This window comes from Peromyscus maniculatus, chromosome 1 (genome assembly GCF_049852395.1).
Source record: "Peromyscus maniculatus bairdii isolate BWxNUB_F1_BW_parent chromosome 1, HU_Pman_BW_mat_3.1, whole genome shotgun sequence".
NCBI classification, from domain to species: domain Eukaryota; kingdom Metazoa; phylum Chordata; class Mammalia; order Rodentia; family Cricetidae; genus Peromyscus; species Peromyscus maniculatus.
The window spans coordinates 7,504,365-7,576,453 of NC_134852.1; the positions used below are offsets into that span (position 1 = coordinate 7,504,365).

Below are 72,089 nucleotides of genomic sequence, written 5' to 3' on the forward strand. Positions count from 1 at the left end.
GAGACAAAAAAAAAATTACTTTCCTCCTTCCCTACATGTTGTGATTCTTGGAGAAATTTTCTGATCATAAAGTGGGTGAGGAAGACCACAATCTCTGGGCTGGGTGGGACCTGTGTTGAATTCTTTTGCATCAACTCTGCTTCTTCAAAGGTCTGTGATTCATAGAGTCTATTAGAATTTATGGCCATGGAACTTGACATTCTTCCTTCTAACACAGGTTCAAAGTATGGGGCTTCTATCTACTGATGAAATCAGGATAGGATGAGGGAGATTTTTCCATGGAGGAGAGTGTATGGAAGGTGGCCACAATTCTGTTCCCTTTGGGAAAGATCTGGCCAAATAATAGTAGAAAGCCCAAGAACATACCTGGGCACTAATATCCTAAATTTAATATGTATAACTTAACCCATGTAAGGCCATCATTATCTAACACCAAATCCAGACAAACACATTGTAAGAAAACAAAATGAAGCTGGGAGGTGCTGGTGCACACATTTAATCCCAGGATTCAGGAGGCTGGGACAGGTGGATCTATGTGAATTCAAGGCTAGCACCTTGTTTACAGAACAAGTACTAGGACAGTCAGAACTACACAGAGAAACCCTGTCTTTAAAAGAAAACTGTACATGAATGTCTCCTAAAAACATAAATATGAAATCCTCAACAAATATTATTTATACACCACTAAACAAAATCCTAGGTAATGACAGACCACAAATAAGTTGGTGATCCCACAGAATCATATCACCTGTACAACTGTATCTCTGTGATAGTGTATGTTTACATAATGAAAAATATTCCCTAATATGCCTTTGTTACCATATACTCTACTGTAAGTCATGTAAATTTAATTATGTGTAAAAATATTAATTCATCATAAACAAACAAGATTTCCCCTGTTATATAAAGCTGGTTCAACAACCCAAAAGCCAGAGTCACCCACCATAGCAACACAGTAAAAGTGGAAATAAAAATAATAAAGGGATGAAGGGAAACAGAGAAATAATATCTGCCAATGCCCCAAATCTGTTTATAATGAACACTCACCATAAAGTAAAGATAGATCACTCTCTCCGTTGATTAAGATCCTATTAAAGAAACCTAAAATTAGCACCATATTTTTGGTGGTGAGAAATGAGATAGTTCATATTAAGTTGGGAAGAACACAGCAATATCCAGTCGCTCCAGGAAAATTCAACCTTGTACTTAAAGTCTCAGGTAATGAAGCCAGATCAGGAAATGAAGGTTCACATATTCTGAAGAAAACTGACATCTGTCAATTTTGCTTGTTGCCTAGTTATCTATGTTGAAATTCTAACTTATTTCACAAATTAACTTTGTATAATTAATCAGTGATTATTTTTTCAGATTTTATTTTTTATTTGGATGTGTGTATATGGATGTTATACCTTCATGAAAGTTCAAATCCACAAGGCCAAAGATGTTGGATTCTTTGGACCTGGAGTTGTATGGCACCCTGTGGATGCTGGAAACTGAGCCAGGGTCCTCTGGAGGGGCAGACAGTGTTCTTGACCACTGAGCCATTTCTCCAGTGCCCTAATTGAATTTGATTGGAAGTACATCAATATCATGTATCATTTCCAAATTTCTCAGACATGTTTTTTCATGTAAGTTATGAAGTTGACCATGAAGAGATTACATTATATATAGCAATCAGGAAATGTTGCATATCAGAACACGCTTAGAAAAAAGCCATGTCAACAGTAGCCCACCAGAGAACTCCTTCAAGCACCAGTGTGTTGATGAGTGGCAATTCTTTACATTAAAGGAAAAACCACACAATGAGCACATTGTGAAGACTGAAGGGTTTGAGGGTCCCAGAGAATGTTCCAGTACTTGATCTTTTATTCAGTCATGTTTCTTTTTAGAATCTTACTTATGCTCATAGTTATTGTTATTGAGCCAAATACTTTTTTCTTACTAGAAAGGACAGAATCTCAAAGTGCAATGGGGAGTGTGGTGATTCATAGTTAAGGAAAATGTTACATTATAGTGAGAGAAATTAAAAGATGCATGAGAGTAAGGATGCAACCAGGCTTTAGGGAAGGATTTTCCCTTTGTGTCATGTAGTAAGGGGAAAGAAGACATCAGTCAAAAAAAAAGTTCACAACATGGTAAAAAGAAACTTGATCTAGCTCTGTATCCCAACACCCAGACCTCTCCCTGAATACAAAACACATTTGCTCCCTGACCAATACTGAAAATAGTTTATAACATTAAACCCAGATGTTCTAAAAGAAACCCTTTGAATCCTCAGGCCTATTTCTCAGAATCTGTCATCCAAGAAGGATGTGGCTGTCTCTTCTGTTTATCTCCCAGGTACATATCAGATCTGTTTCTGGCTGTGCCAAGACTTTAATTGCAGACTCCCCCAAACCAGGAAGACTAAGCCCACAATAGCCATCAAAATGAGGTTGTCCACTATATGATTCTGGGGTTTTCAGGCTCTAGATTGTATACAAACAGGTAAGGCCACACCAAAGTCACTCCCAGAAGAGTGTATATCTACTCTCAGCATCTGACCACTGGATAAGAAAAACTTGATTCTTTGCGTTCATCCCTTAATGAAGAGCTCCGGTTATAATCACTGTTCATTAATTTCAATCGTCTCAATTTGCCTATACAAAGACAAAGGCTAAGAGAATGGATACAGTACCAGGATCCATCATTCTGCTGCATACAGGAAACACACCTCAACTTCAAAGACAGATACTACCTCAGAGTAAAAGGCTAGGAAAAGATTTTCCAATCAAATGGACTTAAAGGCAAGCTAGTGTAGCTATCCTAATGTATGAAAAACAGATTTCAAACTAAAACTAATCAAAAGAGATTGAGAAGAACATTATATATTCATCATGTGGAAATCTACCAAGATGAAGTCTCAATTCTGAACATTTATGACCCAAATACAAAAGCACCCACATGTGAAAACAACAACAAAAGCAAAAAACATTACTAAAGCTTAAATAGCACTTCAAACCCCACACACTACTAGTGGGAGAGTTCAACACCCCACTCTCACAAATGGACAGATCTGCCAGATTGAAAATTAACAGAGAAATAAGGGACCTAACAGAATTTATATTTTAATGGAGCTAATACATATCAACAGAACATTCCACCCCAACACAAAAGAATATACCTTCTTCTCAGCACCCCATGGAATCTTCTCTAAAATTGATCACATACATGCTCAGTTACAAAGTAAATCTCAACAAGATACAAAAAATTGGAAAACCTCCTGTATTTTATTGGACAATCATGGCTTAAAGTTAGATTTCAACTACAACAAAAATTACAGAAAGCCTACAATCTTTTTTAAAAAAAATTATTTATTTTATTTGACAATATAATTTAATTCTACATATCAGCCAAGGATTCCTTTGTTCTCCCCCCTCCCGCTGCCCTCCCCTTCCCTCCAGCCCATGCCCTTTCCCACCTCCTCCAGGGCAAAGCCTCCCCCGAGGATTGAGATCCACCTGGTAGACTCAGTCCAGGCAGGTTCAGTCCCCTCCTCCCAGGCTGAGGAAGTGTCCCTGCATAAGTCCCAGGTTTCAAACAGCCAACCCAAGTACTGAGCACAGGACCTGGTACCACTTCCTGGATGCCTCCCAAACAGATCAAGCCTATCAACTCTCTCACCTATTCATAGGGCCTGATCCAGTTGGGTGCCCCTCAGCCATTGGTTCATAGTTCATGTGTTTCCATTCGTTTGGCTATTTGTCCCTGTGCTTTATCCAACCTTGGTCTCAACAATTCTTGCTCATACAAACCCTCCTCTTTCTCACTAATTGGACTCCTGGGGCTCCACCCAGGGACTAGCCGTGAATCTCTACATCCAGTTCCCTCAGTCATTGGATGAAGTTTCTATCATGACAATTAGGGTGCTTGGCCATCCTATCACCAGAGTAGGTCAGTTCGGGCTGTCTCTTGACCATTGCCAGCAGTCTATTGTCGGGGTATATTTGTGGATTTCTGTGAACCTCTCAAGCACTTTGCTTCTTCCTATTCTCATGTGGTCTTCATTTACCATGGTCTCCTATTCCTTGTTCTCCCTCTCTGTTCTTGATACAGTTGGGATCTCCTGCTCCCCCAAGCTCTCTTTATTACCCTCACCCTTCATTACCCCCACTCATGTCCAGGCTGTTCATGTAGATCTCATCCATTTCTCCATCATTGGGCAATCCCTGTGTCTTTCTTGGGGCCCTTTTTTCTAGGTAGCCTCCCTGGTGATGTGAGAAGAATTCCAGTCATTCTTGTTCCATGTCTAGTATCCTCCTATGAGTGAGTATGTACCATGTTTGTCTTTCTGAGTCTGGGTTACCTCATTTAGGATGATTTTTTTTTACAAAATAGTAATTATTTATATTTTCAAAAAGAAAAAATTAACATTTGGAAGTCTCCCCTTTGGAAGAGGGGCCAATCAGAAGTGACAGGATGACTCTTATGTAGGCGACAAGTCAGGTACAAACAGCTGGGCAATCTGGTCTGGCATTTTTTTCACATAGCAATAATAATAAAATTTCTTTTTCTCTTATGTATTTTCTGGATTTGTTTCTCCTTCTTCTTCTTCTTCTTCTTCTTCTTCTTCTTCTTCTTCTTCTTCTTCTTCTTCTTCTCCTTCTTCTAGAAAAATGGAGGAGGAGGGGAAGAAAAAATAAAATCAGAGAAAAATGCAAAAAAAAAACCATTTTCCATGATATCTAAAAACAGAACCATAGTTCTTATCAAGACAGTATGAATTCTGGATGAATTATTTTTTCCAGTTTTCAACATCAATAAAGATTTTGCAAAAGCCACTGCCATCAAAACCCTCCTCTTCCAGATCAAATCACCTCCTCCCCTCTGCCTTCATGTGCCACTTTCGCTAAGAGGACAAATGGATGGACTCTGTTCTTGCAAACAATAAGTGCGAACAAGAGAGCTCTTCGGATACTTGAATGGTAGTGAGGAGTTTTCACAAATACCCAAGGTTTAGCACAGTTGGAAGGACTAAAATTTGCTTCTTTCAACATAAATACTACTGGAATCCACAAACTGATTTTAAAAAAAAAAAAAAAATCTTCTTTCCTTTTCCCTTCTCTTAAAACTAAATGTCCTTTTTTTTCCTTTTTGCTCCAGGCACCTGACGATGTGCTCTGCTCAGTCAGATGCAGGCAGGTTTCTCCGAAGTACCACTCCTGGGATGTGCTCGGGGCCAGCGCCTAAACTGCATCCCAGTGTCAGACTTGGTCAGGCCACAGGGAACACGGTGACATGGCAACAGGGTTTTCATTAGGTTGAGTAGCCCCAAGTTCTGGGCCCTTCCCTCCCCCCCCCCGTTCCCCTAAGTTATTTAGTGCTGTTTTAAAGTCTGGGTCATGGTGCAGTCTTTCCCCGACACAGAGTAAAAGCTCCACAGATTACACTGTCTACCTGGTGGTCAGTGGCAGCAACGGTGGCTGCTGGTTCTGGAAAATAAATGGAGTCTCACAACTGGCAGGATCTCCAGGCGTTTGCGTGGGGGCCCCAGGAAAGGGCATTGTGCGGAAGCCTGAGAGCGGTATGCTTCAGCCACTAAGTGGGGATGTGACACCACCATTGACTTCCACCCAGAGGTCTCCAAGACATCCGAAGCATGATAGTTGATGAAATCCACTGCCTGAGTTTTCAGTTGATCTGCACTGTGGAGGTCAGCCAGGATGAGAATTTCTGCAGTGTTCTCCACGGAGAGGTTAGTGCAGAGGGCATCCTCGCACATGACCTTCAAACGCTCCAGGGCATACTTGTCAGCAGCTGCCAGCAAATCATCAGCCATTTTGTCAAGGTTTGGAGCCTTCCCCGTGTAAATGAAGCACATCATTTCCTTGAAAACTTCAGGCTCCACGTCGTTAATTTCAACCCAATTCTTTTTGCTCTCCTCCATTTCGTGTTCAAACATGGCACCGAAAACTGGAGACCGAGCTCCTAGGATGGCCTTGTGAGCCTGGAATTCTTGGCCAGCCACACACAGGCAGCAGTCTGTGAATCGAGAATTCTCCCACAGCCCTCCTAATTCATCTGCCAGCCGGAACTCAGGAACCTTTACCATGTTCATGGTATTCTGTCCAGAAATATTGACGGAATCTTGTACTACACTCACCTCACAGAAGAGGGTGAGCTTGTCATCAGGGAGAAGCCCATTGGTCTCATCCAAGAGAAAATCTCTACGAATAAATTTTTTGAATCCCCGTTCTTTGCCTTGCATGAACCTATAAGCTCGCTGACCCTCCATAGCTTTGGTTTCTTCTCCCTTGGCATTCAGGATGGAGAACTTGAACTTTACCCGAACTTCACTCTTTGGACAACTGACCAATAACAGGTAAAGTGACAGGTAATCTTGGCTTTCTTCATCCAGCCCTTTTGGGTTTACTCGCAAACAACTGTGTATAGCATCAGCTCTCGACCACAGGACCACTCGACATATCTGCCGGAGGTGGAGGACTTGGAACCCTTGACATCGCCAGTTTGAGGGTTAAACTGGGTTTCCAAAGTCAGGGGGCAAAGATTTCTGGCTTTTCTTCACCCTGAGAATGGCGGCGACAGCAGCTGGTCCCTGTCCCCCTGCGCTCGCCTCATACTGCCCGCAATATCCGGGACCTGCGGGACCACCGATACACAAACACACACTCTCAGAGCGCGCACACACACACACACAAACACACACATACACACCGACACACAGTGGCCTGGGCGTCCTGTCCTAGGATGATTTTTTTTTTTAGATCCATCCATTTGCCTGCAAACCTCATGATGTCATTGTTTTTCTCTGCTGAGTAGTATTCCATTGTGTATATGTACCACATTTTATTTATCCATTCTTCAGTTGAAGGGCATCTAGGTTGTTTCCAGGTTCTGGCTAATACAAACAATGCTGATATGAACATAGATGAGCAAGTGCTCTTGAGGTGTGATTGAACATTCCTTGGGTATATGCCCAGGAGTGGTATAGCTAGCTGGGTCGTGTGGGAGATTAATTCCCAATTTTCTAAGAAAGCACTATATTTATTTCCAAAGTGGTTGTACAAGCTAGCATTCCCACCAGAAGTGGAGGAGAGTTCCCCTAGCTCCACATCTTCTCCAGCATAAGGTGTCTTCAGTGATTTTTATCTTAGCCATTCTGACAGGCATAAGGTGGTATCTCAGAGTTGTTTTGATTTGCATTTCCCTGATAATTAGGGATGTTGAGCAATTCCTTAAATGTCTTTCAGCCATTTGAGTTTCCTCTGTTGAGAATTCTCTGTTTAGTTCTTTAGTCCATTTCTTAATTGGACTGTTGGGCATTTTGATGTCTAATTTCTTGGGTTCTTTATATATTCTGGATATTAGTCCTCTATCAGATGTGGGGTTGGTGAAGATCTTTTCTCATTCTGTAGGCTGTTGCTTTGCCTTGTTGACCACATCCTTTCCTCCACAAAACTTTCTCACTTTCAAGAGGTCCCATTGATTGATTGTTTCTCTCAGTGTCTGAGCTACTGGTTTTATATATAGAAAGTGATCTCCTATGCCAATGCATTCAAGACTATTTCCTACTTTCTCTTCTAGCAGGTTCAGAGTAGCTGGATTTATGTTGAGGTCTTTGACCCACTTGGACTTAAATTTTGTGCATGGTGATTGATATGGATCTATTTGCGGCCTTCTATATGTTCATATCCAGTTATGCCAGCACCTTTTGTTGAAGATGGAAAGCCTACAATCTTTTGGATACTGAATAATGCCCAAATGAATTAAATAATGAAAGAAATTAAAGACCTCCTAGAATTAAATGAAAATGAAAGTACAACATACCGAAACTTATGGGATACTAGGAAAGCACTGCTAAGAAAAAAAAATCATAGTACTAAATACCCACATAATGAAGATGGAGAAATCTCACACTAGTGACTTAATAGCACACCTGAAAGCTCTAGAACAAAAAGAAGTAAACTCACCCAGGAGGAATAGATGCCAGGAAATTATCAAACTGGTGGCTGAAATCAATGAAATAGAAACAAAGAGAGCAATACTTTTTGTTTCTATTTCAATCAATGAAACAAAGAGTTGGTTCTTTTGGAAAGTCAACAAGATAGACAAGCCCTTATCCAAATTAACCAAAAGGCAGAGAGAGAGAGAGAGAAGAGAGAGAGAGAGAGAGAGAGAGAGAGAGAGAGAGAGAGAGAGAGAGAGAGTCCAAATTGACAAAATCAGAAATAAAAAAGGGGGACATAACAACAATGAGGAAATCCAGAAAATCATCAGGTCATACTTCAAAAACCTGTTCTCTACAAAACTGGAAAATCTGAAAGAAATGGACTATTTTCTGTATAGGTACCACATACCAAAGTTAAACCAAGACCAGATAAACTGTTTAAATAGACCTCTAACTCCTAAGGTAATACAAACAGTCATTAAAAGTCTCCCAAAAAAAGAAGCCCAGGACCAGATGGTTTCATCTCAGAATCCTAACAGATTTTCAAAGAAAGCTAATTCCAATGCTTTTCAAATTGTTCTACACAATAGAAACAGAAGGAACATTACCAAACACTTATGAGGCTACAGCTACCTGATACCAAACCACACAAAGATGCAGCAAACAAAGAGAATTACAGACCAATCTCCCTCATGAACATTGATGCAAAAAGTACTCATTAAATACTGGCAAACTGAATCAAAGTACATATCAAAAAATATCTTACATGACCAAGTAGTCTTCATCCCAGAGATACAAGGATGGTTCACCATATGAAAATCTGTTAATGTAATACGCCATATAAACACATTGAAAGAAAAAAGAACACATGATCATCTCATTAGATGCTGAAAAAGCCTTTGACAAAATCCAACACCCCTTCATGATAAAGGTCCTAAAGAGATCAGGAATACAAGGAACATACCTAAACATAATGAAAGCCATTTACAGTAAGCCAACAGCCAACATCAAGTTAAATGGAGAGAAACTCATAGTAATTCCACTAAAATTGGAAACAACACAAGGCTGTCTACTCTTCCCATATTTATTCAATATAGTACTTTAAGTTATATCCAGAGCAATAAGACAACAAAAGGAGATCAAAAGGATTGAAATTGGAAATGAAGAATTCAAACTTTCAATATTTGAAGCCAATGTGATAGTATATTTAAGTGACCCCAAAAATTCTACCAGGGAACTCCTTCAGCTGATAAACTCCTGCAGTTTGTGTCAGCATACAAGATTAACTAAAAAAATCAGTAGCCCTTTTATAAACAAATGACAAATGGGCTGAGAAAGAAATCAGAGAAACATCACCCTTTACTATAGTCACAAATAATATAAAATACCTTGGGGGTACTAGAACTAAGCAAGTGAAAGACCTGTATGATAAAAACTTTAAGTCTCTGAAGAAAGAAATCGAAGAAGATATCAGAAAATGGAAAGATCTCCAATGCTCATGGACAGATAGGATTAACATAGTAAAAATGGCAATCTTACCAAAAGCAATCTACAGATTTAATGCAATACCCATCAAAATCCCAACACAATTCTTCACAGACCTGGAAAGAACAATACTTAACTTCATATGAAAAACAAAATAACCCAGGATAGCTAAATGTATCCCCTATATTAAAGCAAACTCCGGAGGCATCACAATCCCTGATGTCAAGTCTACTATAGAGCTATAGTAATAAAAGCAGCTTGGTACTGGCATAAACACTGACATGTGGAGCAGTGGAATTGAGTTGAAGATTCTTACATTAGTCTGCACACCTATGAACACCTGATTTTAGATAAAAAGCCAAAACTGTACCATGGAGAAAAGAAAGCATCTGCAACAAATGGTGCTGGCATAACTGGATGTCAATATGTAAAAGATTACAAATAGATCCATATCTGTCACCATGCACAAAACTCAAGTCCAAGTGGATCAAAGATTTCAACATGAATCCAATTACACTGAACTTGATAGAAGAGAAAATAGGAAATAGTCTTGAACACATTATCATCGGAGATCATTTCCTGAATATGACACCATTAGTACAGACGCTGAGAGTAACAATTAATCAATGGGACCTCCTGAAACTGAGAAGCTTTTGCATGGCAAAGACATGGTCAATAAGACAAAATGACAGCCTAGAGAATGGGAAAAGATCTTCACTAACCCCATATCTGACAGAGGAGTGATCTCCAAAATATATAAAAACTCAAGAAACTAGACATCATAATACCTAACAGTCCAATTAAAAAATGGGCTATAGAGCTAAACAGAGAATTCTCAACAGTAGAATCTTAAAAGGCTGAAAGACATTTAAGGAATTGCTCAACATCCTTAGTCATCAGGGAAATACAAATCAAAACAACTCTGAGATACCATCTTACATCTGTCAGAATGAGTATGATCACAAACACTGAAGACAGCTATGTTAAATAGGATGTGGAGCAAAGGGACCTCTCCTACACTGTTGGTATGAATGCAAACTTGTACAGCCACTCTGGAAATCAGTATGGCAGTTTCTCTGAAAATTGGCAATCAATCTACCTCAAGACCCAGCCATACCACTCTTGGGCATATACCCAAGGAATACTCATCTTACCACAAGGACACATGCTCAACTATGTTCATAGCAGCATTGTTCATAATAGCCAGAACCTGGAAACAACCTAGATGCCCCGCAGTTGAAGAACAGATAAAGAAAATGTGGCATATATACACAATGGAGTACTACTCAGCAGAGAAAAACATTTATATCATGAGGTTTGCAGGCAAATGGATGAAACCAAAAAATATCATCCTGAGTGAGGTCATTCACACTCAGAAGGACAAACATGGTATGTATGCACTCATAAGTGGATAGTAGATGTAAGGCAAAGGATAACCAGACTACAACCCATAGCTCCAGAAAAACTAGCTAACAAGGAGGACCCTAAGAGAGACACATAGATAGCCCAGTGAAGGAAAAATAGATGATATCTACATGAGCAAACTCTGAGTGAGGGGGAGTAATGGAGGGCAAAGAATGAGGGATGAGAACATAAGGAAATGGAAGGTTCAAGCTGAAACAGGGGCAGAGTGGGAGAGCAAGGAGAGAGATACCATGATAGATGGAGACATCATGAGAACAGGAAGAAAGAGGTGCTAGGGAAATTCCCAAGAATCTACAAGGATGACCCCACCTTAGACTTCTAGCAATAGTGGAGAAGGTGCCAGAACTGGTCTACTCCAGTAACCAGATTAGTGAACACCCTAGTTGTCATCATAGAGACTTCATCTCGTTACTGATGGAAGCAGATGCAGAGATCCAAGGCTGGGTGCCAGGCTGAGCTGCAGAAATCCAGTTGAAGAGAGAGAGGAGGAATTCTGTAAGTGAGGGACTTCAAGATCACAATGGAAACACATACAGAGACAAGCAGCAATACGACTGGAAACTCATGTACTGTGGACCAGTAGGTGTGGAGACCCCATGAGACTGGACTAGGCCCTCTGGATATGTGAGACAGTTTTGAACAGTTTGGGGGCCCCCTGGCAGATAAAGCACAGAACATACATAGCTACCAATATTCTTTTGGCTCCTGACCCTACCTCAGCCTGCATGGAGGAAGTCTCCCTGCAATGATACTTAAGAAGGCTGGTTCAGGGATGAACAAGGTTAACCTCCCCACCCCACCCCCACCCCCCGACCAAAATTATCTTTATTTTTTTTCATTTTTTTATTAAGAAATTTTCTACTCACTCTACATACCACCCACAGATCTCACCTCCTCCCTCCTCAAAATCCCAGCCCTCTCTTCAAAAACACCCCATATCCCCATGTCTCCCAAATTAAGGTCTCCCATGGGGAGTCAGCAGAGCCTGGTACACTGAGTCTAGGCAGGTCTAAGCCCCTTCCTACTACACCAAGGCTGTGCAAGGCGTCACACCACAGGCACCAGATTCCCAAAAGCCTGCCCATGAACCAGAGATGGATCCTGATCTCCCTGTCCTGGGTGTCCCCCAAAGAGTTTGAGCCAAAAACCTTCTTTCATATCCAGAGGGTCTAGTCCACTCCCATGGGGGCTCCACTGCCACTAGTTTACAGTTCATGGGCTTCCACTAGTGTGTCTTGTCATCTCTGCGTGTCTTCCCACTTGATCTTGATGTCCCCCACCTGCAGAATCCCTCCTCTCTCTCATCAATTGGATTCCCAGAGTTCAGCCTGGTGCCTGGCCGTGGATCTCTGCATCTGCCTCCATCAGTCATTGGACAAAGGCCCTATGATGACATCTAGGTTATTTGCCAGACCGGTCACCAGTGTAGACCAGTCCAGGCACCCTCTGAACCACTGCAAGCAGACCAAGGTGGGGTCATCCTTATGGATTCCTGAGAGCCTCCTCAGCACCCTGCCTCTTCCTATTCCCATGATGTCCTCATCTATCATGTTATCTCCCTCCCTGCCCTCCCACTCTGTCCCTGTTCCAGCTTGATGCTCCCATTTCCCTATGTTCTCATCCCCAACTCCTCACTCTCTGCCATTGCCCCACACCCAGTCTGCTCATGTAGATCTCATCCACTTCTTTGCATGGTCATCCATGTGTCCATCCTAGGGTCTTTTCTTGTTAGCTAGCCTCTCTGGTGCTGTGGTTTGCAGTCTGGCCATCCCTTCCCTCACATCTAGTATCCACTTCTGTGCCTTTGAATTAGTATTCTTCTCCTTGTTCTATCCCTATTATTCTTAGGTTTGGTCTTTTTATGGTGTCCCAAATTTTCTGGACATTTGGAGTCACGATTTTCTTGGCTTTAGTGTTTTCTTTGGCTGATGAATCGATTTCTTCTATCCTATCTTCAAGAGCCAGAGATCTGCTCTTCCCTCTCTTGCATTCTGTTGTTATGCTAGCACCTGTAGTTCCTGTTCATTTACACAGATTTTCCACTTCCAATATTCCCTCAGTTTCTGTCTTCTTTATTGACTTTATTTCAGTTTTGAAATCTTGAGCTGTTTCCCACATTTGTTTAATTGCTGTCTCTTGGCTTTCTTTACGGGATTTACTGATTACTTCCCATTTTTTGTTTGACTATTCCTCGGTTTCTTTAAGGCAATTTTTCATTTCCTATTTAAAGATCTCTATCATCTTCTTAAGGTCATTTTTAAGGTCGATTTCTTCTGTTTCTTCTGGGTTGGAATGTTTGGGCCTTGCTGATGTAGGTTCTGATGGAGCCATATTGGTTTTTATGTTGTTGAATGTATTTTTGCACTGGCTTTTACACATCTCTTTCTCCACTTGGTACAAGTGGTGTCTGTGTCTGAGGGAGCCTCTCTTGGTCTGATTGATACACTTGTTCCAGAGGGATCTATTGGTCTAGTGGGTGCTGATAGACTCTTTGTCTCAGGGAACAGCTCTTAGTCCAATTGGCACTCTTGGGCTCTGTCTCAGGGAGTAGCTGCAATCTTGGCATGTGGGTGGGTAGTGAGGGCTGGGGTTTGTGGCTTGCAGGGTCTGGTGGTGATGGTCTGACCTGTCTGGTATAGGTCTGCCTGCTGACTGGCCTGAAACTGGGACTGCAATGGGTGCTGGTGTAGGGGCACAGGGTTGTGCACCTGAGCCCAAATCCTGGGGGCTGGCTTGTTCATGTATGAGGATAAAGACTCACCTTTTAGTCCAATTGGGTCCTGGAGGGCTCTGTCTCAGGGAACAGTTGCAGTCTCAGAGGGTAGGTGGGATTTGGGGGAGGTGGGGCTTGGGTTACAGGGTCTGATGGGGGATGGTGGTAGTCTGACCTGTCTTCAAGAGGTAGGTCTGCCTGCTGTAGGTCTGCCTGCCGACTGGTCTGAAACTGGGACTGCAGTGGATGCAGTTGTAGGGTGGCAGTGTTGTGCCCCTGGTCCCAAAGCCTAGGGGCTGGGCTTTTCAGGTATGAGGTTAAAGACTCACCTCTTAGTCCAATCGGGTGCTGTCAGGCTCTGTCTCTTTAATATTTTTATGTAAAAGTATTTTTTTTTCATTTTACATTCCAACCATAGTTTCCCTTCCCTACCCTCCTCCTGCTCATTCTCACTTTTTCCCCACCCCCATATACACCTCTGAGTGTAAAACCTCCCATGTGTAGTCAAAAAACTCTCCTGAACCCAAAAGCATGGTGAAAATGATGCTCATAGATGGGATGCCAACATTGTTGGAATGAACATTTGTGGATGAACAGGCCTTAATTCAAATTCAGACATCACACAAACAAGAAGCATTCTGAACAATAAAATAGGAACACCTAAGAAGAAAAAATGCTGAGAGGTTGTTCCTATGGAAATCATGTATGTTGGAAAGAAAAGAGCATGAATCTATCGGGAATTATTTAGCATAGACTCAAATCAGAGCCATGAGGATAACACATTTCCTTTTCTGTTTCCATGGATTTCTCCCGTGTGTTCATCCAGGAGCTCTGAAGAATCAGGTGCTCTTGTGTCCCTTCTGTTCTGTTTGATCCCAGCAGCAGCAGCCTGCATCTCCCCTTGTTGTAGAACAGTGCTCTCCAGGCATGGCAGTACTCTTGTCCTGTGAGTCTCTGTAGCTGTGATTACACACAGGTCACCTGCACAAGATTGGCCCCATGAATATTCCATCATGGTATAGAGGCTCCTAAGGCCACTCCTCTTCCATTAGAAATATTGGCAGTTAAAAGTCATAGGCAAAGCTTTTTTTTCATGACTCTAACCACTGAAAAGTTTCCAATATTGATGAGCATAGTGGAGCACACAGTTCTCAACAGTTGTATGTGAGACTGTTGCTGGATCTAGTCTAGACTACATAGTGAGTTCCAGGACAACCAGAGCTACATAGTGAGACCCTGTCTCAGCAAACAAACAAACAAATTAAAATATTCCCCAAAACCAAAACTGACGACAGGCTTCTAAGTACCCTAATAAAACTCATTGAATCATCAGGTAGATTTGTGTGGAGTCTTGTCTTTGTTCTTATCACTGTTGTCTCATGTCAGGTGTGTAAGCATTGTGCTTGTATCTAGGTAAAGTTCACACAACATCCCAAAGAATCTCCCAGGAATGCTAGAAAACTAACCATGAGTTTTGTCTAGCTGCAGGAGTAAGGAGAACCAAGATGAAGCTCTGAGAGAAAAAGACCAACCACCTTGGAGTCCCTCAAGTGAAGGTCCTGACTCAGGAATTCACCAGGTTTATTTTGCATTAAGTCCTGGTCTGTGGTGACTGGGAGCATACAGGCAGATGTAGATGGTTACAGTGGAGGTGTTCTGACGGAAGAGACCACAATCAGACTTGGGTTTGTAATCCCAGCACTCAGCAAGCTGAAGGATTAGGAGGAGTCTGAGACCTGCATGAGGTTTAAGAGGCTCTGTTTCAGAAACAGAAACAAAAACTAAGAAACCAGGGAGAGAGGGAAGCCACAAATTCTGGAAGCCAACCCATTACAGCAGAGGAAAGAAGAGTCAGGCGCCTGGTTAGAGCAGTTCCTCTTCCTCATGGGCTTCCTCATGATCACAGGCAGAACCCAGTTTGCACAGGCCACAAGTTTTTTGTCTGTGTATGTTTGGAAAGGAGGCTGATCTTCTGTAAACTTTTGGCAACTGGAAGATGCCATGACCCCCCTTTTTACAGGTCTACTCTATCTTGGTGAGATGTCAAATGGGGAGGGAGAATTCTCATCTGATAGGGAATCCACCTCACAACCCAAATTGGTCCATCAGGATGTCTCAGCAGCTCTAGAAGGCATCTGGAAGTGGAGGTCATGCTCATGTTTCAGTGCAAACTCTCACAGGTAACTAACTCTTTTGCAGGACTGAGTCTGGACCTCAGGAACAGAGTATTGGCAGGTGAGTGTCTTCTCAGCTGTCCCAGTTTGGACATCCTTGGTGGGGACCATAGGTAATTCCTGAACAGGGAAGATGAAGGGCAGTAGGTGTGGGGGTAATCCTGGGGACACATGAAATTTTCTATGTTTGAGAAGCTGATATCTGATGGAGAGTTGTGAGAAAGCAGCTGTAAATTTTTTTTTCAGGGGCCCTCGCTAAACTTACACTCTGGGCAGTGGCAAGAAATGTGGTAGGCATTGGCAACCAGGTGACATTCTTCTGTGAAGGGCCCTTAGAGGCCAAGGAATATGTTCTCTACAAAGAAGGAAGTCCAGAGTACCCCATACCACCAACCCTTCTAGAAACTGAAAACAAAGCCACATTCTCCATCTCATCGGTTGAATGGTACCATGCAGGCCACTATTGGTGCATCTATACTAGCACCAATGACATTTCAGAAATGAGTGACTTCCTGGAGCTGGTGGTGACAGGTGAGAGGACTTTTACCAACCCAAGATTCTGCCTTAAGCAAAGGAATATGTTCACAGGGGGCTCCTTTTCTCAAATCTGAGAAGAGTGGAACAACACTTCCCATATGGGTTTACTTAACAGGCTTCTTCTTTTCTCCTAGGAGTTTTCTCCAACAGAGTCACCCTTTCATCCCTGTCCAGTCCTGTGGTGACTTCAGGAGGGCATATGACCCTTCAGTGTGTGTCAGAACAGGCATATAACATGTTTATTCTAATGAAGGAAGACGAGAAGTTCTCCAGGCCTTTGCCCTCACAGAATATACACCCCGAGCTATTTGGAGCCCTGTTCACTCTGGGTCCTTTGACCCCCAACCAGAGGTGGAGGTTCACATGCTATGGGTATTACTTGAGCAGCTCCCAGCTGTGGTCATTTCCCAGTAACCACCTAGAACTCCTGGTCTCAGGTAAGGAAGTGCAGACCTTTACTTTACATCATATTGTAACTGACACAGGATCCCAGGAAAGGACTGATGTATGGTGGTTGATCGAGAGCCTGGGTTACTGAAATCAGTGTCACAGATCTGTGGTACAGCTTGAATTGAGGTGCAAAATCTAGGGTTTATTTAAGAGTGGGACCCACGATCCAAGGAAAAGTGAGGTCTTTAAGCATTCTTCTGCAATTGCAGATCAGCTTACATGTCACTGGCAAATGTGACCTTCTCTGTGCAATTCTCCTAACAGATACATCTCCCTTTTCCCTCTCATTCTTTGCAGGGACCCATCACAAACCCACCATCTGGGCTTATCCTAGCTCTGTGATCACCTTAGGGAGTTCTGTTACCCTGTGATGTGAGGTGACTCTAGAAACCCTAATGTATGTTATATATAAAGAGGGAAGCCTGGGACCAACAAATCCAAATAGTCCACAAGAATAAGGCAAAACTCACCATTCCATCTATGACTGAACTGAATGCAGGGCACCATCACTGTTACTCTTATACCTCTGCGGGATGGTCAGAGCGCAGTGACCCCTTAGAACTGGTGGTGAGAGGTGAGAGGACACTCAAAAATATTAGCCCCAGATGTTATTCTCAAGAAAAGACAGTAATAGTGCTATCTGTCATCAAATGACAGACATGGGTAGAATTCATATAGTGTGAGCCCCTTTAATATTCCATGTGTAATTCTTCTAGGAATCTATTCCAAACCAACGTTGTCAACCCTGCATAAGCCTGTTGATTCTTTAGGAGGGTCTGTGACACTCCCTTGTACCTTAACTCAGAGATACAACTGTTTCATTTTAACTAAGGACGACCAGGAATTCAGCAGCTCACAATATTCATATATTAGGACTTGCCAGTCCACATTCCAAGTGGATCCAGTGACTTCCAACCAAAGGTGGAGATTTAGATGCCATGTCTATAACACAAGAAATGCTCAGGTGTGGTCTAAAGCCAGTGAACCCCTGGAGCTCCTGGTCTCAGGTGAGGAAGCCTCCAGACTCTCTGCAGAAACATTGCTCCTGACACATGGTCCTGATGGAAACCATGTTGTGTCATGTGTCTGAGGATCCAGGGCTCCTGAGACAATTGACACTGCATGCAGACTATGGGAGTCATGGCATAAAAAGGAGGGAAAGGCATAGTGAGTATGGATCTTGGGAGCGTCACGAGACTGAGTCTTCCCACAGCCTTACTTATCCTTTTGCTATTCAGGAGTAAAGTTCAAGATCAGAAGTACGCTTGACATTTACTGTGAAACTGTTCAAAGTCCAATCTCTTTCTCACCTACCTCCCTGCAGGGAACCTTGAGAAACCCACCTTGTGGGCTGAACCAATCCCTGTGATTGCCTCTGGGAATGATGTGACCATCTGGTGTGAGGGGACCAAGGAATCCAGAATATTTTTCCTGTATAAAGAAGGAAGCTCAGCACCCTGGGACAGTCAAACTCCCAAAGGTCCTGGTAACAAGGCCATTTTCTCCATAGCATCCATGGAAAAACAACATGCAGGTCAATATCGCTGTTACTCTTACAAATCTACAGGCTGGACAGAGCGCAGTGACCCCCTGGAGCTGGTGGTGACAGGTGAGAGGACACTAAGGGTCACAGTCCTCACCTTTTCCTGTGGGGGCTGCTGAAAGCTTTGCTGCTTGCAGGAAAATGATGCACATGAAGTAACAAGGAAACCTCAGGTCAGGCTGACATAGTAGTTGCCAGTTCACACTCTTAAAAGTTTGAAACCAGGTCACATATTGCAAGCAATTTTAAACAAGTACGATTCTGAAAAAAAAAAAGATTACTGGTGTAATCAAAACCCTAATGAACAACTAGGCATAATTACATCAAAACTCAAATCAGAGTACATTTGAACGTGAAGATTGATTTTATATCTTAAGGGCCTTTGATCTGGTGTGGTCTCTGACTGAGGTAATGCCAATATCAGCAGGCTAAAAAAGTATACGTGACATCTCCCCAAAGGATGGGCTTTATTTACTGAATGCCACTGATAAAGTTCTAGGGAGGTGAGTCTGCGATAAACATCCTGGGGGATTCAGGTGAGGTTTGGATCTACAAATGGAAAGGTCACCTGGGTATTAACAACATCCACTCCCAGCTTTCTTGATAGAAAACAGGTATTTATCTCCTCCATTGAGCAGACACACTACATAAGTAACATTTCTGATTTCTTCCATATTATTTGTGAGTATGAGTACATTATACCCTCAACATTGCCCTCAGGAAATATATCTAAACATTTTCAGCCATAGCCTAGCTGCTGCAGACAATGTATCATTTAACAGGTTCTGTCATCTTTTTCTAGGTGTCCACCATGGTAAACCCACTCTGTCAGCTTTTCCCAGCACTGTGGTGACCTCAGGTTAAAATGTGACCCTTCAGTGTGTCTCATCCAAAGGATATGATGGGGTCATTTTGACTGGGGAAGATCTGAAGTTTTCCAGGTCCCAAAAGCACAGCTCATACCCACTGGACAGTCCCTAGCTCTGTTTCCTGTGATCTCCATGCCAGGCAGCCAGAGTGATCCCTTCAGAAGTTATGGATACTATAAAAATACTTTACATGTGTGGTCAGAGGCCAATGACCCTTTGGAGCTACATTTCTCAGGTGAGGAAGTCTCCTCATTCGCTCAACTGCCACCAGAAATCCTTTGTCATAAGCCCTTCTACCTCAAGGAGAGTTCAAAGCCATAACTGCTGAAGGGAGCTCTTGACTACTAAGGCCCAGAGTATGAGAGGCATTGGCACTTTCAGAGCAGGATGGGATATGGAATGTATTACAAGAGCCACCTGAATGACTTCCTTAATGTTTCTCAAATCTTAGGTATAATATTTGTGTTTTAAAAGTATCCATTTTGAACAGGCAATAGTAGCACAAGCCTTTAATCACAGCACTTGGGAGGCAGAGATAGGTGGATCTCTGAGTTCAAGGCTAGCCTGGTCTACAAAGTGAATTTCAGGACAGCAAGAGCTGCCCAGAGAAACCTTGTCTTGAAAAACAAATAAAAGTGTCTGTTTGGACAGGGAACACCTACTCCACTTATTCCCATTTTGACCATTTTTGGAGATCTTTGTGGCATCCAGCAAGAATGAGCCCTCCAGTTGTTATAGATACTATATAAATAACCCTCATGTGTGGTCAGAGGCCTGTAACTGTCTGGATAGTTGGGGATCTCTATGATTTCCCAAATCTCTTGTGAAATAAGCTTTTAAGATGAGGGTTGAGAGCCACACTTACCTGTGGGTATAAGGATAAGCATTTAGAATTAAGTTAGAAATTATATTGGTCTAGGAACTTGGCAGTACTGATTTCTCTTTTAGAATCCACATAGCCTCTCTAGATATGGATGCAAGTGTTATTTAATTTAAAAAATAAAATTTGCTTTCTTAATACTAGCCTATTCTTTGATGATTTAGGTTCAGTACTTGCTAGAACATATCTGCATTCATGTACACTGTGAGCACATGCTTGTCTTTTTTATTGCATTGTTTGTATTAACAACAATGTGATGATTAGAGAGTGAGATGTTAAACAGAAGCATCAGGGCAACCTTGTGGGGTGGTGCAGGAACAGAAGCCCAGACTGTCATTATTTTGACCACCTGATATTCAGGGGACCCTGAGAATAAGACCATGTGGCTAGATGTTGGGTTCTCAGCTATTGAATCAGTGCAGGTTACTGTTCTGTGGGGCTAATATCCTCCAGACTTCTATAATGCAGACTGGGCTGGGAGCAAGGAAGGCCCCTATCCCATGAAGGCAGAAATGACATTTTTCCATCTGAGCTCTCTGTAATCAGATAAACTCTTGTTTCAAAGAAGAGCCTTGACCAGATGTTCTGAACTCCGAGAATATTCAGGCTGAAGAAATCAGGCCAAAGTACAGGAGGAAGTTGCTACTGCAGAGAAAGAGTTCTTTCAATATTTTCATAATGTTATATCATGAGAATAATGTGAATTTGTAGAAAATAAGAAGATGAAACTTGACAAAAAGAATCACTTCTCTTGAGCACTGCACACACCCAGAAAATGTGTTTCTCAGGGGTGCCTGAGACAATCAGCCAACCATAAAATATGTCAAAAGCCATGACAGATGAGGAAGGAAAATTCTGCTTAGGGCATGGAACCAGAAGGTCAAGTTCTAGACAGGGGAGGGAGCTGTTACACTGAAATTAAAGCATCTTATGGTGGCTTTTGTTGGTCCTGACCTCTCTGTTCATAATCTCCAGCCTCACAGCCCCAGGATCACACAGTGGAGAACCTCATCAGGATGGGCATGGCTGGCTTGATCTTCCTAGTTCTTGGGTTTTTGCTGTTTGAGGCTTGCCACAGCCAGAGAAGGTCCTTGAATGCATCCTTGAAGTGAAGAAGAGAGACGGCCATCGTCTTGGCCTGGTGACCAAGTTTGGGAAATATATTTGAGGAACATTTGTGTTATTTACCAGAAGATTCCATGTTTAATAGTGGGCATCACTTGTGAGAAATAATCCAGGAAATAAATTTATTTGGGGTGCAGAAAAAGACCTGACTATTGGGGCATCTGGCTCTTCTACCACCACATTAAAGGTCTTCCGTTCTACCTTGGTGTGGATTTGAAGATTTTTTCCTCCATTTTTTCATTCCATAATGTGGGGGAACATATTTTCCCATCAGTGAGGTCTGGGTCCTCACCACTCTCTATTTTCTAATTTTCCTCAGCCCCATGTGATATTTTCCTTTATTATTAACCACTACATTCTCCATTGTGCTTTATGTTCACTTTTTTTTGTGGGAAGATGTTATTGTTACTATGAAGAAGGAATTTGACTCAACAGCAGCAACAACAACAACAGAAAACAGTGAGTACATGTCCAATTACAGAATGAAAAGAATGACCAAATATAAGGATGCCCCCAAAACATTGCACTCTCAAATCAGTCAGTATTCATCACACACACTTTGTGAGGTTTCTGCCAATTTACTTATTTATTTTAAAACACAATTCTTTTTTGATTCTTTGGAAGATTCTCATCATGCACCCCAATTCTGCTTATCTCCCAATCCCTCCATATCCCCCCTTGACTCCTGCAGTGTGCTCCCCAAAATTAATTAAAAACAAAGCAAAACAAACATAACACCCACATCACCCCACCATCTTTCCAACACCTCTTCATTCATACCAGTGGCATCAGGAGCTGTGGTGTGTCATGCAGTACACCCCCTTTGTCCATTCAGCCCCATTCACAATATGTTCATTGCAATGAGTCTGGTTCAGACTCTGGTTTCTGGTCCACCTTCATCACTGGGCCCTCACAGAAACTTCTCTTGGACAGCCTGTTTATGTACTGATTTATGAAGATCCTGTGGTGATCCTTTGGCAGGTCCCGGCCCTTCATGCACTTCAGAAAGTCATGGATGGGACAGCTGTTAGGGTGGGCCCAGAATGTGGTTCTGAGTAGTAGATGATCTGGTTGGTTTGGGACATTGGAGTCACACACTCAGGCAAGGGCCAGAGCCAGAACTCCTAGGTGAAGACCACTAGGTCCAGGTCTCCCATGCCTGTGATGAGTGTTGGGGTAATTTCTCCTGAATGCTAGAGTCAGCTCTCCCATGTGGAGACAGTGCCAGATCTCCAGTGTCAATTAATAGAATGGGACAGCTATGCTAGGTTCAGGGAGGGACAGAGCTGGCTCAGCATGGCATTGGATTTCAAAACACTTGGTTCCTATGACCCACTGTGCCAACACAAGCTGTGAGCAGCATCGCAGATCCTGACTGATGTTGGGCCCCAGACCCATTCTTGATCCACAGCAGCAGCCAAGGCCTGCTCCCATGTGGCTCTGCCCTCCACTTGCATTGGCATGGTCCCAATGGTAGCAAGGCCCTAGGAATCACTCATGGTCAATGCTGGTGGCCCTGACCGCTGGCTTCAGCACTGCTTTTGATGGTGTCAGGAGCCACAGATATCAACACAGACTTTGGCTGCAGTAGGACCACAGACCCAGACATGGTCTTCAGCAACAGCCCTGGCCCAGGTGACACCATGTCCTCATTAGCAACAATTTCCTTTGATACCAAAATAGCCATAGGATGGGCATCTGTGTCGCCTTTGTTGGCACCATATGCCATGGACATCACAACCTCAACTCTGATAGACACAGATACAGTTCTTATCAGCAGGCCAGGCTTAATTGTCACCATGGCCCTAGGTGGTAGCACAGGCTACTGAGATCAGCAAGGCCCCTATGGAAGTGTGCCCCTCAGACACCAATATGGCCCCATGTGACAGCCCAGACCCCTAACATCGGTATTGCCTTGAAGGGTATCAGGAGCCATAGACATCAACACAGACCCTGGCTGTGGTAAGGCTACAGACCCAGACATGGTTCTCATCAGCAGCCCTGTTGCAGCTTACACCATGGCCCCAGTGGCATCATGGCCTTGAACACCAAAATGGCCACAAGAGGTCGCCTAGTCCCTGGGCATTTGTGTGGCCTTTGCTGGCTCTGTGGGTCATGGAAAACACAGACCCCAACTGTGATAGGACCACAGACCCAGACATGGTTCCAGGCTTGGATATCATCCTGGCCTGGGTTGCAGCACAGGATATCCAGATTAGCATAGCCCTGGTATATCACTTCTTCAGAACTGCCTCTCATCACAGCACATGAACCTCTCCTCCTCTCTTCCTCTCACATTTTACCACCATACACTTGCTCATCATCATATCCATGATGACCCAGGATGCCCTGTGGGGTTCTTTGGACCTCCTGACCCACACGGTTCTGGGAGAACATTAGGTTCCTCAGGCAGGCTGGACCGTGAGGTCCCAGGCTGCCCTGTGGGTGTCTTTCACCTACCTGAGCTGCTTGACATCAGACAGCCTATGGATGCTTCAGGCAGGCTGGACTCTGTGGACCTAGACTGCCAAGTGTCATTAACCCACCTGAGCAGCATGGCATCTCCATGGATGCTTCAGGCAGGCTGGACTTTGAGGACCCAGGTTGCCCTATGGTTGCCTCTCCTCACCCATCAGAACTATAGACAAGTAAATGTTACAGTGCCAAGCTTTTTTCCAGGGATATAACCACTGTTACATTTCCAATATTGCTTGTCATAGAGGACCACACTGTTCTCAATAGTTGGGAGGTGGGAATGGTTGGTTGATATCTCCTGGTGTACATAGTGAGTTCCAGGACACCCAGAGGTATATAGTGAGACCCTATATGAAACAGACATAAACCACACCAACAAAAAACCCCAAAGAAAAGCAAAACACCTAAACCAAAAAAGATTGAATATATCATTCTTAGGAACCCTAATATATAATTTTTCACCAGCTAGATTTGTGTGGAATCTTGACTTTTGTTTCTGTCACTTGTGTATCATCTGGGGTGAGAAGACATTGTTCTTGTATCCTCAGGACAAGTTCATATGTCACTAAACTTGTCCAGGGCAGAGTAGGAAACAGGCCATGAGTTTAGTTTGGCTGAAAGAATGAAGGAGATCCAAGAAGAAATCTTGAGAGAAAAAGACCAGACCTGAATCCCTTAGAGATAATGTTGGGTCAGGAAATCATTAGGTTTATTTCCAGGTAAGTCCTGTTATTAGGATATTGGGAACATCCAGGCATCTGTAGATGGTGACAATGCAGATATTCTGAAAGAAGAGACCACATCAGATTTATATTTGTAATCTCAGGCCACAGGACGCTGAGGGAGCAGGAGGATATGGACATTTGCATGAGATTCAAGAGTTTCGGTCTAAGAGACAAAAATAGAAACCAAGGAACTACCAAGAGACATAAGCCACATATTCTGTAGCCCAACCCATCACAGCACTGGGAAAAGAAGAGTCAGGTGCCTGGGAAGAGCAGTTCCTCTTTCCCAGGGCCTGCTAATAATTCATACTCATGACATGAAGGAGAAGCCACCCATCCATACACTTTGTATCTGTCCGTTTGGCAAGGAGAACAACTATCTTCAAACTTGTGACTCCTGGAAGATGCCATGACAACCTTTCTGATATATGTGCTGTATCTTGGTGAGATGCAAAGACTGGTAGGGAGAATTCTAGCCTGAGAGTGAATCCACCTCACAACCATGCCTTGGGGCCTCAGGAAGTCTCAGAAGCTTAGAAGACATTTGGAAGTGGAGAGCCTGCTCGTGTTTCAGTGCAAACATTCAAAGTTAACTCTTGCAGGACTGAATCTGGGTCTCAGACACTCAATGCTAGGGGGTGAGTATCTTTCCAGCTGTCCCTGATTGGACTTCCATGGTGGAGGCCACAGGCCCCTCCTGAACAGATCATATAGAGAAGAGCAGATATGAGATGATACTGTGCATGCCTGAAACTTCCTGGGTCTGAAAGCTTCTGTCTGAGGGGGAGTTCTGGGGAAACAACTGTCCATATTCTTGCCATTGTCCTCTATAAACCTGCAGTTAGAGGGGACAGTCAAACTCCAAAAGATATTGCTAACAGGTCATGTTCTCCATAGCATCCATAGAAAAACATCATGCAGGGAAATATCACTGTTACTCTTACAAATTTGCTGGATGACCAGAGCACAGTGACACACTGGAGCTGCTGATGACAGGTGAGAGGACACTAAGTGTCACAACCTTTGCCTCTTTCTTCAGGAAATATTCTACCATACGTAAACTGACAGAGTGCATCTGCTGGACACACTTTGAGCTTTATTTTATTTAACAGGCTGCCTTCTTCTCTTCTAGGTGTCTAGCTTTGCAAACCTACTCTGTCAGCCAACCACAGCCCTGTGTTTATATCATGTGGGAATTTGATTCTCCAATGTTTCTCTACAGGGTGTTTATTTTGAATGCACATCCAAAGTTCTCCAGGTCCCAAAAGGCACAGATCATTCACAGGGAACAGTCCCAGGCTCTGTTTCCTGACATCTCTAAGGCATCCAGCAAGAGTTGTCCCTGCAGATGTTGTGGATAGTATAGTAATACCCAACATATGTTGTCAGAGTCAAGTAACCCTTTGAGATACATGTCTCAGGTGAGGTGTTTGACACCAGAAACACTTTCTCATATGCCTTGCAGAACCCTCAAGGAGGGTGTGTGGACAGGATGGCTGGAGTAAGCTCTTTTCTGCTAAGGCACAGGGTATGAAAGGCCATGGAGCTTTCAGAAAAGGATTGCATATGAAATGTATTGCAAGAGCCAGCTGAATGACTTCCTATCTTTCCTCCATCCACGCTCTCAAGAAAGCCCTCCCTGATAACCATACAAAGGCTCTGTCTTCTCCATTGAAAAATACCTAACTCTCCACTGTTCCTCTGAGATGAGTTATAACAGGTTTGCTCTGTCCAAGGAGTGAGAAAATGATGTCCCCCCCAGGTCTCTGACCATCAACCTCACGCTGAATATTTCCTGCCAACTTCATCTTAGGCTCTATGAATTTCTCCTCTGGTGGTCAGTACAGATGCCTTGGTGCACACAACTTATCCTCTGTGTGGTCAGCCCCTAGTGACACTCTATACATCCTGATCACAGGTGAGGAATGTAGTCACTTAGGATGGACCAGTTCTGACACAAGTTCAGTTGGGAGGAGACCTGGGATTCATTGTCAAAATGATGATGAGCATCTCAGGGATAATAGGTCTAGTGATAAGAGAATGGACAAGGGGCTGTCTGTTAAAATATAGAGACTAGGTTCTGAAACAGGGCCTCAGAACATGACTGTAGTCTTTCACTCTCATTTGTCTTCTCTGTAGGACATCCCCCATCACACCTAATCTCCCTGTGTATGCTGGGACTACTGTGTCCTTAGGAGAGAATGTGACCCTGCGGTGTCAATCATTAGTTCCAGTGGACACTTTCTTTCTGTTCAAGGAAGTTGCAGCCCATCCATACATGCATCAAAGATCAAAGTCTGAAGATCCACAATATGAGGCAGAATCCTCCATGATTGCTGTGACCTCAGACCTTGGGGTTCTTACATATGCTTTATCTCTCAAAGTTCTTCCCCTTACCTGTTGTCATACTCCAGTGTCCCCATCCAGATCATAATCTCAGGTGAGGTGATCCAGACCTTTGTGGGCTCAGAAGTTAACCCACAGTAATTGACCTAGGAAGCTTATGCCTGGGAATAAAGGAAATTCTGCTTAGAGCATCAAAACAGAAGGTCAAATTCAATTCAGAGGAGGGAAATGCTCAGAATCAATATCCAGTTATCTTAAGCTGGCTTTTGTTGGTCCTGACCTGCTTGTCAACAATCTCTAGGCTCACAGCCCCTGGATCACACAATGGAGAACCTCATCTGGATCAGCATGCCTGGCTCAATAGCCACAGGTGGGATTTTGCACTTTGAGCCTTGTCATAGCCAGAGAAAGACCCTGATTCATCCTAGAAGTGAAGAGAATATTACATACCTCGTTTGGTGACTATGTCTTGGAAATAAACTTGATGATCTTAGGTGTATTTTACAAGAAAGTTCACTGCTTAATTTTGTAAATCACTTGTGAGAAAAGATCCAGCAAGCTAATGTGTTTTAGGTGGAGGAAAATTCTCAAACATTGGGGTGAAGAACTCTTCTACCACTACACTCCGACTCTTACCCTCTACTTTTTGTGGAATTTGAAGAATTGCCATTCATTTATTTTAATTCCATGATATGAGGGGGCATCTAGTCCCACCAGTGAGATTTAGGGCATCACCTCTGTATATTTTCTGCTTTTCCTCAGTCCCCTGTGATATTTTCCTTATTATATGTCACCACATAACACATTGTTTATCATGAGCCTCTCTGCCCTGTAAAGATCTTTAACTTTATATTCAATAAAAAAATCATATACATGTGATGACCTCCCTCCTACATTATTACTTTATCTCCTGTAGACCATGATGAATTCCTATTGGAATATATTAGTACACAATTCAATGTCCACAATCCATTATTTTCTTTCTGTACCTGGCCATTTCCTTTTAGGTCCTCTAGCATTCTGGGACACAGTAAACAACATCCTCATCAGAGGATGTACAGGTCTGGTGGCTCTGTACTGGATTTACATCTCTCAAAATTGCCAGCTAAGCTAACCACATTTCTTTATAATGATACAGTGTCAATTGTCAAGCTCTAGAAACAGAAAATGAACTGATACATATTGAAGGGAAAAGCAAAGCTGTAGTTTGGTATTTTCATGGTCAATAAGGAGAAATAGTCATGGAGATAATATGTGGGAGTATCTGCAAGAGATACAGGCTATTCTGCTCCCAGTGATGGGTTCAGTCTGACTTTCAAACTGAAATTAATACCAACATATGAGATAACATGCCTGTGGGTAAAAGCTTATTAATCTATTTTGCTGTCAATGTGGGCAACAGGTGGTGGCATCAGTTTTCCCAGTACCCATCTGCCGATAGAGCATAGCTACTAACAATCCTTTGGAGCCCTGACCCTACACCACCAACCACGGAGGAAGAAGTCTGTCTTCCTGCAATGATCCATCACGAAAGTAGGTCCAAGGCCTGCACAAATTTAGCCTCCTTCCTTGAACACAGTGTTTGGGGAACTTTGTTTTCAATTATTTTTTGTTTTCAGCTAATGAGTGTAGTTTGGTGACCTTTACATTTTAGACCTAATGTATGCACTTTTTTGCAAACCAGGAGAGCAGTCCCAGCTTCTTTCACCATATCATTTACATAACCAAATAAATTTGTTTCCAAGTACATTGTAAAACACTCTGAAAGTTCACCAATCCTTACTCCTCCAAGTCACATGCCATCCTGAAAGCATAAATGTGATTAAAATGACACTGATATTAGACAGTCAGCATGATGCTGTAGCTCATAGTTGAGATGCTAACAACATTTAAGTTGGAATGGACATTTGTTTATAAATAGGCGTTCAATCAAAATCAACCTTCACAAAATCCAGAAGGATTCTGAACAATGAACTAGGAATACCACAGTGGTGTGAATGCTGTGATGATGTACCTATAAAATTCATGTATGTTCGTAAGAAAAGACCAATGAATCTATAGGAGACTTTTTAGCAGAATAGTATCAAATACAGAACCATGAGAATGCCATGTTTCCTTCTTCATTTCCTTGTGTTCTGGCTGGTTTAGTGTGTGTCAACTTGACACAAGTTAGAGTCATCAGTGGAAGGAACCTCAGTTGTGGGAATGTCTTCATGAAATTCAAATGTCAGTCATTTAATCAATTAGTCATCAAGGGGAAATGCCCTGCCCATGGTATGTGGTGCCTTCACTTGGCTGCTGCTTCTGGGGTCCATAAGAAGTTGGGCTGAGCAGGCCATGGGTAACAAGCCAGTATGCAGCACCCTTCCATGGCCTCTGCATCAGCTCTTGCCTCCAGATAGCTGTCCCGTTTGAGTACCTGTCCCAACTTCCTTTAGCATTGAACAGAAATTCTGAAGAGTAAGCCAAATAAACCCATTCCTCCCCAACTTGCCTGTTGGTCATGGTGTTTTTTCACAGCAATAGAAACCCAAGCTAACACAAATTAGGACCTGTGCAGTGGGACATTGCTGTGACAGACCTGACCATGTTTTGCGGGGGGGGGGGGGGGGGGGAGGATTGGGGAAGCACATTGTAACTTTGTACTAGAAGAGCCATTGAGTGTTGAGAGACCTCCGTAGGATGTCATGTGGAAATTTGGAAGATAAGAATATTGAGAGAAGTGCAGAAAATGGAGGCCTGATTGGCTTGTAAAATATCAGAGGGAAGTTTAAAGATAATATGAGGGCCATTTTCTATTTTTAAATTAAGAACCTGTGCTTCTGGTTAGCTGGGGCTGAAAAATCAACTGTGATTAACAAAATACCAGAACTACTAAAGCAATCCTGTGGTTCTTGTTAGCCTGTCATGAAGAATCATTGGTGATTAACAAGATACAAGAGTTACTAAAGCAATCCTGTGGTTGGGGTCAGCTAGAGCTAAAGAATCAATAGTGATTAACGAGATACCAGAATTACTGAAGTAAAACCTTTATGAAACTGGGAAAATAGAAGCTGGTCAGCTTGAGCTAAGATATTAGCAGAGATTAAGAAGAGACCAGCATTACTGAGGTGAAATCTGCCTGAAAGTATTTCTGAGATCACAGAGAAGCTGTGTTCTAGAGGCAGCCAAGGATGGACATGGTGATTTAGCCCGACTTGGTAATGTGTATGAATCACACAGGTGATTCTGGTTTTGAAGGCATGAAGTGGTCATGGAGATCAGCAGAGGACTGACATTATGAGAGGAAAGGAGAGGCCATTGGTGAAGGTGAACCCTCACTGGCAGTTGAAAGCTCAGGGCTGAAGGGGTCTTGCCAAGAATTTGAACCTTGGCACCAAGAGGAGTGTCTATGAGAGGATATTGGTAAAAGTGAAGCCCAGTTGCAGCAGAGGAACCTTGTGGCTTGGAGATGCCAGTATAACAGTATAAACACCAGGACCAATAGTAGCTGTGGAGAGGAGCCAGGCAGATCTGAGAAAGTTTGCTGTGTTTATTGCAGATGTCAGAGTCAGAGAAGTGACCCCAGTCTGTTGGAGAATTACAGAACAATTTGAATGGATCCCAGATATTGGAGGGTTCCAATTTTCATTTTGCTTTGATTTGATCATGACTGTGTTCTGATTCTTCCCTATTGAAGTTATTTTATTAGAGTCCATATTTGAGAGACTTTGTATTTTAAAAGACTGGATTTTATGAGATTTTTTTAAAGGGACTAAAATTTAGTTTTGAATTTGCAAAGACTGTGAGACTTTAAAAGTTATTTTTTTGAGGATCCATAACAAATTTTATTTTATTTGTTTTAAATTTAATTTAATTTTACATATCAGCTATGAATTCCCCTGTCCTCCCTCTCCCACTCCACACCCCACCATCCCTCCCCCAGGACACCCCCCATTTTCATCTCCTCCAGGGTAAAGACTCCCATGGGGATTAGGCTCAACCTGGTAGATTCAGTCCAGGCAGGTCCAGTCCACTCCTCCCAGGCTGAGCAAAGTGTCCCTGTATAAGCCACAGGTTCCAAACAGTTAGTTCAGGCACTAAGGACAGGTCCCGGTTCCTCTGCCTGGGGGCCCCCCAAACACTTCAAGTTAATCAACTGTCTCACTTATCCAGAGGGCCAGATCCAGCTGGGGGCTCCTCAGCTATTGGAGACCCTTCAACTGAAGAATGGATAAATTAAATATGATACATATACACAATGGAGTGCTACTCAGCAGAGAAAAAAAAAGACATCATGAGGTTTGCAGGCAAATGGATGGATCTAGAAAAAAAAAAACATCCTGAGTTAGGTAACCCAGACTCAGAAAGACAAACATGGTATGTACTAACTCATGGGATGATACTTGATGTAAAACAAAGATGACTAGACTGCTACTCACAACTCCAGGGGAGGCTACCTAAAAAACAGGACCCTAAGAAAGACACAGGGATCACCCAATGACAGAGAAATGGATGAGATCTACATGAAGAACCTGGATGTTAGTGGGGGTAATGAAGGGCAAGTTTCGGGGGAAAGATAGCTTAGGGGACCAGGAGATCCCAGCTGGATCAAGAACAGAGAGGAAGAACAAGGAATAAGAGACCATGAGAATAAATGAAGACCACATGAGAATAGGAAGAAGCAAAGTGCTAGAGAGGTCCCCAGAAATCCACAAAGATACCTCCACAATAGACTACTGGCAGTGGGTGAGAGAAATCCTGAACTGTCCTACTCTGGTGATAGGATGGCCAAACACCCTAAATGTCGTGAGAGAAATCTCATCCAATGACTGAGCGAAGCAGATGCAAAGATCCACTGCCAAGCCCCAGGTGGAACTCCAGGAGTCCAATTGGCGAGAAAGAGGAGGGATTGTATGAGCAAGAATTGTTGAGATCAAGATTGGAAAAAGCAAAGAGACAAACAGTCAAACTAAGGGAAACACATGAACTACGAACCAATAGCCGAGGAGATTTTTAAGTTATTTAAGATGTTGGTGATGAGCAAGTAAGGAAAGGATGTGGCTTAATAGTGATGTGTTTGTGGGTATACTTCATAAGCAGTCAGGTGTACTGGCTGTTTTTTTTTATGTCAACTTGACACAAGTTAGATACATCAGATGAACGAGCCTCAGCTGAGGAGATACATCTATGAGATTCAGCTGCAAGGCATTTTCTCAATTAGTGATCAGGGGGGAAGCACACCATGGTGCATGGTTACATCCCCAGTCTGGTGGTCCTGGGTTCTATAAGAAGCATAGCTGACAGGTCCTGGGCTCGTTGCATGAGTTAGCTGTTTGAATCCTGGGACTTATGCAGGGACGCTTGGCTCGGTCTGGGAGGGGGGACTGGACCTGCCTGGACTGAGTCTATCAGGTGGATCCTGGTCCTAGGGGGAGACCTTGATCTGGAGGAGTTGGGAATGGGGGGTGGGCTGGGGGGAGGGGAAGGGGGGGTGGAGAGCATGGGAATCTGTGGCTATTATGTGGAATTGAATGGTGTTGTAAAATAAAAAAATAAATAAAAAAGAAGCATGGCTGAGCATGCCAGAGATAGCAAGCCTATAAGCAGTAGATTTCATGACTTACACATCAGCTCCTGCCTCCAGGATCTTGCCCTGGTTGAGTTCCGGTCCTGACTTTCTGTAGTGATGAACAGCAATGCTGAAGTGTAAGCCAAATAAACAATATCCTTCCCAATTTGCCTTTTGGTCATAGCATTTCATCACAACAATAGAAAGCTCAAGAAAGCCTGATAATTTCCTCTGTGTTCATCTAGAAGAACTCATAGATCGTGTGCACAGTGTGGCCCTTCTGTTATATCCTCCCAGGAGCATCAACCTGTATCTTCCCTTGTTGTGAATCACTGCTTCCCAGGCATGACATGACCTTTGGCCTTGTTGAAGTGTCTGTAGCTCTGATTACACACAGCAGTATTCTTTCACAATGTAGAGGGTTCTGAGGCTACTCCTCTTCTCTCAGAACTAGAAGCTGTTAAAAGTTTAAGGCAAAGCTTTTTTTCAGAGATATAACCACTGAAAAGTTTCAAATATTGCTTAGCATAGAGGAGCACATTGGCATCAACAGTTTGGAGTTGAAACTGATTGGTGGATCTTGTCTGGTCTACACAATGAGTTTTGGAACAGTCAGAACTACATTGTAAGATCCTTTCTCAACACACAAACAGAAACAAAACACAAAAACAAAGACATTTGACCACATGCTTCCAAGGAACCCTAATATAACTTTTTTATTAACCAGTTGGAGTTATGTGGACTATTGCCTCTTTCTGTCACAGTTGGGATGAGTAGTCATTGCTCATGTTTCCCCAGGTAAAGTTCACACAACTTTTACAAAGGATCTCTAAGTCTAAATAGGAAACCATCAATACGTTTGGTCTGGCTGGTGGAGATGGTAAAGGAAATGGTCAAGATGGTCAAGGAGAACCAGGAAGAAGCTCTGAGAGAAAAAGACCAACCTGCTCTGTGAACCCTCAAGTGAGGGGGCTGCAGCACAATGTATCCAGGTTCATTTTATGTTATGTCTTGGTCCTAGGTCACTGGGAGCATTCAGGCAGAAGTGGATGTTTTACATGGACATGTTCTGCAAGTTGAAACCACAATGAGATTTGGGGTTGTAATCCCAGTCCACATGAAGCTGAGGGATAAGGGGAAGAAGACTGAAAACTGCATGAGATTCAAGAGATTCTGTCTCAGAAACCAACACAAAAACTAAAGGACCAGAAAGAGGAAGTAGCCCCATATTCTGTAGCCCAACCCACCACAGCACTGGAGAAAGAAGCATCATATGTCTGGGAAGAGGAGTTCGTCTTCCTCAAGGGCTGCTCTTATTACATCTTCATGACACCAATAAGAAGAAGACAGCCTTCATAGCCCATATACTTTGTTTTTTTTCATTTGGCAAAGGGACCAACTATCTGGAAAGTTGTGGTAATTGGAAGATGCCATGACAACGTTTCTCTCAGCCATGCTGTGTGTAGGTGAGATGCCCAGATAGGGAGGGATAATTCTCGTTTGAGAGGGAATCCACCCCACAGCCATGCCTGTGCCAGCAGGAAGGCACAGTAGCTTAAATGGCTGGGAAGTGGATGCCTTCTGATATTTCAGTGCAAAAACAGGAATCTCTTTTGCAGCACTGAATCATCTGGTCCTCTGGATGCCATCATTGGCAGGTGAGTGTCTTCACAGTTGTCCCAGATTGAACATCGTTTATGGGGATCACAGATAACTCCTGGACAGAGCAGATTGAGAACAACAAGTGTGGGCTGATGCTGGGGATGCCTGAGAATGTCCTGGGTCTGAGAGCTCATATCTGAGAGGGAGTTTGGGGAACCAATTGTCATTTTTCTTGCAGGGGTCTTCTCTAAACCTATACTCAGAGCAGTTCCAAGAAATGTGGTAACCACTGGAAACCAAGTGACATTCTTCTGTCAAGGGCCCTTAGAGGCTAAGGAATACCGTCTCTGCAAAGAAGGAAGTCAGGATTGCTTGGTACCAACAACCCTTATAGAAACTGAGAACTTGGCCAAATTCTCTATCTCATCAATTGAATGGAACAATGGAGGCCAATATAGGTGTGAATATAAGAGCCCCAATGGTGCATTAGAACTCAGTGACTACTTGGATCTTGTGGTGACAGGTGAGAGGACCCCTCTACAAGCCCAGCATTTTCCTTGAGGAAAGGAGTATGTTCACAGCAGGGTCCCCTTTTTAAATATATGAAGAGGGGAACATCCTTCTTATATGGGTCATATGGGCACATGAGGGTACGGCAAACATTATTGAAATTAATCAATCGAGGCCTTTGTCTGTGGTCAGATAGTTGTCAGGAAGTGGATTTGGGAACCGTCATTATGTTGAGTTCATCTGAAGGTCTGTTTAGACACACTACAAATTCATATATGTTTCTTGCACTATTCTTTCTTAGGAGTTCACCAGAGCAGTGTCACCCTGTCAGCCCTTCCCAGCCCAGTGGTGACTGCAGGAGGAAATGTGACCCTGCAATGTGTGTCACATCATCTATATGACAGGTTCATTCTGATGAAGGAAGATGAGAAGTTCTCCCCGACTTTGCCCTCACAGAATATACACCCTGAGCTATATGGAGCTGTGTTCACAGTGGGTCCTGTGATCCCCAGCCAGAGGTGGAGGTTCACATGCTATGGGTATTTCTCCAGCAACTTCCAGCTGTGGTCGGTTCCCAGTCCCGAATTAGAGCTTCTGGTCTCAGGTAAGGAAGTACAGAACTTTCCTTTGATGGACATTTCAAGTGAACCAGGATCCCAGGAAAGGACCTGATGTGAGGTCATTGATTGAGAGGCTGGGCTATGGAAAGAGAGATTTAACCTGACTACTGGCTGGACAGGACACAGGAAAACTTCGGCTACAGTGGTCTTTATGTGTCCTTTTAATTTTGCAGATCAGCCTATGTGTCCCTGCAATGGTGACCTTCTCTGTGCAATTCTCCTAACAGATGCACCTCCTTTCTTTCTACTTCTTTTCTGGGACCCTTCATATTCCCAGCTAAGCCTGGCTCTGTGATCACAACAGAGAGTCCTATAACCATGTGATGTGAGGGGACGTCAAGAACCCAAACATATGTGCTACACAAAGAGAGAAGACTATAATCCCGGGGCAGAAAGACCCAAAAGAATCACAAGAATTAGACAAAATTAACCATCCCTTCTGTGATTACACTGCAGGCCGATATTGCTGCTACTCTCACAACTTTGCTGGCTTGTCAGAATGCAGGACATCATGGAGCTGGTGGATAAAAGTGTTTGAATACTCTGGAGTCATGTGGATACCCAGATGTGACTGTTAAGATAAAAGTGTGCTCTGACTATATCCCCATGTGTAAGTCAGGTCTGGGGAACAATCCAGACTGTGTGAACCCATTTAATATTTCATATGTATCTCTCCGAGGTGTCTAAAATAAACCACCCTGTTTACACTGCCAAACACTGTTGTTATATTAGAAGGCTCTGTGATCCTCTCATGTATCTCAAATCAGAGATGCAACTGGTTCATTTTAATTAAGGATACGCCTTTCTCTCAGTCTCTAAGTCTTAAGTGTAAGCCCCAGTCTCTCTGATGAATGACACTGAACCTGAAACAGGTTTCCCATGGAGGCTAAAATGTAAGGTGAGCACAGGGAAGGACAGGTGGATTAGCCCACAGATACAGATGCAGACTGTGGGAGTCAAGATACAGAAACCAATGAGAGGTGTATTGATAATAGAACATGGGAGGTTCAGCAACGATATGGATCTCCAGATGGATCCATGTGTCCTTCTGTTCTTCAAGGTTCAAGTCAGAGTTTCACAATCACTGTACAACTGTTAAAATCCCTCATCTCTCTCACTCTTTTTAGGAACCCTCCAGAATCCCACCATCTGGGCTGAGCCGGGCTCTGTGATCACCTCAGGGAATCCTGTGACAATCTGGTGTGAGGGAAGTAAAGACACCCAAATCCATATCCTGTATAAAGAAGGAAGCTCACCACCCTGGAACAGAATAACTGCACCAGTGCATGATCACAAGGCCAAGTTTTTCATCCCATTCATGAGTGAACACAATGCAGGACGATATTACTGTTACTGTTATACCTCTGCTGGGTGGACACAGCACAGTGACTCCCTGGAGCTGGTGGTGACAGGTGAGTGGACACAAAGGGTCACAGTCCTAACCTTTTCCTGTGGGGGACCCTGAAAGCTGTTTACAGGGAAATGACCCACATGAAGTAATAAGAAAAATTCACATCAGGCTGACATAGACATTGCCAGTTCACACTCTTAAAAGTCTGAATCCAGGTCACTTATTGCAAGTAAATTTAAACACAGAACAATTCTGCAAAAAAAAAAAAAAGATTACTGGTGTAATCGAAACCCTTTGAACAACCAGGCATAATTACATCAAAACTCAACTCAAAGTACATTTGAACATGAAGATTGATTTTGTGTCTTAAGGGGCTTTGTTCTGGTGTTGTCTCTGACTGAGGTAATGCCAATGTCAGCAGGCTAAAAAGTGTATGTGACGTCTCCCCAAAGGATGAGCTTTAATAATGAATGACAATGATAAAGGTCTAGGGAGGAGAGTCTGTGATAAACATCATGAGGGATTCAGGTGAGGTTTGGATCTACAGATGGAAAGGTCACCTGGGTATTAACAACATCCATTCCTAGCTTTCTTTCTAGAAAACAGGTAATTATCTCCTCTATTGAGCAGACCCACTACATGAGTAACATTTCTGATTTCTCTCATATTATTTGTGAGCATGAGTACATTGTGCCCTCTACATTTTCCCTCAGGAAATACATCTCTAAACATTTTCAGTCATAGCCCAGCTGCTGCAGACAATGTATCATTTAACAGGCTCTGTCCTCTTTTTCTAGGTGTCTACCATGGCAAACCTACTCTGTCAGCTTTTCCCTGCCCTGTGATGACCTCAGTTGGGAATGTAACCCTTCAGTGTGTCTCTTCCAAAGGATATGATACATTCATTTTGACTGGGGAAGATCTGAAGTTCTCTAGGTCCCAAAAAGCACAGCTCATACATACCCGACAGTCCTTAGCTCTGTTTCCTGAGATCTCCATGACATCCAGCAATAGTGGTCCCTTCAGATGTTATGGATACTATGCAAATACCTCACATGTGTGGTCAGAGGCCAGTGACCCATTGGAGCTACATTTCTCAGGTGAGGACATCTCATCATTCACTCAACTGCCACCAGAAATCCTTTGTCATAAGCCCTTCTACCTCAAGGAGGGTTCAAAACCATAATTGCTGAAGGCCCAGATTATGAGAGGTCTTGGCACTTTCAGAGCAGGAGGGGATATGGAATGTATTTTAAGAGCCAGATGTATGAGTTCCTTAATGTTTCTTAAATCTTAGGTATAATATTTGTGTTTTAAAAGTATCCATTTTGGACAGGCAGTGGTAGCACAAGCCTTTAATCCCAGCTCTTGGGAGGCAGAGAAAGTTGAATCTCTGAGTTCAAGGCCAAACTGGTCTACAAAGTGAATTCTAGGACAGCAAGAGCTGCCCAGAGACACCCTGTTTTGAAAAACAAAAAAGTGTGTGTCTGGACTAGGAACACCTTCTCCACATATTCCCATTTTGACCAGTTTTGAAGACCTTTGTGACATCCAGCAAGAATGAGCCCTTCAGATGTTACAGATACTATATAAATAACCCTCATGTGTGGTCAGAGGCCTGTAACTCTCTGGATAGTTGTTCATCTCTATGATTTCCCACATCTATTGTGAAATAAGCTTTTCAGATGAGGGGTGAGAGCTACACTTACCTGTGGGTATAAGGATAAGCATTTAGAATGAAGTTAGAAATTATATTTGGTTAGGAACATTGCAGTAATGGTTTCTCTTCTAGAGACCATATAGCCACTGCAATATGGATACAAGTATTATTTAATTAAAAAATAAATATTTACTTGCTTAATACTGGCCTATTCTTTAATGATTTAGGACAGAAGCATCATGGCAACCTTGTGGGGTGGTGCAGGAAGAGAAGCCCAGACTGTCACTATTTTGACCACCTGATGATATTCAGGGGACCCTGAGAATTAGACTATGTGGCTAGATGTCGGGTCCTCAGCTCTTGAGTCAGTGCAGGTTATTTTCCTGGGGGTATTATCTTCCTGGCTTCTATACTGCAGACTGGGCTGGGAGCACAGGAAAGCTCCTCTACTGTGAAGGCAGAAATGACATTTTTCCATCTGAGCTCTCTGTAATCAGATAAACTCTGTTTCAAAGAAGAGCCTTGACCAGCGGTTCTGAACTCAGAGCATAGTCAGGCTGAAGAAATCAAGTCAAAGAACAGAAGGAAGCTGCTACTGCAGAGAAAGAGTTCTTCCCACATTTTCATGATGTTATATGATTAGAATAATGTGAATCTATAGAATATAAAAGATGAAACTTGACAAAAAGTATCACTTCCATAGAGCACTGCACACACCCAGGAAATCTTTTTTTCTCAGGGATGCCTGAGACCATAAGCCAACCACAAAACATGTCAGGAGCCATGACAGATTAAGAAGGAAAATTCTGCTTATGGCATGGAACCAGAATTCTGCTTAGGACATGGAACTAGACAGGGGAGGGAGCTGTCAGAGTGAAAATTCAGTCATCTTATGGTGGCTTTCGTTGGTCCTGACATCTCTGTTCACGATCTCCAGCCTCACAGTCCCAGGATCACACAGTGGAGAACCTCATCCGGATGGTCATAGCTGGCTTGATCCTCATAGTTCTTGGGATTGTGCTGTTTGAGGCTTGCCACAGCCAGAGAAGGTCCCTGAATGCATCCTAGAAGTGAAGAAGAGAGACAGCCATAGTCCGTGCCTGGTGACCAAGTCTGGGAAATAAATTTGAGAATCTCAGGTGTTATTTACCAGAAGATTCCATGTTTAATATTGGGCATCAGTTGTGAGAAATGATCAAGGAAATTATTTTGGGTGCAGAAAAATCCTGAATATTGGGGCAGCTGACTATTCTACCACCACATTAAAGGTCTTCCATTCTACCTTGCTGTGGATTTGAAGATTTTTCCATTCTTTCTTTTCATTCTATAATGTGGGGAACATAACGTCCCACCAGTGAGTTTTGGGTCTTCATCTCTTTATATGTTCTAATTTTCCTCAGTCCCATGTGATGTTTTCCTTTATTATAAACCACTATAATCTTCACTGTGCTTTATGTGCACATTTTTGTTTGAGGTTGTTGTTATTATGAAGAAGGAATTTGTCTCAACCCAACAACAACAACAGAAAATAGTGAGTTCATTTCCAATTGCAGAATTAAAAGAATGACAAAATACAATGATGCCCCCAAAACATTGCACTCTCAATCCAGTCAGTATACATCACACACACTTTGTGAGGTTTCTGATAATATACTTATTTATTTTAAAACATAATTATTTTTCAATTCTTTGGAAGATTCTCATCAAGCACCCCAATTTTGCTCATCTCCCAGTCCCTCAATATCTACCCTCGACTCCTGCAGTAGGGTCTTCCAAATAAATTAAAAACAAACATAACAGCCAACTCACTCCTCTATCTTTCCAAAACCTCTTCATTTATCCTAGTGGCATCAGGAGATGTGGTGTGTCATGCAGTCCACCCCTTTTGTCCAATCAGCCCACCCACAATATGTTCATTGCAATGAGTTTGGTTTCAGCCTCTGGTTCCTGGTCCACCTTCATCACTGGGCCACCATAGAAACATCTCTTGGACAGCCTGTTTGTGGCCTGAGTTATACAGATCCTGTGATGATCATTCGGCAGGTCCAGCACTTCATGCACTTTAGAAAGTCGTGGATGGGACAGCTGTTAGGGTGGGGCCAGAATGTGTGTCTGAGTGGTAGAAGAGCTGGTTGGTTTGGGACATTGGGGCCACACACTCAGCCAAGGGGCAGAGCCAACACACCTTGGCCAATACCACTAGGGCCAGGTCTGCCATCCCTGTGGTGAGTGTTGGGGTAATTTCTCCTGAATGCTAGAGTCTGCCCTCCCATGGGGAGACAGTGGCCGATCTCCTCAGTCCATCAAGAAGGAGGGCCAACTATGGCAGGGTCAGGGAGGGACAGAGCTGGCTCAGCATGGCATTGGATTTCAAAACACCTGGTTCCTATGACCCACTGTGGTAACACAAGCTGTGAGCAGCACCACAGATCCTGGCTCCTGTTGGGCCCCAGACCCAGACCTGATCCACACCAGCAGCCAAAGCCTGCTCCCAACTGGCTGTGCACTCCACTTGCACTGACATGGTCCCAATGGGAGTTGCTGGAGAAATACCCATAGCATGTGAACCTCCACCTCTGGCTGGGGATCACAGGACCCACTGTGAACACAGCTCCATATAGCTCAGGGTGTATATTCTGTGAGGGCAAAGCCGGGGAGAACTTCTCATCTTCCTTCATCAGAATGAACCTGTCATATAGATGATGTGACACACATTGCAGGGTCACATTTCCTCCTGCAGTCACCACTGGGCTGGGAAGGGCTGACAGGGTCACACTGCTCTGGTGAACTCCTAAGAAAGAAGAGGGCAAGAAACATACATGAATGTGTAGTGTGTATAAACAGACCTTCAGACCAACTCAACCTTACGACAGTTCCCAAATCTAATTCCTGACAACTATCTGACCACAGACAAAGGCCTCGATTGATTAATTTCAATAATGTTTGCCGTACCCTCATGTGCCCATATGACCCATATAAGAAGGATGTTCCCCTCTTCATATATTTAAAAAGGGGACCCTGCTGTGAACATACTCCTTTCCTCAAGGAAAATGCTGGGCTTGTAGAGGGGTCCTCTCACCTGTCACCACAAGATCCAAGTAGTCACTGAGTTCTAATGCACCATTGGGGCTCTTATATTCACACCTATATTGGCCTCCATTGTTCCATTCAATTGATGAGATAGAGAATTTGGCCAAGTTCTCAGTTTCTATAAGGGTTGTTGGTACCAAGCAATCCTGACTTCCTTCTTTGCAGAGACGGTATTCCTTAGCCTCTAAGGGCCCTTGACAGAAGAATGTCACTTGGTTTCCAGTGGTTACCACATTTCTTGGAACTGCTCTGAGTATAGGTTTAGAGAAGACCCCTGCAAGAAAAATGACAATTGGTTCCCCAAACTCCCTCTCAGATATGAGCTCTCAGACCCAGGACATTCTCAGGCATCCCCAGCATCAGCCCACACTTGTTGTTCTCAATCTGCTCTGTTCAGGAGTTATCTGTGATCCCCATAAACGATGTTCAATCTGGGACAACTGTGAAGACACTCACCTGCCAATGAAATTATTTTGGGTGCAGAAAAATCCTGAATATTGGGACAGCTGGCTATTCTACCACCACATTAGAGGTCTTCCGTTCTACCTTGGTGTGGATTTGAAGATTTTTCCTTCCTTTCTTTTCATCCTATAATGTGGGGAACATATCGTCCCACCAGTGAGTTTTGGGTCCTCACCTCTTTATATATTCTAATTTTCCTCAATCCCATGTGATATTTTACTTTAATATAAACCACTATAATCTCCATTATGCTTTATGTGCACATTTTTTTTGGTTGGAGGTTGTTGTTATTATGAAGAAGGAATTTGTCTCAACACAACAACAGAAAATAGTGAGTTCATTTCCAATTACAGAATTAAAAGAATGAGAAAACACAATGATGCCCCCAAAATATTGTACTCTCTGTCCAGTCAGTATACATTACACACACTTTGTGAGTTTTCTGCTAAATTACTTATTTATTTCAACATAATTATTTTTCAATTCTTTGGAAGATTCTCATCATGTACCCCAATTCCGCTCATCTCCCAGTCCCTCCATATCCACCCTCAACTCCTGAAGTTGGTTCTCCCAAATAAATTAAAAACAAACATAACACCAACCTCAGTCCTCCATCTTTCCAACACCTCTTCATTTATCTGAGTGGCATCAGGAGCTGTGGTGTGTCATGCAGTACACCTCTTTTGTCCAATCAGCCTACCCACAATATGTTCATTGCAATGAGTCTGATTTCAGCCTCTGGTTTCTGGTCCACCTTCATCACTGGACCATCATAGAAGCTTCTCTTGGACAGCCTGTTTGTGCTGTGAGTTATGCAGATCCTGTGGTGATCATTCCGCAGGTCCAGGCCGTTCATGCACTTCAGAAAGTCGTTGATGGGACAGCTGTTAGGGTGGACCCAGAATGTGGGTCTGAGTGGTAGATGATCTGGTTGGTTTGGGACATTGGGGCCACACACTCAGGCAAGGGACAGAACCAGCACTTCTTGGCTCATAACAATAGGGCCAGGACCGCTATGCCTGTGGTGAGTATTGGGGTAATTTCTCCTGAATGCTAGAGTCAGCTCTCTCATGGGGAGACAGTGCCAGATATCCAGTGTCCATTAATAGGCAGGGTCAGGAAGGGACAGAGCTGGCTCAGCATGGCATTGTATTTCAAAACGCTTGGTTTCTATCACACAATGTGGCAACAGAAGCTGTGAGCAACACCACAGATCCTGGCTGCTTTGGGGCCCCAGACTAGACCTGATCCACAGCAGAAGCCAAAGCCTGCTCCCACGTGGCTGGGCACTCCCCATGCATTGGCATGATCCCAATGGCAGCAAGGCTCTAGGATTCAATCATGGCCACTGCTGGTGGACCTGACCCCCTGCTATCAGCACTGCTTTTTATGGTGTCAGGAGCCAAAGATATCAACACAGACTTTGGCTGCAGTAGGACCAGAGACCCAGACAGGGTCCTCAGCAACAGCCCTGACCCAGGTGACACCTTGGCCCCATCAGACAAAGTCCCTTTGACACCAACATGGTCATAGGATGTGGCCTAGACCCTGGGCATCCTTTTGGCCTTTGGTGGCACCACGAGCCATGGACAACACAGACCTCAACTGTGATAGGACCACAGACCCAGACATGGTCCTTAGCAGCAGACCAGGCACAGATGTCACCATCGCCCTAGGTGGTAGCACAGGCTACTGTGATCAAAAAGCCCCATGTGGAAGTGTGTCTCTCAGACACCAACATGGCCCCATTTGGCAGTCTAGACGCCTAGAATCGGCATGGCCTTGAATGGTATCAATAGCCATGGACATCAACACAGACCCTGGATGTGGTAAGGCTACAGACCCAGACATGGTTCTCATCAGCAGCCCTGATGCAGAGGACATTATGGACCCAGTGGCAGCATGTACTTTGAACAACAAAATGGCCACAAGAGGTCGCCTAGTCCCTGGGCATTTGTGTGGCCTTTGCTGGCACTGTAGCCCATGGACAACACAGACCTCAACTGTGATAGGACCAGACCCAGACATAGTTTCTGGCTTGGATGTCATCCAGGCCTGGGTGGCAGTACAATTTATCCAGATCAGCATAGCCCTGGTAGAAGCATCTGCCCATCCCTCCCTGCTCTCACTTCTTCAGAACGGCCTCTCACCACAGCCCATGAACATCACCTCCTCTCTTCCTCTCACATTTTACCACCACATACTTGCTCATCATCATATTGTCACCATGAGGACCCAGGGTGATCGATGGGGTTCTTTGGCCCTCCTGAACAACAGGTCCCAGGCTGCCCTGTAGGTGTCTTTCACCTACCTGAGCTGTTTGACATCAGGCAGCCTATGGATGCTTCAGGCAGGCTGGACTTTGAGGACCCGAGTTGCCCTATGGTTGCCACTCCTCACCCATCAGAACTATAGACAAGTAAATGTTACAGTGCAAAGCTTTTTTCTAGGGATATAACCACTAATTTATTTCCAATATTGCTTGTCATAGAGGACCACACTCTTCTCAACAGTTGTAAGGTGGGACTGGTTGGTTGATATATCCTGGTGTACATAGTGAGTTCCAAGACACCCAGAGTTTTACAGTGAGACCCTGTATGAAACAGACATAAGCAACACCAACTTAAATCCCCAAAGCAAAGGACAACACCAAAACCAAAAAAGATTGAACATATGATTCATGGGAACCCTCATATATCTCATTGGTTCACCAGCTAGTTTTGTGCGGAGACTTGTCTTCGTTTCTGTCACTTGTGTATCATCTGGGGTGAGTAGACATTGTTCTTGTATCCTCAGGACAAGTTCACATGTCAATAAAGCTTGTCCAGGGGCAGGGTAGGAAACAGGCCATGAGTTTAGTTTGGCTGAAGGAATGAAGGAGATCCAAGAAGAAATCTTGAGAGAAAAAGTCCAGACCTGAATCCCTTAGAGATAATGTTGGCTCAGGAAATCATTAGGTTTATTCCCTCTTAAGTCCTGGTTCAAGGAGATTGGCAACATCCAGGCATATGTAGATGGTTACAATGGAGATGTTCTGAAAGAAGAGACCACTTCAGATTTATATTTGTAATCTCAGGCCAAAGGAAGTTGAGGGAGCAGGAGGAGTCTGACATTTGCATGAAATTCAAGAGTTTCGGTCTAAGAGACAAAAATAGAAACCAAGAAACGACCAAGAGACAGAAGCCACATATTCTGTAGCCCAACCCATCACAGCACTGGGAAAAAAAGAGTCAGGTGCCTGGGAAGAGCAGTTCCTCTTTCCGAAGGGCTGCTATTAATTCATACTCCTGACATGAAGGAGAAACTACCCTACATAATCCATACACTTTGTGTCTGTCCATTTGGCAAGGAGAACAACTATCTGCAAACTTGTGGTAACTGGAAGATGCCATGACAACCTTTCTGATATCTGTGCTGTATCTTGGTGAGATGTAAAGACTGGTAGGGAGAATTCTAGTCTGAGAGTGAATCTACCTCACAACCATGCCTTGGGTCCTCAGGAAGTCTCAGCAACTTAGAAGACATTTGGAAGTGGAGAGCCTGCTCATGTTTCAGGGCAAACACTCAAAGTTAACTCTCTTGCAGGACTGAATCTGGGTCTCAGGAAACCAGTGCAAGTGGGTGAGTATCTTCCCAGCTTTCCCTGATTGGACATCCATGGTGGAGACCACAGTCCTGTCCTGAACAGATCATATAAAAACAACAGGTGTGAGCTGATAGTGGGGATGCCTGAAACTTCCTGGGTCTGACAGCTTCTGTCTGAGGGGGAGTTCTGGGGAACCAGCTGTCAATGTTCTTGGAGGTGTCCTCACTAAACCTGGGCATAGCAGGGAACCATCAAACTCCAAAAGATATTCCTCACAGGGCCATGTTCTCCAGAGGATCTATAGAAAAAAATCATGAAGGAAATATCACTGTTACTCTTACCAATCTGCTGGTTGGTCAGAGCACAGTGACACACTGGAGCTGCTGATGGCAGGTGAGAGGACACTAAGTGTCACAACCTTTGCCTCATTCCTCAGGAAGTATTCTTCCATAAGTATACTTCCAGAGCCCATCTGCTGGATACAGTTTGGGCTGTATTTTATTTAACAGGCTGACTGCTCCTCTCCCAGGTGTCTACCATGGCAAGCCTACTTTGTCAGCCTATCACAGCCCTGTGGTGACATCAGGTAGTAATGTGACCCTCCAGTGTCTCATCAAAATTCTACAGTGGTTTCATTTTCACTGGTGCATATTCTAAGTTCTCCAGGTCCCAAAAGGCACAGACCATCCACAGTGAACAGTCCCAGGCTCTGTTTCCTGACATGTCTGTGGCATCAGCAGGAGTTGGCCCTTCAGATGTTATGGATACTGTTGTAATGCCCCACATATGTTGTCAGAGTCCAGTAACCAATTGAGATACATGTCTAGCATGAGACTTTTCATTCACTCAACTGTTAGACATCAGAAACACTTTCTCATATACCCTGTAGAAAACCCAAGGAGGCTTTGTGGACATGATAGCTGAAGCGAGCTCTTGTCTGCTAAGGCCCAGGGTACGAAAAGACATGGAGATGTCAGAGCAGGATGGGATATTGAAAGAATTGCAAAGGTCAGATGGAAGACTTCCTGTCTTTCCTTCTGCTAGGAATCTCAAGAAAGCTCTCCCTGATGACCCTACAAAGGATCTGTCATGGCCCGTGAAGAATACCTAACTCTCCAGTGTTCCTCTGAGACGAGTTATAACAAAATTGCTCTGTCCAAGGAGGGTGAAAGTGATGCCCCCCAGGTCTCATTCCACCAGCCTCATGCTGAATATTTCCATGACAACTTCATCTTAGGCTCTGTGAATTTCTCCAGTGATGGTCAGTATCGATGCCTTGGTGCACACACCTTATCCTCTGTGTGGTCAGCCCCTAGTGACACTCTAGACATCCTGATCACAGGTGAGGAATGTAGTCACTTAGTGTGGACCAATTCTGGCCAAGTTCAGCTAGGGGGAGACAAGGGATTCATCATCCAAATGATGATGAGCCTCACACAGATAACAGGTCTAGGCACAAGAGAATGGACAAGGGGCTGTCTGTTAAAATACAAAGACTAGGTTCTGAAACAGGGCCTCAGAACATGACTGTAGTCCTTCACTCTCATTTGTCTTCTCTGTAGGACATCCCCCTCACACCTAATCTCCCAGTGCATCCTGGGACTACTGTGTCCTTAAGAGAGAATGTGACCCTGCTGTGTCAATCATCAGTCTCAGCGAACACTTTCTTTCTGTTCAAGGAAGGTGCAGCCCTTCCATACAAGTCTCAAGTTCCATATCATGAGGCAGAATCCTCCATGACTGCTGTGACCTCAGACCCTGGGTATTCTTGCATATGCTTTACCTTTCAATGTTCATCTCCTTACCTGTTGTCATACTCCAGTGTCCCCATCCAGATCAGGTGAGGTGATCCAAACCTTTGTGAGCCCAGAAGGTAACCCATGATAACTGACCTAGGAATCTTATGCCTGAGAAAAGAGTAATTCTGCTTAGGGCATCAAAACAGAAGGTCAAATTGTATAAAGAGGAGGGCACTGCTCAGATTGGAAATCCAGTTATTTTATGCTGGCTTTGGTTGGTCCTGACCTGTTTGTCAACAATCTACAGGCTCACAGCCCCCCAGGATCACACAATGGAGAACCTCATCTGGATCATCATGTCTGGCCTCATCCCCACAATCTTGGGATTTTACTGTTTGAGGCTAGTCACAGGCAGAGAAGGACCCTGAATTCATCCTAGAAGTGAAGAGGAGAGACTATAATATACCTGGTCTGGTGACTAAGTCTTGAAAATAAACTTGAGGATCTTAGGTGTTTTTTACAAGAAAGTTCATTGCTTAATTTTGTATATCACTTTTGATAACAGATCCAGCAAGCTAAAGTGATTTGGTGCAGGAAAATCTCAAATGTTGGGGTGAAGAGCTCTTCCACCACCACACTAAGTCTCTAAACCTCTACTTCTTGTGGACTTTTGAAGAATTGTCATTCATTTATTTTAAGGCCATGATATGGGGGAGCACCTAGTCCTACCAGTGAGATTTGGGTTCTCACCTCTGTATATCTTCTGCTTTTGCTCAGTCCCAGGTGATGTTTTCCTTTACTATATGTCACCACATACCACACTGTGCATCAAGAGCCTCTCTGTCCTCGAGAGATCTTTAATATCATACCAAATAAAAAAAAAATTGATATACATGTGACCACCACCCTCCTACATTTCTACTTTATCTCCCTTAGACCATGATGAATTCCTACTGGAATATATGAGTACACAATTCAATGTGCATAATGCAATCTTTCCTTTCTTTCCCTGGGCATTTCCTTTTAGATCCTCTAGCATTCTGTGCCACAGCATACAACATCTACATCAGACGATAAGCAGGTCAGGTTGCTTAGTACTGGATTTACATCTCCCCAAATTACCAACTAAGCTAACCACATTTCTTTATAATGATACAGTGTCAATTGTTAAGGTATAGAAACAGAAAATGAACTGATACATATTGAAGGGAAAAGCAATGCTTGAGTTTGATATTTTCATGGTCAATCTGTAGAATTAGTGATGGAGATAATACCTTGAAGTAGCTGCATGAGCTACTGGCTACTCTGCTCCCAGGGAAGGGTTCACTCTGACTTTCAAAGTGAAACTGATACCTACATATGAGATAACATGTCTGTGGATATGAGCTTGAATAAGTCTATTTTGCTGTCAATGTGGGCAACTGATAGCAAGATGAGCTATCCCAGTACCCATGGACAGATAGAGCATAGCTACTAACAATCTTTTGGAGCCCTGAACCGACCCACCCAACCACAGAAGAGGAAGTCTCCCTGCAATGATCCTTCACAAGTGCAGGTCCAAGGATTGCATAATGTTAATCTCCTTCCTTGAACACAGAAAGTTCTGCATTTTGGGAACTTGGTTTTCAGTTCTGCTTTTATGCTCATAAGTGTAGTTTGGTGACCTTTACATTTGTTATCATTTTATAATTGAATTTAATTGTACATACATATCCTCTGACCTCCCTCATCCTGCGCTCTCCTTGGCCTCCCCCAAAACCACCCCCCATTCCCATTTCCTCCTAGGCAAGGACTTCCCTGGGGATTCAGATCAGCCTGGTAGATTCAGTCAAGGCAGGTCCAGTGCCCTCCTCCCTTCACCCAGGCTGAGCAATATGTCTCTGCATAGGTCCCAGGCTCCAAACAGCCAACTCTTGCACTAAGGACAGGTTGCTGTCCCACTGCCTGGGGTCCTCCCAAGCAATTCAAGCTAATCCACTCTCTCACTTATCTGGAGGTCCTGGTCCAGTAGGGGGATCCTCCGCTATTGGTTCATAGTTCATGTGTTTCCACTAGCTATTTGTCCCTGTGCTTTTTCCAATCAAGGTCTCAACAATTCTCACTCATACAATCCCTGCTCTTTCTCACTGATTGGTCTCCTGGAGCTCCACCTGGGGCTTGGCTGAGGATCTCTGCATCTGCTTCCATCAGTCATTGGATGAGAGTTCTACCCGGACAGTTAGGGTGTCTGGCCATACCATCACCAGAGTAGGTAAGTTTGGGCTTTCTCTAGACTATTGCCAGTTTTCTATTGTAGAGGTATCTTTGTGGTTTTCTGGGGTCCAATCTAGGACTTTGCTTCTTCCTATTCCCAGGGGGTCTTCATTTATCATGGTCTCTCTTTCCTTGTTCTCTCTCTCTGTTGTTGATCCAGCCAGGATTGCCTGTTCCCCTAAGCTCTTTTTCCCTCGACCCTTGCCCTTTATTACCCCCCCATGTCCACTTTACTCATGTAGATCTCATCCATTTCTCTGTTGTTGGGCAATCCCTGTGTCTTTCTTAGGGTCCTCTTTACTAGGTGGCCTCACTGGAGTTGTGAGTAGCAGTCCTGTCATCCTTTGTTTTACATCTAGTATCCACCTATGAGTGAGTACATACCGTGTTTGTCTTTCTGAGTCTGGGTTACCTCACTCAGGATGTTTTTTTCCTGGATCCATCCATTTGCCTACAACACTTTACAAAACACGAGAGCAGACTTGGCCCCTTTAAACATAACATTTACATAACCAAAATCACTATGTTTCCATGTACATTGTAAAACACCCTGAAAGCTAACCAATCCTAGTTCCTCCAAGTCACAAGCCATTATGAACCCATAAATGAGGTGAAAATGACACTGATATTAGACAGTCACCATGATGCTGTAGTTCATAGTTGAGATGCTAACAACATTTAAGTTGGAATGGACATTTGTTTATAAACAGGCATTCAATCAACATCAACCTTCACAAAATCCAGAAGGATTCTGAACAGTGAACTAAGAATACCAAAATGGTAAGAATGCTGAGATGATGTACCTATAAAATTCATGTATTTTGGTAAGAAAAGTCCAATAAATCTATAGGAGATTTTTTTTAGCAGAATACTATCAAATACAGAACCATGAGAATACCATGTTTCCATCTCCATTTCTCTGTAGGCTGCCTGTTTTTTTGTGTCGACTTGACACAGTTAGAGACATCTGAGGAAGGAAACTCAGTTGAGGAAATGCCTTCATGAAATCCAACTGTCAGTCATTTTCTCAATTAGTGATCAACGGGAAAATTCTCACGCTTGGTAGGTTGTGCCTTCACTGGACTGCTGGTCCTGGGGTCTATAAGTAGGTGGACTGAGCAAGCCATGGGTAGCAAGCCAGTAAGCAGTACCACCCCATGACCTCTGCATCAGCTCCTCCCTACAGTAACCTGTCCTGTTTGATTACCTGTCCCAACTTCCTTTAATAATGAACAGCAATTCTGAAGAATAAATCAAATAAACACTTTCCTCCACAACTTACCTTTCGGTCATGGTGTTTTTCACAGCAATAGAAAACCTAACTAAGACCAATTAGTACCAGCATAGTGGGTTATTGCTGTGACAGACCTGACTATGTTTTTGGGAGGATTGTGGGAGGAAACTGGAACTTTGGACTAGAAGAGCCATTGAGTGTTGAGAGACCTCAATGGTGGGATGTTCTTTGGGAACTTGGAAGATAAGAATATTGAGAGAAGTGCAGAAAATGGAGGCCTGATTGGCTTGTAAAGTATCAGAGGGAAATTTAAAGATAATATGAAGGCCATTCTATTTTTGAATTAAGAACATGTGATTCTGGTTATCTGGGGCTGAAAAATCAACTGTGGTCAACAAGATACCAGAACTACTAAAGCAATCCTGTAGTTCTGGTTAGCCTGTTCTGAAGAATCATTGGTGATTAACAAGATACAAGAGTTAGTAAAGCAATCCTGTGGTTGGGGTCAGCTAGAGCTGAAGAATCAGTGGTAATTAACCAGATACCAGAATTACTGAAGTAAAACCTTTATGGTACTGGGAAAATTGAAGCTGGTCAGCTAGAGTTGAGATACTAGCAGAGATTAAGAAGAGAGCAGCATCACTGAGGTGAAATCTGCCTGGAAGTATTTCCTGAGATCACAGAGAAGCTGTGATCTAGAGGCAGCCAAGGTTGGACATGGTGAGGCAGCCTGACTTGGTAATGTGTATAAGTCTCCCAGTTGGTACTGGTTCTGAAGGCATGAAGGGGTCATAAAGATTAGCTGAGGATTGACATTATGACCAGAAAGGAGAGGCCTTTTGGTTATGGTGCACCCTTACTGGCATTTGAAGCCTCAGCACTGAAGGGGTCTTGCAAAGAATTTGAAGCTTTGCATGATGAGGAGAGTCCATGAGAGGATATTGGTGAAAGTGAAGCCCATTTGCAGCAGAGGACCCCTGTGGCTTTGAGATGCCAGTACAATGGAATGACCACCAAGAACAACAGCAGCTGTGGAGAGGAGTGAGTCAGAGCCTAGAACATGAGCTGTGTGTACTGCAGAGGTCAGAGCCAGAGAAGTGACCCCAGCCCTTTGGAGGATTACAGAACAATGTGAATGGAACCCAGATATTGGAGGGTTCCAATTTTCATTTTGCTTTGATTTGATCATGACTGTCTCCTGACTCTTCCCTATTGAAGTTATTTTATTGGAGCCCATGGTTGAAAGACTTTGCATTTTAAAAGACTTTGGATTTTACGAGATTGCTTTTTTTAAAGGGACTAAAATTTTATGTTTTGAATCTGTAAAGACTGTGAGACTTTTAAAGTTATTTAAGATGTTGGTGATGAAGAAGAAGGAAAGGATGTGGCTTTGAGGTGACATGTTTGTAGGTCTACTTTGCAAGCAGTCAGGTATACTGGCTGGGTTTTTGTGTCAACTTGACACAAGTTAGAGTCATCAGATGAACAAGACCCAGCTGAGGAAATGCATCAGTGAGACTCAGATCCAAGGCATTTTCTCAATTAGTGTCAATGGGGAAAGGACATCATGGTGGGTGGTGATATCCCTGGGCTACTGGTCCTGGGTTCAATAAGAACCTGGGCTGAGCATTCCAGAAAAAGCAAGCCAGTAAACAGTTCCCCTTCATGGCTTCTACATCAGTTCCTGCCCTATTTGGTTTCCTGTCTTGACTTCCTTAGTGATGAACAGCATTACTGAAGTGTAAGCCAAATAAACATGTTTCTCTCTAATTTGCCTTTTGGTCATAGTATTTCATCACAACAATAGGGAAAACCTAAGAAAGCCTGATAGTTTCCTCTGTGTTCATCTACAAGAACTGATAGATAAGGTGCTCAGTGTGGCCCTGCTGCTATATCCTCCCAGGAGCATCAACCTGCATCTTCCCTTGTGAGTCAATGCTTCCCAGGCATGACATGACCATTGGCCAGTTGAAGTCGCTGTAGCTCTGATTATACACAGTAGTTTTATTTTATATTATAGAGGGTCCTGATGCTACTCCTCTCTTCTCAGAAGCACAGGCAGTTAAAAGTTTCAGGCAAAGCTTTTTTCAGAGATATAAACACTGAAAAGTTTCAAATATTGCTTAGCATAGAGGACCACATTGGCATCAACAGTTGGGAGTTGAAACTGATTGGTGGATCTTGTCTAGTCTACATAGTGAGTTTTGGGACAGTCAGAACTACACTGTTATCCTTTCTCAACACAAAAACAGAAACAAAAACAAGAACAAAGACATTTGACCACTTGCTTCTAAGGAACCCTAATATAACTTTTTGATTTACCAGTTAAAATTTTTCAGAGTCTTGCCTGTTTCTGTCACAGTTGGGATGAGTAGGCATTGTTCATATTTCTGGAGGAAAAGTTCACACAACATTCACAAAGGATCTCTAGGGCTGGATGGGAAAACATCCATGAGTTTGATCTGGCTGTTGGAGTCAAGGAAAACCAAGAAGAACCTCTGAGAGAAAAAGACCAGCTCTGCGCACCCTCAGGTGAGGGGGGCGGCATCGGAATATCATGTTGGAGACCGACTCTGGACAGCTGTGTCTTGAACCTTGTGTTACCTGCCACAATTTATCAAGCCTCGTGTAAATAAGAGGCTTTTAGTCTAACCTAGGAATGTAGGATTAAATAAACCTCTTTAAATCAGCTAGCTGCAGGGGCCTGGGACCAAAGTGACCTCCTGCTGACCCTCCTTAGGAATTTTCTTTGTCCTCTCCTCACTCCTGCTCCCCCTCCCTACCTGAAGCCCTGTTTATAAGCTCTAACACCCAGTCAATAAACGAGGCCTTGACGCAACTCAGACTGCTTTGTCTTTCTTCACGCGCTTGGTCTCCTTTCCCTCTCGCCCCCCATTGATTCACAGGTGGTCCCTCCTCGAGAACCTCGAATAACCTGGCCTGCTGGACGGGTCAATATCACAATGTTCATTTTATGTTATGTCTTGGACCATGGTCACTGGGAGCATTCAGGCAGAAGTGGATGTTTAAAACGGACATGATCTTTAAGAAGAGACCACAATCAGATTTGCGTTTGTAATCCCAGTCCACATGAAGCTGAGAGATAAGAGGAAGAAGACTGAAAACTGCATGAGATTCAAGAGATTCTGTCTCAGAAACCAACACAAAAACTAGAGGACCAGAAAGAGGCAGAAGCCACATATTCTGTAGCCCAACCCACCACAGCACTGGTAAAAGAAGCATCATGTGTCTGAGAAGAGGAGTTCCTGTTCCTCAAGGGATACTCTTTTTACATCTTCATGACATGAAGGAGAAGACAGCCTTCATAGCTTATACAATTTGTTTCTTTCCATTTGACAAAGGGACCAACTCTCTGCAAACTTGTGGTAATTGGAAGATGCCATGAAAACTTTTCTCACATCCCTGCTGTGTGTTGATGAGATGCCAAGATGGGGAGGGAGAATTCTTGTCTGAGAGGGAATCCACCCTACAGGCATTCCTTGTGCCCTCAGGAAATCTCAGCAGCTTAGATGTCTGGAAGTTGAGGGTTTTCTGATATTTCAGTACAAACACAGGTATCTCTTTTGCAGCACTGAGTCATCTGGTCCTCTGGATCCCAGCATTGGCAGGTGAGTGTCTTCACAGCTGTCCCAGATTGAACATCATTTTTGGGGACCACAGAAAACTCCTGAACAGAGAAGATGGAGAAAAATAGGTGTGGGCTGCTGCTGGGTGTGCCTGAGAATGTCCTGGGTCTGAGAGCTCATATCTGAGAGGGAGTTTGGGGAACCAATTGTCATTTTCCTTGCAGGGTTCCTCTTTAAACCTATACTCCGAGCACTTCCAAGAAATGTGGTAATGACTGGAAACCAAGTGACATTCTTCTGTCAAGGGCCCTTAGAGGCCAAGGAATACCGTCTCTGCAAAGAAGGAATTCCAGATTGCTTGTTACCAACAACCCTAATAGAAACCGAGAACTTGGTCAAATTCTCTATCTCATCAGTTGAATGGAACAATGGAGGCCACTATAGGTGTGAATATAAGAGCCCCAATGGTGCATTAGAACACAGAGACTACTTGGATCTTGTGGTGACAGGTGAGAGGACCCCTCTACAACCCCAGCATCTGCCTTGCGGAAAGGAGTAAGTTCACAGTGGGGTCCCCTTTTAAATATGTGAAGAGGAGAAAATGCTTCTCATATTGCTCATGCGGGCATATGAGGATACAGCAAATGTTATTAAAATTAATAAATAAAGGCCTTTGTGTGTGGACAGATAGTTGTCAGGAAGTGGATTTGGGAACTATTGTTATGTTGAGTTGATCTGAAGGACTGTTTAAACACACTACACATTCATGTATGTTTCTTGCCCTCTTCTCTCTTAGGAGTTCACCAGAGCAGTGTGAGCCTGTCAGCCCTTCCCAGCCCAGGGGTGACAACAAGAGGAAATATGACCCTTCAATGTGTGTCTCATCATCCATATGACAGGTTCATTCTGATGAAGAAATATGAAGTTCTCTCTGGCTTTGCCCTCACAGAATATACACCCTGAGCTATTTGGTGCTCTGTTCACAGTGGGTCCTGTGACCCCCAACCAGAGGTGGAGGTTCACATGCTATGGGTATTACTTGAGCAGCTCCCAGATGTCGTCAGTTCCCAGTCGCATCTTAGAGCTTCTGGTCTCAGGTAAGGAAATGCACGACTTCCCTTTGATGGACATTACAACTGATGCAGGATCCCAGGAAAGGACCTGGTATGTGATGGGTGAATGAGAGCCAAGACTACTGAACCCAATGTCATAAAATATGTGATACATCTAGACTTGAGTTGTGGAAACCAGGATTGATAGTAACAATAGAACCTAAGATCCGGAGAAAAGTGTGATCTTTATGTGTCCTTTTGGTATTGCAGATCAGATTACATGTCCCTGCAAATGTGACCTTCTCTGTGATATTCTCCTAACAGATGCTACTTTTCCCCCCTACTTCTTTGCAGGGACCCTTCACAAACCCACCATCTGGGCTCATCCTGGCTCTGTGATCACCTTAAGGAGTCCTGTTACCATCTGGTGTCAGACTACCCAAGAAACCCTCATATATGTGATATATAAAGAGGGAAGCCTGGGACCCTGGGACCAACAGGCCCCAATACCTCACAACAATAAGGTAAAACTCATCATTCCATCTGCGACACAAGTGCAGGCAGGTCGATATCACTGTTACACTCACACCTCTGTGGGATGGTCTGGTCACAGCGCAGTGACCCCTTAGAGGTGGTGGTGACAGGTGAGAAGACACCAGAAATCTTAACCCCAGATGTCACTTTCAAGAAAAGACTACACTAACACTACCTCCCATCAAAGGACAGCCATGGGAGACAATTCAGACTTTGTGATCCTCTTTAATTTTCCATGTGTATTTCTTCTAGGAGTCTACAACAAACCCACACTGTCAACCATGCAAAATCCTGTTGTAAACTTAAGAGGGTCTGTGACCCTCTCTTGTACCTCAAGTCAGAGATATGACTGGTTCATTTTAACTAAGAATGGTCAGAAGTTCTCCATCCCTCTGAGCTCAAGATGCACACACACTGGGATGTTCCTGGCTGAGTTTCCAGTGGGTCCAGTGACCTCCAGCCAGAGGTGGAGGTTCAGATGCTATGGCTATTACACAAATAACTCTCAGGTGTGGTCAGAAGGGAGCGACGTCCTGGAGCTGCTGGTCTCAGGTGAGGAAGCCTCAGACTCTCTGTGGTATCATGGTGCACCTGACACAGGTTGAGACCATAAAGTGTGATATGTCTGAGCATCCAGGGCTCCTGAGATAATTCCTTTTAATGATGATCTCATCTGTTTCACATACTTATAGAGAAAGATTCTAGAACTCTGTTCCAAAGTGGTTCTACCCATCTAAAACTGTGTTGAAGACATTGTGTTGGGGTATGGTACAGGGCTAGGACAGGACATTCAGGATCTTTCCTTCCTGTTCATGAGGTTTAACTCTAGTGTATGGAACAAAGTGGGAGGGCAGATATCCTGGACTCAGTCCTCAGCTATGCATCATCCTTCAGGCTGATCTAGGGCAGGAAAACTGACTGAAAGTATTCAGAGATGGTCATGTGTTGCATGGCTGTGAGAATGAGATACAGCAAATACAAAGACCCAACATGGGGTACTCACACAGTAGGTTTTCTATCTATCATCTATCTATCTATCTATCTATCTATATCTATCTATCTATCTATCTATCTATCTATCTATCTATCTATCTATCTATCTATCTATTAATCTATCTATCTATCTATCTATATCTATCTATCTATCTATCTATCTATCTATCTATCTATCTATCTATCTATCATCTACCTACCTCTATCTATCTCTCTATCTCCCTATCTATCATCTATCTTTCTATCTATCTATCTATCTATCTATCTATCTATCTATCTATCTATGTATCTATCTACCTTTCTATCTATCTATCTATCTATCTATCTATCTATCTATCTATCTACCTACCTACTTTTATCTCTCTATCTATCTATCTATCTATCTATCTATCTATCTATCTATCTATCTATCATCTATCTATTGTTCATTCATACAGTGCATTCTAATTGCAGCTTCCCCTCCCTCCACTCATTCAAGTCCTCCCCCACATCTCCACTCTGCTTCAGATTCACTACCCCTGCCCCAGAAAAGAGCAGGCCACTGAGGGGCATCAACTGAACGTGGCACAATAAGATACCATAACATCAGACATAGACAGTCACATCAAGGTTGGTTGAGGTCACCCAATAGAAAGAAGAGCATCCTAAAGGCAGGCCAATGTGTCAGATACACTTTCATCACTACTGTCAGAAATCACCACAAACACCAATCCAACAACCATAATATAGATGCAGGGGACCTAGTGCAGCTCCATGCAGACTCTGATTCTCTGATTGTTTTTTTCATTTTCACACAGTAGATTATCATTCACAATTCCTCATTCATGATGTCCCTTGGCTCATAGCACTGGAAAGATATCTCCTGTGATGGGGGTTTCTGTGGCCGACTTCCTACTGCTCTTACTCCTCACCCTCTCCCTTCTCCTCACACTCAGGCACCAGAAGAAAGTCAGGAAGGGGGTGAGTAGGGTGTGGGAAGCCTGGGTTTCAGTGGGGAGTGGGTCCCACTGTGGCCTATCCAAGCAGGGGCTCAGGGCACCAGCCTCACTGAAGGCCCAGACTGAGACAGATTAGCTTAGAAACACTTTTGCAGAATCTGAACACAAAATGTTATCTGGAAACATGTGTAATATCCTGTATTGTATAGACTTTTAAAACTCTTGAAAGATTTTTAACATATATGCAATGAGTTATAAGGGTCCCTTCTAGTCCTGAAGATGCTAAGTATGGGCCTCCAGCTATTAATATATCTCTTTTTATTTATTTATTTGTTTATTTATTTATTTATTTATTTATTTATTTATTTATTTATTTTAATTAAGACATTTTCCATTGATACTACATATCAGTCACAGATTCTCCTGTCCTCCCTCCTCATACTCCCCAGCCTTTCCCCCAATCTACCCCCCCATTCCCACCTTCTCCAAAGCAATATCTTTCATGGGGAGTCAGCAGAGCCTGGCTCATTCATCTGAGCAGGTCTAAGCCCCTCCTCCCTATGCCAAGGATGTGAAAAAGTGTCTCACCATAGGCGTTAGGTTCCAAAGAGCTGGCTCATGCACTAGAGACAGGTCACAGTCCCACTTCCTGGGGGCCCCCGAAACAGTTCAAGCTTAACAACTGTCTCACTTATGAAGAGGGCCTAGTCCAGTACCCTTGGGGCTCCTCAGCTATTGGTTCACAGTTCATGTGTTGCCACTAGTTTGGCTAGTTGTCTCTGTAGTTTTTCCTATCATGGTCTTGATTTCTCTTGCTCATAGAATCCCTCCTCTCTCTTGTCAATTGGACTCCTAGAGCTCTGCCTGGGACCCAGTCGTGGATCTCTGTATCTGCTTCCATCAGTCACAGGATGAGGATTCTATGATGACAGTTAAGGTATTCAGCCTTCTGATTCCCAGGGTAGGTCAGCTCAGGCACATAGTATCATATTGTGCCATGTTCAATTAATGCCCTTCAGTGGCCTGCTCATTTCTGGGGCAAGGGTAGTGAATATGAAGCAGAGTAGATGTGTCTGTGTGAGGAATTGAATGACTGGAGGGAGTGGAACTCTTGACCATTGCCAGTAGTCAATTGTGGAATCATAATTGTGGATTCCTGGGGAACAAAACGTACTACACTGATTTTTTCTATTTGCACGGTGTCTTCATTTATCATGGTATTGCTTTCCTTGATCTTCCACTCTGTTCCTGATCCAGCTGGAACCTAAGCTCTCTTTCCTCTGACTTTTGCCCTTCATTGCCCCCCATCACCCCTAGTCTGCTCATGTAGATCACATCCATTTCAGTCACTGGGCAGTGACTGTGTCATTCCTACAGACCTCTTTACTAACTAACCTCCCAGGAGCTGTGGGTTGCAGTCTGGCTATCCTTTGCTTTAAATCTAGCATCCACTTATGAGTGAGTACATACCATGTTTGTCTTCTGAGTCTGGGTTACCTCGCTCAGGAAAATTTTTTCTACTTCCATCCATTTGCATATGAACCTCATGATGTCATTGTTTTTCTCTGCTGAGTAGTATTCCTTTGTGTATATGTACCACATTTTCTTTATCCATTCTTGACTTGAGGGGCATCTAGGTTGTTTCCAGGTACTGGCTTTATAAATAATGCTGCTGCTATGAACATAGCTGAGCATGTGTTTTTGTGGTATGATTGAACAATCCTTGGGTATATGCCCAAGAGTGGTGTAGCTGGATTTTGAGGAAGATTGTTTTCCAATTTTCTGAGAACCCACCATAAATGATATCCACAGTAGGTGTACCAGTTTGCATTCCCACCAACAGTGGAGGAATATTCCCCTTCTCCACATTCTCTCCACATAAGCAGTCTCCAGTGTTTTTGATGTTAGCCATTCTGACAGGTGTAAGATGGTGTCTTAGAGTCATTTTGATTTTCATTTCCCTGATGATTAAGGATGTTGAGCAATTCCTTAAATGTATTTCAGCCATATGAGCTTCTTCTATTGAGAATTCAGTTTTAACTCTATAGCCCATTTTTTTAATTGGTATGTTAAGTATTTTGATGTCTAGTTTCTTGAGTTTTTTATGTATTCTGGAGATCAGCCCTCTGTTAGGTATGTAGTTGGTGAAGATCTTTTTCCATTCTGTAGGCTGTCATTTTGTCTTCTTGACAGTGTCCTTTTCCCTACAAAAGCTTCTCATTTTCAGGAGGTCTGATTTATTAATTGTTGCTCTCAGTGTCTGGCTACTGGTGTTAGATTTAGTAAACGATTTCTAGTGCCAGTGCATTCAAGACTACTTCCTACTTTCCCTTCTATCAGGTTCCAAGTAACTGGATTTATGTTGAGGTCTTTGATCCACTTGGACTTGAGTTTTGTGCATGGTGACAGATATAGATCGATTTGCAATCTTCTACATGTTGACATCCAGTTATGCCAGCACCATTTGTTGAAGATGCTTTCTTTTTTCCATTGTACAGTTTTAGATTCTTTGTCAAAAATTAGGTGTTCATACCTGTGTGGATTAATGTCAGGGTCTTCAATTTGATTCCATTGGTCCACATGTCAGTTTTTATGCCTGTACCAAGCTGTATTTATTACTGTAACTCTATACTGTTGCTTGAATTCAGGTATTCTGATGCCTCCAGATGTTGTTTTATTGTACAGGATTCTTTTAGCTATCCTGGGTATTTTGTTTTTCCATATGCAATTGAGTATCGTTCTTTCCAGTTTTGAGAAGAATTGTGTTAGGATTTTGATGGGGATTGCATTGAATCTGTAGATTGCTTTTGGTAACATAGCCATTTTTACTATGTTAATCCTACCTATCCTTAAGCACAGGAGACCTTTCCATTTTCTGATGTCTTCTTCAATTTCTCTCATCAGGAACTTAAAGTTCTTGTCATACAGGTCCTTCACTTGCTTAGTTACAGTTACCTCAAGGAATTTTATATTATTTGTGGCTATTGTAAAGGGTGATATTTCTCTGACTTCTTTCTCACCCTGTTTGTCATTTGTATATAGGAGGGCTACTGATTTTTTTCAGTTAGTCTTGTATTCTGCACATTATTGAAGGTATTTATGAGCTGTAGGAGTTCTTTGGTCCAATTTTTGGGGTCACTTATGTATACTAACATATCATCTGTAAATAGTGAAAGTTTGACTTCTTCCTTTCTGATTTGTATCCCCTTGATATTTTTTATTGTTTTATTTCTCTAGCTAGAACTTCAAGTATTATGTTGAATAAATGTGGGGAGAGCGGAAAGTCTTGTCTTGTTTCTGATTTTAGTGGAATCACTTTGAGTTTCTCTCCATTTAATTTGATGTTGGATGTTGGCTTGCTGTAAATTACCTTTACTATGTTTAGGTATGTTCCTTGTATTCCTGATCTGGTAGAATTCTGGGTTGAAATGATCTGATTTTGGGCTCTTTTTTGGTTGGGAGAATTTTAATGACTGTTTCTATTTCTTAGGGGTTAATGTACTATTTAAGTATTTTATCTGGTCTTTATTTAACTTAGTATGTGGACCCTATTCAGAAAATAGTCCATTTCTTTTAGATTTTCCAATTTTGTGGAGTACAGGTTTTTGAAGTATGACCTGATGATTCTCTGGATTTCCTCATTGTCTGTTGTTATTTCTCCCCTTTCATTTCTGATTTTGCTAATTTGGATGTGCTCTCTCTGCCTTTAGGTTAGTCTGGATAAGAGGTTGTCAATTTTATTGATTTTCTAATAGAACCAACTCTTTGTTTCATTGATTCTTTGTAAAATTCTCTTTGTTTTTATTTTATTGATTTCAGCTCTCAATTTGATTATTTTTTGGTCTTTATTTCTCCTGGGTGACATTGCTTCTTCTTGTTCTAGAGCTTTCAGTTGTGCTGTTAAATCACTAGTGAGAAATTTCTCCAACTTCTTTATGTAGGCATTTAGTCCTATGAATTTTCCTCTCATCACTGCTTTCATGGTGTCCCATAAGTTTGGGTATGTGGTATATTCATTCTCATTGATCTCTAGTAAGTCTTTATTTTCTTTCTTATTTTTTTTTCTTGAGCCATTCGTGATTCAGTTGGACATTATTCAGTTTCCATGAGATTTTAGGCTTTCTGTAATTTTCCTTGTTTTTGAAATCTAACCTTAATCCATGGTGGTCTGATAGAATGCAGGAGGTTTTTCCATTCTGTTTTTTTGTATCTGTTGAGATTTGCTTTTGACTGAGTATGTCATCAATTTCAGAGAAGGTTCCATGAGGTGCTGAGAAGAAAGAATATTCTATTTTGTTAGGATGGAATGTTCTGTAGATATTAAGTCCATTTGAGTCATAACATCAGTTTAGTCCTTTATTTCTCTCTTAAGTTTCAATTTGGAAGATCTATCCAGTGGTGAGAGTCGGGTGTTGAAGTCTCCCACTATTAATGTTTAGGTTTTATGTGTGATTTAAGCTTTAGTAATGTTTCTTTTACATATGTGTGTGCCCTTGGGTTTGGGGCATAAATGTTCAGAATTGAAGTTTATCTTGGTGGATATTTCCTGTGAAGTGCATGTAATGTCCTTCTTGATCTCTTTTCATTGATTTTAGTTTGAAGTCTATTTTGTTGGATATTAGGATAGCCACACCAGCTTGCTTCTTAAGACCATTTGATTGGTAAGACTTTTCCCAGCCTTTTATAGTGTCTCATAAGTTTGGGTATATTGTGCGTTCATTTTCATTGAATTGTAGGAAGTCTTTAATTTCTTTATTTCTTCCTTGACCCATATGTGGCGCAGTTGAGCATTGTTCAGTTTCTATGAGTTTGTAGGCTTTCTGTAATTTTTGTTGCTGTTGAAATATAACTATAACCTATGGTGATCCAATATGGTATAGGGGGTTACTTCATTTTTACTTCTATCTGTTGAGGTTTGCTTGGTTACTGAGTATGTTTTTGATTTCAGAGAAGGTTCCATGAACTGCTGAGAAGATATATATTTTTTATGTTTGTGTGAAGTGTTCTATAGATGTCTGTTAGGTCCATTTGAGTCAGAACATCTGTTAGTTCCCATGTTTCTCTGTTAAATTTCAGTCTGGCAGACCTCTCCATTGGTTAGACTGAGGTGTTGAAGTCTCCCACTATTAGTATGTGGGGTTTAATGTGTGATTTAAGCTTCAGTAATGTTTCTTTTACAAATGTTATTGCCTTTGTGTTTGGGGCATAAATGTTCAGAATTGAGATTTCATCTTGATGGATTTTTTCCTGTGATGAATATTATATCCCCTTCTCCATTTCTTTTGATTAATTTTACTTAGAAGTCTTCTTTTAGATATTAGGATAGCTACACCAGCTTGTTTCTTGGGTCTATTTGATTGGAAAAATCTTTTCCCAGGAATTTATTCTGTGGTGATATCTGTCTTTGAGCTCGAGCTACGGTTCTTGTATGCAGCAGAATGATGGATCCTGTTTTTCTACCCATTTTGTTAGCGTATGACTTTTTATAGGCAAACTGAGTCCACTGATATTAAGAGATATTAATGACCTTGATTGTTAATTCCTGTTATTTTTGGTTTTGTTGGTGGTGCCAGCAGTGTGTTTGTGTTTCCCTTCTTTGTGATTTGCTTGTCTGAGGCTATATATGGCCTGTGTTTTTGTGGGTGCAGCAAGCTTTCTTGGTTTGGAGTTTTCCTTCTTGTACTTCCCATAGGGCTGGATTTGTGGGCACGTATTTTTTAAATCTGGTTTGGTCATGGAATATCTTGTTTTCTCAGTCAATAGTAATGGAAAGATTTGCTGGGTATAGTAGTCTGGGCTGGCATTCATGGTCCCTTAGTGTCTGTGAAACATCTGTCCAGGACCTTCTGGCTTTCCTAGTTTCCATTGAGAAATCATGTGTAATTCTGATAGGTCTGTGTTTATATGTTATGTGGGCTTTTTCCTTTGCAGATTTTAAAATTCTTTCTTTATTCTTTATGTTTTGTGTTTTGATTTTTATATGGTGAGGGGACTTTTTTTTTAGTATAATCTATTTGGTGTTCTGTAACTCACTTGTTCCCTCATAGGCATTTCCTTCTTTATGTTGGGAAATATTTCTTCTCTGATTTTGTTGAATATAATATTTGTGCCTTTAAGCTGGAATTCTTCTTCTTCCATCCCTATTATTCTTAGGTTTGATCTTCTCTCAATGTCCCAGATTTCCTGGATGATTTTTGTTAAGAATTTATGTGATTTAACGTTTTGTTTGCCTGATGAATCTATTTCTTCTATTGTGTCTTCAACATGGATTCTTCCCTCCATCTCTTTTATTCTCTTGGTTTGCTTGCTTCTGTAGTTTCTGTTCATTTTCCCAGATTTTCACATCCTGAATTCCCTTAGTTTGTGTTTTCTTTACTGCTTTTATCTCAATTTTCAAATCTTGAACTGTTTTCTACACATGTATGAGTACTTTTTTGGCTATCCTTAATGGATTTATTCATTGTTTGCGAGTTTTTTTTGTTTGTCTTTTTTCTCCATTTCTTTAAGGAAGTATTTATTTCCTCTTTAAGGGCCTGTATCATATTCATAATGATATTTTAAGGTCATTTTCTTTTGCTTCATCTGCATTGGGTTGCTCAACTCTTACTGTTGTAGAATCACTGGGTGCTGCTGATTACTTGGTTGTGCTTCGATGGGTGGGAAAGGGGCATGGGATGTTTCCCTGAGGGCCAAGAGTCTATCAAGTGTGACTGTCCAGGCAGGAGTTCAAAAACTCATTGCTTCTTCCACTCAGTACAGGTGGGGCCAGTCTTAGGTTAACTCTTTATTAGAACATATCTGCTTCAATTAAACTAACAGTTTAATAATTAGGGAAAGATTTAAACAGAAGCATTATGGGAACTAGCTGGGGTGAATTCAGAGAGAAAACCCCAGATTGTCATTATTTTTTCTAAATTTTTCTTTATTAAGAAATTTTCGCCCCGACTTACCTTCTGGACCAGAGGTGAGTACCCGGGTCCAACACGGACCCCATCCCTGGGCACCAGCCACTCCGCGTAGACCTGCCCAAATTGGCACCAGGTTCTGGCCACCAGGCAGCTCCCCTTCTAGCCCCACCGGGAGGGATCCCCTTTTCCAAGCCCCCCGGCAGCCCCTGCAATCTCCGCGCCCTGCCCCCACGCCCATCTGCCCGAGACCACAGCCACTTCCTGAGACTTTGAGACCGGCCCCCAGCTCCCAGCCTGTCCCCGACTGCCATTCTGGACCAGAGCCTGCCCCGGACTTCCCTTCTGGACCAGATAGTTGGACAAGAGAACTCCCTTTTGGTCAAGAGAGAGAGTCTTCCTGAATCTGTCAGCTCTTTGTGAAACAAGTACACTGATAAGACCAAGAAGGAACCATAAGGAGATGGGCAGACGTCAAGGCAGAAGTACATACAACAAAATGAAGAACAATACAGCATCACCAGAACCTAGCCCGCCTCCAACATCTAGACCTGAACACCAAAAATTGGAAGAAGCAGAAGAAAGTAGCCTTATGAGTAACTTCATGAAGAAGGTAGAGGCTTGTGTAGAGGAAAAGACAAGAAAATTGGAAGAATGCTGTAAACAACTAGAGGAAAGGGCAAACAAATTAGAAGAAAACAATAAAGCCCTCCAAGAAAACAATAAAACCCTCCAAGAAAACAATAAAGCCCTCCAAGAAAACAATAAACTCCTGGAAGAAAACAATAAAGTCCTGCAAGAAAACAATAAAGCACTGAAAGAAAATCATGAAAAAGTAATGAAACAAACAAAGGAAACAGTCCAAGAACTGAAAAGGGAAATTGAAAAAATAAAGAAGACACAAACAGAGGGAATGCTGGAAATAGAAAACCTGAGTAAAAGATCGGGAACTTCAGATGCAAGTATAACCAACAGAATGCAAGAGATGGAAGGGAGGATTTCTGGCATTGAAGACACAGTAGAAGAAATAGTTTCATCAGTCGAAGGAAACACTAAAGCCAACAAAGTCATGAACCAAAATGTCCAAGAAATTTGGGACACCGTGAAAAGACCAAACCTACGAATTATAGGGATAGAAGAAGGTGAAGAATACCAACCCAAAGGCACAGAAAATATATTCAACAAAATTATAGAAGAAAACTTTCCCAACTTAAAGAAGGAAATGCCTATGAAGATACAAGAAGCCTATAGAACACCAAACAGACTAGACCCCCAAAAAAAGTCCCCTCGACACATAATAATAAAACAACTAAATTTACAGAATAAAGAAAGAATATTAAGAGCAGCCAAGGAAAAAGGCCAAGTGACCTATAAAGGTAAACCCATCAGAATAACACCCGACTTCTCAATGGAGACTTTGAAAGCCAGAAGGACCTGGACAGATGTAATGCAGACACTAAGAGACCATGGATGTCAGCCCAGACTAATATACCCAGCAAAACTTTCAATCATCATAGACGGAAGGAACAAGACATTCCAAGACAAAGCCAGATTTAAACAATACCTATCCACAAACCCAGCCCTATAGAAAGCACTAGAAGGAAAATTCCAACCGAGGGAAGTCAGATACACACTTGAAAACACAGGCAATAGATAAAGCCACAACAGTAAACCCCAAAGAAGAGAAGTACACACACACTACCACCAAAAATAACAGGGATGAAGAATCACTGGTCATTAATATCCCTTAATATCAACGGACTTAATTCACCTATAAAAAGACATAGACTTACAGAATGAATTCGAAAGCAGGACCCATCTTTCTGCTGCATACAAGAAAAACATCTCAAATTCAAAGACAGACACTACCTAAGAATAAAAGGCTGGGAAAAGACTTTTCAATCAAATGGTCTTAAGAAACAAGCAGGGGTAGCCATCCTGATATCCAACAAAATAGACTTCAAACTAAAATCAATCAAAAGAGATCAAGAAGGACATTACATCCTCGTCACAGGAAAGATCGACCAAGATGAAGTTTCAATTCTGAACATATATGCCCCAAACACAAGGGCACCCACATATGTAAAAGAAACATTACTAAAGCTTAAACCACATATAAAACCACACACATTAATAGTGGGAGTTATCAACACCCCACTTTCACCACTGGACAGATCTCCCAAATCAAAACTTAACAGAGAAATAAAGGACTTAACTGATGTCATGACCCAATTGGACCTAATAGATATCTACAGAACATTCCATCCTAACAAGAAAGAATATACTTTCTTCTCAGCACCCCATGGAACTTTCTCTAAAATCGACCACATACTTGGCCACAAAGCAAACCTCAACAGATACAAAACAATCAGAATAACCTCCTGTGTTCTATCAGACCACCATGGTTTAAAGCTAGATTTCAACAACAACAAAAACTACAGAAAACCTACAATCTCATGGAAACTGAATAATGCTCAACTGAATCACCAATGGGTTAAGGAAGAAATAAAGAAAGAAATTAAAGACTTCCTAGAGATCAATGAAAATGAAGACACCACATACCCAAACTTATGGGACACTATGAAAGCAGTGCTAAGAGGGAAATTCATAGCACTAAATGCCCACATAAATAAGTTGGAGAAATCCCACACTAGTGAATTAACAGCACATCTGAAAGCTCTAGAACAAGAAGAAGCAATGTCCCCCAGGAAGAATAGACGCCAGGAAATTATCAAAGTGAGAGGTGAAATTAATAAATTAGAAACTAAGAGAATAATACAAAAAATTAATGAAACAAAGAGTTGGTTCTTTGAGAAAATCAACAAGATAGACAAGCCCTTATCCAAACTAACCAAAAGACAGAGAGAGAGAGAATCCAAATCAACAAAATCAGAAATGAAAAGGGGGACATAACAACAGACATTGAGGAAATCCAGAGAATTATAAGGTCATATTTCAAAAACCTCTACTCCACAAAACTGGAAAACCTAAAAGAAATGGACATTTTTCTGGATAGATACCACATACCTAAGTTAAATCAAGACCAGATAAACTATTTAAATAGTCCAATAACCCCTAAGGAAATAGAAACAGTCATTAAAGGTCTCCCAACCAAAAAAAGCCCAGGACCAGATGGTTTCAGCGCAGAATTCTACCAGATCTTCAAAGAAGAGTTAATACCAATACTCTCTAAATTGTTCCACATAATAGAAACAGAAGGAACATTACCAAACTCCTTCTATGAGGCTACAATTACCCTGATTCCTAAACCAAACAAGGATGCAACAAAGAAAGAGAACTACAGACCGATCTCCCTCATGAACATTGATGCAAAAATACTCAATAAAATACTGGCAAACAGACTCCAAGAACACATCAGAACAATTATGCACCATGATCAAGTAGGCTTCATCCCAGGGACGCAAGGGTGGTTCAACATACGAAAGTCCATCAATGTAATACACCATATAAACAAACTCAAAGAAAAAAACCACATGATCATCTCACTAGATGCAGAAAAGGCATTTGACAAAATCCAACACCCCTTCATGATAAAAGTCTTGGAGCGATCAGGAATACAGGGAACACACCTAAACATAATAAAGGCAATATATAGCAAACCAACAGCCAACATCAAATTAAATGGAGAGAAACTCAAAGCAATTCCACTAAAATCAGGAACGAGACAAGGCTGTCCACTCTCCCCATACTTATTCAATATAGTACTTGAAGTTCTAGCCAGAGCAATAAGACAACATAAGGAGATTAAGGGGATTCAAATTGGAAAGGAAGAAGTCAAGCTTTCCCTATTTGCAGACGACATGATAGTATACTTGAGTGACCCCAAAGATTCCACCCAGGAATTGATAAAGCTTATAAACACCTTCAGCAACATAGCAGGATACAAGATCAACTAAAAAAAAAATCAGTAGCCCTCCTATATACAATGGACAAAGAAGCTAAGAAGGCAATTAGAGATACATCACCCTTTACAATAGCCAAAAATGACATAAAATACCTTGGGGTAACACTAACCAAGCAAGTGAAGGACCTATATGACAAAAACTTTAAGTCCCTGAAAAAAGAAATTGAAGAAGATCTCAGAAAATGGAAACATCTCCCATGCTCATGGATAGGCAGGGTTAACATAGTAAAAATGGCAATCTTACCAAAAGCAATTTACAGATTCAATGCAATCCCCATCAAAATACCAACACAATTCTTCACAGACCTGGAAAGAACAATACTCAACTTCATATGGAAAAACAAAAAACCCAGGATAGCTAAAAGAAACCTGTACAATAAAACAACTTCTGGAGGCATCACAATCCCCGACTTCAAGCTCTACTATAGAGCTACAGTAATAAAAACAGCCTGGTATTGGCATAAAAACTGACATGTGGACCAATGGAATCGAATTGAAGACCCTGACATTAACCCACACACCTATGAACATATAATTTTTGACAAAGAAGCCAAAAGTGTACAATGGAAAAAAGAAAGCATCTTCAACAAATTGTGCTGGCATAACTGGATATCAACATGTAGAAGGCTGCAAATAGATCCATATCTGTCACCGTGCACAAAACTTAAGTCCAAGTGGATCAAAGACCTCAACATAAATACAGCTACTCTGAACCTGCTAGAGGAGAAAGTAGGAAATAGTCTTGAACGCCTTGGCATAGAAGATCACTTCCTAAATATAACACCAGTAGCGCAGACACTGAGACAAACAATCAATCAATGGGACCTCTTGAAACTGAGAAGCTTTTGTAGAGCAAAGGATATGGTCAACAAGGCAAAGCGACAGCCTACAGAATGGGAAAAGATCTTCACCAACCCCACATCTGACAGAGGACTGATATCCAGAATATATAAGGAACTCAAGAAATTAGACATCAAAAGGACCAACAGTCCAATTGAGAAATGGGCTATAGAACTAAACAGAGAATTCTCAACAGACGAATCCCAAATGGCTGAAAGACATTTAAGGAATTGCTCAACTTCCCTAATCATCAGGGAAATGCAAATCAAGACAACTCTGAGATACCACCTTACGCCTGTCAGAGTGGCTAAGATCAAAAACACTGAAGACACTTTATGCTGGAGAGGATGTGGAACTAGGGGAACTCTCCTCCACTGCTGGTGGGAATGCAAGCTTGTACAACCACTTTGGAAATCAATATGGCGCTTTCTTAGAAAATTGGGAATCAATCTCCCCCAAGATCCAGCTATACCACTCCTGGGCATATACCCAAGAAATGCTCAATCATACCACAAGAGCACTTGCTCAGCTATGTTCATATCAGCATTGTTTGTAATAGCCAAAACCTGGAAACAACCTAGATGCCCTTCAACTGAAGAATGGATAAATAAATTGTGGCACATATACACAATGGAATACTACTCAGCAGAGAAAAACAATGACATCACACGGTTTGCAGGCAAATGGATGGATCTAGAAAAAATCATCCTGAGTGAGGTAACCCAGACTCAGAAAGACAAATATGGTATGTACTCACTCATAGGAAGATGCTAGATGTGGAACAAGGATGACTGGACTGCTACTCACATCACCAGTGAGGCTACCTGGAAAACGGGACCCCAAAAAAAGACACAGAGAAATGGACGAGATCTACATGAACAGCCTGGTCATGAGTGGGAACAATGAAGGGCGACAGTCGAGGGAAAGAGAGTGGGAGATCCTAACTGGATCAAGAAAAGAGAGGGAGAACAAGGAATAGGAGACCATGGTAAATGAAGACCACATGAGAAGGTGAGAAGGGGAGGAAGCAGAGAGCTAGGGAGGCCCACGGAGATCCACAAAGATACCCCCGCAAAAGACTGCTGGCAATGGTCGCGAGATGGCAGGAACTGACCTACTCTGGTGATGGGATGGCCAGACACCCAGATAGTGGTTCCATAAACCCCATCCAAGGACTGAGGAGTCTGAATGCAGATATCCACGGCTGGGCCCCTGGTGGAGCACTGGGAGTCTAATTAGTGAGAAAGAAGAGGGTTTATATGAGCGAGAATTGTTGAAGCCAAGGTTGGATAAAGCACCGGGACCAATAACCAAATGAATGGAAGCACAGGATCTATGAACCAAAGGCTGAGGGGCCCCCAACTGGATCAGGCCCCCTGAATGCGTGAGACAGTCAATTGGCTTGATCTGTTTGGGAGACAGCTGTGCATTGGTGCCAGGTCCTGGGCTCGTTACATGAGTTGGCTGTTTGAATCCTGGGACTTATGCAGGGACACTTGGCTCGGTCTGGGAGGGGGAAATGGACCTGCCTGGACTGAGTCTACCAGGTCAACCCCGGTCCTCGGGGGAGACCTTGATCTGGAGGAGGTGGGAATGGGGGGTGTGCTGGGGGAGGGGTGGGCGAGAGGGGGAGAACAGGGGAATCTGTGGCTATTATGTTGAAATGAATGGTGTTGTAAAATAATAATAATAAAAAAATGAAAAAAAAAGAAATTTTCTACTCACTTGACATACTATCCACACATCACCCCTCCTCCTTTCTCCCACCCTCCAGCCCTCTTTCCCAAGCCACCCCGCATCCCCACATCCCCCAAATCGAGGTCTCCCATGGGGAGTCAGCAGAGCCCAGCACACTGAGCCTAGGCAGGTCCAAGCCCCCTCTCACCTTCCCACTGCACCAAGGCTGTTCAAGGTGTCACACCAAAGGCACCAGATTCCAGAAGCCTGCCTGTAGACCAGGGACAGATCCCAATCCTCCTGCCTGGTGCCCCCCAAACGTTCAAGCCAAAAACCCATCTTCCATATCCAGAGGGCCTTGTCCAGTCCCCTGGGAGCTCCACAGCCACCAGTCCACAGTTCATGGGCTTCTGCTAGTGTGGCTGGTCATCTCAGCACTTCCTCCCATCATGATCTCAACGTCCCTCACCTGCAGTATCTCTTCTCTCTCATCATTTGGATTCCCAGAGCTCAGCCTGGGAATGGATTCCTGGCCATGGATTTCTGTATCTGCCTCCATCAGTCACTGGAAGAAGGCTCTATGTTGACAGCTAGGTTATTTGCTAGACTGGTCACCATAGTAGACTGGTCCAGCCACCCTCTGGACCACTGCCAGCAGACCAAGGTGAGGTCAATCTTGTGGATTCCTGAGAGCCTCCCCAGCACCCTGCCTCTCCTATTAACATGATGTCCTCATCTATCATGGTATCTTCCTCCCTGCCCTCCCACTCTGTCGTGTTCCAGCTTGACACTCCCATTTCCCTAGTTCTCATCCCCCATTCCTTGGCCTCTGCCACCCCCCAACACCCAGTCCACTCATGTGGATCTCATCCATTTCTCTTCATAGTGTCATCTATGTATCCCTCCTAGGGTCTTCCTGTTAGCTAGCCTCTCTGGAGTTGTGGGTTACAGTCTGGCCATGCCTTCCATCACATTTAGTATCCACTTATGAGTGAGTTCATACTATGTTTGTCCTTCTGAGCTTGGTTACCTCACTCAAGATGACATTTTCTAGATCCATCCATTTGCCTGCAAATTTCATGTCATTTTTTTTTTTACTGCTCAGTAGTACTCCATTGTGTATATGCGCCATATTTTCTTTATCCATTCTTCAGTTGAAGGGTATCTAGGTTGTTTCCAGGTTCTTGCTATTATGAATAATGCTGATATGAACATATTTGAGCATGCGTCTTTGTGGTAAGATTGAGCATTCCTTGAGTATATGCCCAAGAGTGGTATAAATGGG

General features: G+C 42.8%; 3 protein-coding genes and 1 pseudogene across 3 annotated transcripts; 3 read left to right on the forward strand and 1 right to left on the reverse strand.

Annotated features, from left to right (window-relative positions):
• Window positions 1-5,443: 5,443 nt before the first annotated feature.
• Window positions 5,444-6,571, reverse strand: LOC121826302 (speckle-type POZ protein pseudogene; annotated as a pseudogene).
• A 9,048-nt stretch (window positions 6,572-15,619) lies between these two features.
• On the forward strand, window positions 15,620-21,274 carry LOC107400431 (leukocyte immunoglobulin-like receptor subfamily A member 6). The gene is given in 8 exon segments (XM_076568739.1): window positions 15,620-15,806; window positions 15,992-16,276; window positions 16,417-16,719; window positions 17,449-17,739; window positions 18,057-18,341; window positions 19,078-19,221; window positions 19,224-19,379; window positions 21,000-21,274. Coding segments are annotated over 8 exon segments (1,686 nt in total). The 5' UTR covers window positions 15,620-15,721; the 3' UTR covers window positions 21,137-21,274.
• Window positions 21,275-33,257: 11,983 nt separating this feature from the next.
• On the forward strand, window positions 33,258-36,565 carry LOC143272785 (paired immunoglobulin-like receptor B). Its single transcript, XM_076568744.1, has 5 exons — window positions 33,258-33,712; window positions 33,866-33,904; window positions 34,087-34,371; window positions 34,660-34,962; window positions 36,106-36,565. Exons 1-5 carry the CDS (start codon window positions 33,679-33,681, stop codon window positions 36,441-36,443), a joined length of 999 nt encoding a protein of 332 aa, XP_076424859.1. The 5' UTR covers window positions 33,258-33,678; the 3' UTR covers window positions 36,444-36,565.
• Window positions 36,566-46,216: 9,651 nt separating this feature from the next.
• On the forward strand, window positions 46,217-56,131 carry LOC143269842 (leukocyte immunoglobulin-like receptor subfamily A member 5). Its single transcript, XM_076557189.1, has 5 exons — window positions 46,217-46,469; window positions 46,950-47,000; window positions 54,165-54,449; window positions 54,927-55,037; window positions 55,779-56,131. The coding sequence occupies exons 1-5, from the start codon at window positions 46,217-46,219 to the stop codon at window positions 56,129-56,131; spliced, it is 1,053 nt and encodes a 350-aa protein (XP_076413304.1).
• Window positions 56,132-72,089: the final 15,958 nt, after the last annotated feature.

What these genes read in the sequence shown, in the direction of transcription:
- LOC143272785 (XM_076568744.1), top strand. Translation starts at nt 33,679, where the DNA reads ATGACAACGTTTCTCTCAGCCATGCTGTGTGTAG. An exon ending in CTCAGCCATGCTGTGTGTAG is followed by an intron (nt 33,713 to 33,865) that starts GTGAGATGCCCA and finishes TCTCTTTTGCAG; the next exon opens with CACTGAATCATCTGGTCCTC. An exon ending in CTGGATGCCATCATTGGCAG is followed by an intron (nt 33,905 to 34,086) that starts GTGAGTGTCTTC and finishes TTTTTCTTGCAG; the next exon opens with GGGTCTTCTCTAAACCTATA.
- LOC143269842 (XM_076557189.1), top strand. Translation starts at nt 46,217, where the DNA reads ATGGCCCGTGAAGAATACCTAACTCTCCAGTGTTCCTCTGAGACGAGT. An exon ending in CTTGGATCTTGTGGTGACAG is followed by an intron (nt 54,450 to 54,926) that starts GTGAGAGGACCC and finishes CTCTGTTCACAG; the next exon opens with TGGGTCCTGTGACCCCCAAC. An exon ending in CTTAGAGCTTCTGGTCTCAG is followed by an intron (nt 55,038 to 55,778) that starts GTAAGGAAATGC and finishes TATTTCTTCTAG; the next exon opens with GAGTCTACAACAAACCCACA.